The sequence below is a fragment of the Anabrus simplex genome, chromosome 1 (assembly GCF_040414725.1).
Source record: "Anabrus simplex isolate iqAnaSimp1 chromosome 1, ASM4041472v1, whole genome shotgun sequence".
NCBI classification, from domain to species: Eukaryota; Metazoa; Arthropoda; class Insecta; order Orthoptera; family Tettigoniidae; genus Anabrus; species Anabrus simplex.
In genome coordinates, this window is record NC_090265.1 from 301,080,970 (window position 1) to 301,153,058 (window position 72,089).

Genomic DNA, 72,089 nt, shown 5'->3' on the forward strand with positions numbered 1-72,089 from the left:
TCCTCCCCCAACGAAATAATTTCTTGTCAAATGGTGATGTACTGTATTTGAAATGAAAATATCATTCTAGCCAATCACAGCATTAACTCCATGGCTGAATGGTTAGCATGCTGGCCTTTGGTCACAGGGGTCCCGGGTTCGATTCCCGGCAGGGTCGTGAATTTTAACCATCATTGGTTAATTTCGCTGGTACGGGGGCTGGGTGTATGTGTCGTCTTCATCATCATTCCATCCCCATCACGACGCGCAGATCGCCTACGGGAGTCAAATCAAAAGACCTGCACCTGGCGAGCCGAACTTGTCCTCGAACACTCCCGGCACTAAAACCCATACGCCATTTCATTACAGCATTAACTTATTTACTGAAAAACATTCATAGCCTGTTTCCAGTCATTTGACGGGTCGGGAATGGAATGAATGAAGCTCCATCTAGCGACGAGGATAGGAACTGTGCCGGCTACCAAAGCCTGTCGCACTCCTCTGGGGCAGTGATTAATGACCGACAGATGAAATGAAATGATATTGGAGAGTGTCGCTCGACTGAAAGATGACAGGGAAAACCGGAGTAATCGGAGAAAAACATGTCCCTACCCCACTTTGTCTAGCACAGTTATGCCATGGAGAGACAAGGATTTGGACATCGGAACCCAGCGGTGAGAGGCCGGCGTGCTGCCGCTGAACCACGGTGGCTTCTAATTTATTTACTAGAGATTTAAAATTGGCAAGAGGCCTGGTATGTGGTTATAAATGTACATGCAATGTGCCTATAAAGGAGCTGCACTACCTCGAGGAATACGAGGACACGAATTTACTTTATGGTTTTCCTTTTAGCAGTTTTCTGTCGTGGGGGGGGGGGGTGGGGCGGACGGGGTGGGGTGGAAACAATAATGACACAGCTAAGTCCGGAATTCCTTCCACGCCGGGGTGAGTGACTCGGGCGATAGAGCGCTGACCTGCCGAGCCCAACTTGTGAGGTTCGAGCCTGGTTCAGTCCGATGGTATTTGAAGGTGTTCAAATACGTCAGCTCCGTGTTGATAAATTTATTAGAGCGCAAAAGAACTCGGGTTTCGAGTTCTGACCACGTTGGTGACTGTAATTCACCTTATTAATTTGCCGAGATCGGTGGCTTTTGTGTTTGTGTTCATCTGTATAAATAACTTCATTTAGATAACAGCACAAATACGCAGCAGTGAATACCATCCATCCTCATGGCGTTGCGGTTAGGAAGGGCATCCGGCCATAAGACTGGTCTAAATTCTTACAAAGGACAACAGGAGGTAAATTGGGAAAAGGCCAGAAAGAATAAGACTTCCTTTAATTTTTCCTCTATGTCTTCCCTTGTTCGCTTACGATTCGAATGGTATTACGTTTGTGAAGCAAAGGAGGTACGCCATTTTCTCGTCTTTCGTGGTCTTTCTCTTTTCTCCCCTATATTATGATCAAAGGGTTGTAATATTTCGTCTTATCCCTATATTAATTTTTAGGAGGGTATGCCTATTTTACAATTTCCATCTTAAAAATAACCACACCACTACCAACTTCGTTTGCAAGTTGTTGACAAATATTATACACAACTATCATTTTAAATATATACATCAAGTGTAAATTAACTAACAGGAAAATATATACATATATACATTATCATTATAGACAGTTATTCCTTTCAAGCCTCTGTGAATTTACTAAACGTCACCATAATCCTTTATTTGCAACTAGTACTGTGGCCACATTTAGTTCTATACCTCTTTAGATCATTAGAAACTGAGTCTAACCTTCGTCGTCTTGGTCTCCCTCTACTTCTCTTACCCTCTATAGCCCATTATTCTACCAGGTAACCTATCCTCCTCCATTCGCCTCACATGACCCCACCACCGAAGCCCGTGTATGCGTACAGCTTCACCCATCGAGTTCATTCCTAAATTAGCCTTTATTTCCTCATTCCGAGTAACCTCCTGCCATTGTTCCCACATGTTTGTCCAGCTTTCGATCCCGTAAAGCAAAGTTGGTCTCAAAACAGACCGATGTAAAGACAGTTTGGTCTGGGAGCTGACTTCCTTCTTACAGAAATCTGTTGATCGCAACTGCGAGCTCACTGCATTAGCTTTACTACACCTGGTTTCAATCTCACTTACTATTTTACCATCCTGGGTGAACACACAACCTAAATACTTGAAATTATTTACCTGTTCTAGCATTGTATCATCAATCTGACATTCAGTTCTGTTGAATTTCTTACCTACTGACATCAATTTAGTCTTCGAGAGGCTAATTTTCATACCATACTCATTGCACCTATTTTCAAGTTCCAGGATATTAGACTGCAGGCTTTCGACACAATCTGTCATTAGGACTAAATCGTCAGCATAGGCCAAACTGTTTACTACATTTCCACATGACTGAATCCCTCCCTGCCAATTCATACCCTTCAGCAGATGATCCATGTAAACTACGAACAGCAAGGGTGAAAGATTACAGCCTTGTCTAACCCCTGTAAGTACCCTGAACAAAGAACTCATTCTACCATCAATTCTCACTGAAGCTCAATCGCCAACGTAAATGCATTTGATTGATTTTAATAATCTACCTTTAATTCCATAGTCCCCCTGTATGGCGAACATCTTTTCCCTCGGTACCCTGTCATATGCTTTCTCTAGATCTACGAAACATAAGCACAACTGTCTATTCCTCTCGTAGCATTTTTCGATTACCTGGCGCATACTGAAAATCTGATCCTGACAGCCCCTCTGTGGTCTGAAACCACATTGGTTTTCATCCAACTTCCTCTCAACTACTGATCGCACCCTCCCTTCCAAGATGCCAGTGAATACTTTGCCTGGTACACTGACCAATGAGATACCTCGATAGTTGTTGCAATCCTTCCCGTTCCCTTGCTTATATATACGTGCAAGTACTGCCTTTGTCCAATTTGAAGGTACCTTATCAACACTCCATGATAATCTTACTGCTCTAAAAAACCATTTCATCCTTGCCTTCCCACTATACTTCACCATTTCAGGTCGAATTTCATCTATTCCTGCTGCTTTATGACAATGGAGTGTATTTACCATCCTTTCCACTTCCTCAAGCGTAATTTCACCAACATCATTTTCCTCCTTCTCATGAGCTTGTATGTTCGTAACACCACCAGGAAGATTTCCTTTTATGTTGAGAAGATTTTCAAACTATTCCCTCCACCTCTCCAGTGAATCCCTGGGATCTAATATGAGTTCACCTGAATTACTCAGAACACTGTTCATTTCCTTTTTCCCTCCCTTCCTAAGATTCTTTATTACTGTCCAGAAAGGTTCCTTGCTGCTTGAAATAGCCTTTCCAGGTTATTACCAAAATCTTCCCATAACTTATTTTTGGATTCAACAACTATTAATTTCGCTCTGTTTATTTCATCTACGTACAAATCCCTGTCTGCCTCGTCCCTTGTTTGGAGCCATTTCTGATAAGCCTACTTTTTACGTTTACAAGCTGCTCTCACTTCATCATTCCACCAGGATGGTCGCATTTTCCAATCTTTACACACAGTTATTCCTAGGCATTCCCTTGCTGTTTCTACTACAGCATCCCTGTATGCCACACATTCTCTTTCTACATCCAGAAACTGCTTACTGTCTACTGTTCGAAACTTCTCACTAATCATATCCATGTACTTCTGTCTAATTTCCTCATCCTGGAGATTTTCTACCCTTATTCGTTTGCGGACAGATTTTACTTTCTCTATCCTAGGCCTAGAGATACTTAGTTCACTACAGATCAGATAGTGGTCTATATCGTCGAAAAATCCCCAGAAAACTCGTATATTCCTAACAGATATCCTGAATTTGAAGTCGGTTAAGATATAGCCTATTATGGTTCTGGCACCTCTAGCATCCAATTGGTAGCGGTGAATAACCTTGTGCTTTAAGAATGTATTCGTAACTGCTAAACCCATACTAACACAGAAGTCCAGCAAACGCTTCCCATTCTCATTAGCGTCCATATCTCCCCCACATTTACTAATCACCCTTTCATATCCTTCAGTTCTATTTCCAAGTCTTGCATTTAAATCGCCCATTAGCACTAACCTATCCTTGCTGTTGACCCTGACCACGATGTCACTCAATGCTTCATAAAACTTGTCAACTTCATCCTCATCTGCACCCTCACATGGCGAATAGACGGAGACAATTCTTGTCCTAATTCCTCCAACTGCAAAATCTACCCACATCATTCGCTCATTTACGTGCCTCACAAAAACTATGTTGCGTGGAATGCTATTCCTGATAAACAGCCCTACCCCATACTCAGCCCTTCCCTTTCTAACACCCGTCAAATCTCCAATCTCCCCCTACCGAATATCACTTACTCCTAGCACATCCAAATGTATCCTCTTTCCTGACTCAGCTAGTTCTACTTTCTTTCTTCCTTTCTTTTCTTTCTTTCTTTCTTTCTTTCTTTCTTTCTTTCTTTCTTTCCATAAGCCCCATTGATATTGATAGCTCCCCATCGAATTCCATTTCGTTCGTCAAGTTGTTTCCAAGAGTCCCTCGCTTGTCAAATGAGAGTGGGACTCCGTTACTCCCACAGGTCCGAGGCTTGCTTAAAATGTTCTGAGCTCGGTAAATTCATGAAGCAGGATGCTACCCTACTTGCACATAGTCCGAGAGAGGATCTCTCCTCTAACGGGTTATGGACCACCGATGGATTGTATAGTCCTAGCCACCTGAGCACAAGGAGGGCCATGACTCAGAATACGTCCGAGATGCCCACTCCCAGTCCATAGCAACTGGTATCCCGACTCTCAGGACCACTTACTAGGCCACTCAGCCGTTGCCCATGGTTCACGAACTAGAATGTGACTACAGGAACCCACACCATGATCCAGAGAAAAATACATTATTATTAATATTATTATTGCTATTATTATTATTATTATTATTATTATTATTATTATTATTATTATTATTATTATTATTATTATTAAACCTAAAATCAAACTAGAGATGAATATTGTATTAAAATTGGAATCTCGATCATCAAACTTCCCATCCCCCCACAAGGACCCTGTTGAGCGTAGCAGGTGAGGCTGGGTGATATACTTTTCCTCCTTCCCAGTTGTATCCCCCGACTCAAAAACCTCACGTTCCAGGACACTGTCCTTGAGGCGGTAGAGGTGGGATCCTTCGTTAAGCACCAGGGAAAAACCAACCCTACCGGGCGAGTTGGCCGTGCGGTTAGGGGCGAACAGCTGTGAGCTTACATCCGGGAGATAGTGGATTCGAATCTTGAATCCCACTGTCGGCAGCCCTGAAGACGGTTCTACGTGGTTTCCCATTTTCACACCACGCCAATGCTGGGGCTGTACCCTAATTAAGGCCATGTCCGTTTTCTTCCAACTCCTAGCCCTCTCCTATCCCATCGTCACCATAAGACCTATCTGTGTCGCTGTGCGTAAAGCCAATAGCAAAAAAAAAGGACCTGGAGTGTAAACGGACTAAGAAAGAAAAGAAGAAATAAACAAATCAACAATGACGAGGATAGAAGAGATCGCCTTTTGTAGATTGGCTAATGTCAAAAAGGGTTGGTTCTTTAGGAGGACCTACTTGTTCAAAAGCCACACACAGAAAGCGCTATCAAGAGCCACTCTGCGTTACCATACGCCAGTGAAAAGTGCAACTTCAGAGTGTGGAAAATTAATCGAAGGAGGCTGTGTTCGTGTCACGGCTGCAAATTATGACGTACGCTGTAATACCGCATTAAAGTCAGCAAGAGCTTGAAAAATTGATGACACTTTATTTCTTAATTCTAAAAAAAATATACATTTTGAAGACCATGATTGTGTTCCACGTCATTTTTCACCACTGAGGCAAGAGTGTCCAGCTGGGCTCTAGCGGCGGGAACTCGCCTCATGATTCTTGGCCGCTTTTAAACTTTGTGACGCACTTCTTCACCCCATAGTTTCCTCAAATTTTCACTATTTGTTTCTTATTTTTATTTTCTATTTCTCCGTACGCGTAGAACCCACTGAAAGAAATCAAACGACACCTCATACTATGTGTACCATGTCGGTGGCAGCACTATTGTACCACCCAGTGACGTCATACCGAAGTTAGACGCTTGTTACTAGATATAACTGTTCTTCCTCTTCAAATTAAGGTACTGAGCACTGTCATCATATGTGTGGTCTAAAAATTCTTTCAAATATCTTCGAAAATATTTGTTCAATCTGAAACCTATACATGAGAAATATAATAGAAACTAAATTTTTCCATCGTTTACGTCTCATGCTATTTTATCGCACTGACTGTGATAACAAAAGGCATTCACGAATTGAGAATTTTAGTGCAGTCCATCTACGCTGAACATTACTGACTTCGAAACATTGTTCAGTCGTCATGGTAACGAATTAAATATTGATTAGAATCGTCACTATCTTGATTGTTTCTAATTTATAAAAACCGCGTAATCATCAGCCCATACTGGCTAAGAAGATAATTATTATAACAATCGAAATGAGGATAAAAATTAGCAGAGAAGTAAGGCGAGAAAAATGAGTTGTGAAGGGAGGTATCAGTGATAACCTCCGCCTCATGATGATATACTTACTAGCACGTAAAACAACTCTTGCAGGGCAAAATTCAGGCACCTCGGCGTTTGCAAAACCGTAACAATGATGTTAGTGGGAATCAATGCCAATATAATAATAATAATAATAATAATAATAATAATAATAATAATAATAATAATAATAATAATAATAATAATAATAATAATAATAATAATAATAATAATAATAATAATAATAATAATTGCTGTTGTTAAATGAGCTGTGCTCTGTTTCTTCCTCTGCCACACATCTCTGTTACATGGAATTAATATTGCGATTACATAAAATAACCCGGTAACGACCGCTTTGAAATATTTTCATTTACATATTTATGTCATTTAATTCTTAGACTACAGTATAAGTAACATATTCTACGCATGGAAATTAAACCATTTTTATTTTTAAAGATATTTTATCTTTTAGTATTGTATGTATGTCCTGTTTCTAAATATTAATTTGATACATGGTATTCTTACTGTTCAGGACAAATGATAGGTTCAGTTTAATTGTTGTCCCGTCGTCTGTTACAGCATTACGAGATAAAGCATTAGCTTAGCATTGTGTGCAATGGAATCAAAATTTTAAGCTATACTGAGAAACTAAACACCTGATATTAATAACAGACTAATTTTATCAACCACTTTCGATTAATATTGTACTTGATAATTTCGTTTCTAATAGTGTTAGGAATATAAAATCAAAATCTGTGCACTTCTGCCATTAATAACCCTTATACTATGGTATTATGAATTGAAAACATGGAGTAAAATTGACAAGTGGTCGTTATATGACTGTTTCTGCCACCGACTGATTGGTTATCGGGAGTTATTCTAAAGGACGTGCTGTAATCACCAGTGTGCAGCACGCTTATTTTCCATTCACGTGGCTGATTTGTGACCTGCTAACAGAATTGAATGAATTGCCGAGAGCATTCGCTAATCTACTAACAGTGTTGAATCGTTACCCTGTCTATTGGTGGAGCACTAAATTCTGTAAAACTAGCCCCACCATCTCATTCAACCCACTGTGTTGCATTGCAAATAATTATTGATAATTTTATATTTTAGATAATATACATATTACGAACTATTCAGGCCGATGCCAAAATAGTATTCAGTGTTCGTAAAGCGCTGTGTGGTAAATATAGGTATAAAAATGTTTTCTATCACTTTCATTCGAGTTAAATTCCTCTTACCTGGAGCTCCCGGATTCGATTCCCGGCCAGGTCAGGGATTATACCTGGATCTGAGACCTGCTTTGAGGTTGACTCAGCCTACGTGATTACAACTGACTAGCTATCTGACGGTGAGATAGCAGCCCCTGTCGAGAAAGTCAAGAATAACGACCGAGGGGATTCGTCGTACCGACCACAGGATATCCCGTAATCTGGAAACCATCGAGATGAGCAGCGGTCGCTTGGTAGGCCATGGCCCTTCGGGGTTGGTGAGCCATATGTTTTGTTTGTTTGTTTCTGTTTAGTGTAGTTAAATGCGCTCATGGAATATCAGAAATATTTCCTATCATCCTACTATAGCCCAGAGCTTTGTTTTGAACAACGGAAATCATAATCCATCTTGTGGAGCCAATCTTTTATACAGCGGATTGACGAAGAAGTGTTCGTGGGTACCTCTTACTGCAACGTCCATCTTTCATGCAAGGTGCATTGGGATTCAAACTACGGCAAGGTCCATGAGTCATTGTAGACTTGATAATATCGTGTAAAATATGATCTTTATTTGGATCAGGAATTTCGGCACAAATTATGTTATCGATCTTGTTAGACGGTATGCTTTCCACCAACCACAGTAATATATGAATGTGAGGCAATCCACGTTTCTGCCATTCTACTGAGTAAAACAACGCACATCACCGAAAATTCCTGCTTTATTGAAAAGATCCATTCGTTTTTTCACCTTCAGTCAGAAAACCCTAAAAATTATATCGTGACGATTGTAGTCCTTTTGCCCTTTTCAGATTACTTCAGAAATTTCAATCAATTTTAGATTGCACGTAAATGTAATGAAAAGATTAGGACTTCCGTAATGACGTACTTATGTAACTGCATCTTGCGTGCGTTCGTGCATGTATCGAGGTCCTCCGGTAAATTGTGAAGGCAGAATTACTCTTTGTCCATGTTGATTGGAACTTATATCCTGCCTGCTTACTGCATCTCTTAAATGAATATAATTTTCTGTTCTTAGCTGATTTTGATTGTAGCGAATGAAAGTTAGCCTCTCAGTTTCTATTTTTCCATACATATCAAATAATATTGATTTAACAAAGCACCAAAACGCAAGGATAAATTATCTTCGTCCTCTCCCACCATTATTCGAAAGGCATAATAGCTCGCCGCTGATACCTTTTTGTTCAAAAAAATATTTTTATGACAATCACGTTGAGGAATATTTACTGAATAGCCATCTTCACCATAACAAAACATCATAGGATATTGAAGTGCATCGTAAGACGGGTGAATTTCAGTGATACGTTTGAGTTTATCATTGTGGCTCTGAATAACAATATCTCGATTTAAAGCAACCTCATTAGATGTTGGAGCGTTATATCGTCCACTGTGAGCGTCAGCCGGCTTTCTGTTCGCATGAATAGCTATCTTAAAATCTTGACATCCTGAAGGCACCTTCTCAAGAGCAGTTTTTAAGTTCTTCACATAACAGTTAACATCATGGAGCATTCCCATTAGTAAACTGTACAATGGTTCAGGTGGAGATTGGAGTGGTGGCAGCTGAACCTTGCCAGAATCGCAACACATGCCTGGTGTTTCGTCTTTCCACTTGAGAACAATGCAGAATTGGCATTTATGATCATTGTACCAATGGCTAACAAGCTGTTATCTTCGTAATTATTTTCAGGACCGTAAGACATCCCGGAACAAAACTTAATTTTCCATGGACGCAATCGTCTTTCATTTCGGACCCCAGGGTGACGTTGCTCATATCTAGGGCCCGGATGTTTATGCAGTAATTGGTTAGAATGCAAACTTACTGAAGCGAGTAACAAGTAGAGTCTACCTGCACGACGGTAATGTTGGGCCGAACCCCTATTGTTTATGCAAACCTCACAACATTACCGTCGTGCAGGTAGACTCTACTTGTTACTCGCTTCTGTAAGTTCGCATTCTAACCTATTACTGCATAAACGTCCGGGCCCTACTCATATCACTTGAATTGTCCTGTATTCTTCACGATTATTCTGCTGAAATGTAGCCGCTGCTGCTCTATGGACTGCGGGATTTTTCTTTTGGTATTTACTTGCAGCAATGGTATGTGCGGAAGGATTATTCTGTAAAAATGTGGCTGCTGCTTTTCTTACTTGTATTTTTCTAGTAGCATTTCAGTATCGAGTACGACGTTTTTTGGATACATTTGTAACAAGGAATGAAGCAATTATTTCTTCGCGCAGACATTCATATACTTCAAAATGTCCGTTGGAATGATTACGAGTAAATCGGTATTAGCTTCATCACCAAATGTCCAGTATAACCTTTGATCACGATAAACTTCAAAGCGGAATGGAAATATTTTGCCTGCTGCCGTCAACTCACATGTTCCACCATAAGTTGAATCTTCTGACATGAAAAGTCAGTACTCTTCTGAGGAGGAATAGTTATTACCAAGATGATTTTCGGACAAAATGGATAACTCTGCCCAATTGTTCATAACATACGAAACAATAGCTTCACGAACTTCTTTATGCCGTAACTGAGTACAATATAAAATGTGAGAAAGAGATGTAAATAGACAAGCACCGTCACCTACAATAGAAACAATGTTATGTGGCAACACTTCACCATTAATGTTTAGACAAGTTACTGCCATTATGCTGTCCGCGTGAGAAAAGATGTTTTCGCGCTGCAGTCTGTTATTGAGCTGTTTCCTTGAAATATCACACACCAGTACGTTGAATCTTCTGATATGAACGGTACTCTTCTGAGGAGGAATAGTTATTACTAAAGTCTCCCAAGGTTCAAAGCCTTCTTGCTCAAGAGTTCTATCACACTCAATCCATTATTGGTCGACAATATGCAAGTTGCCTCAGGTCTCACTCTCCTTCGTCAATATGAGCGACATATCTTCGAAACTTAGACAGCTTTGCTAATGACGCATGCGGGCGCCGATCATAATGAAGAACTGGTATTGCTTTCGCCTAGCCTGTTTTTATTAACAATAAGCGGCTGCATAACTCACTAACAAAATATAAAATGGTAATAATTCTCCTTATCAGCCCCAGAGGCCCGGGTATGATTCCCGGCTCTGCCACGAAATTTGAACATTGGTACGAGGGCTGGAACGGTATTCACTCAGCCTCGGGAGGTCAACTGAGTAGACGGGGTTCGATTCCCTCCTCAGACAGCCTGGAAGTGGTTTACCGTGGTTTCCAACTTCTCCTCCAGGCAAATGGCGGGATGGTACCTAACTTAAGGCCACGGACGCTTCCTTCCCTCTTCCTTGTCCATCCCTTCCCAACATCCCCATCCCCCACAAGGCCCCTGTTCAGCATAGCAGGTGAGCCCGCCTGGGCGAGGTACTGGTCATCCTCCCCAGTTGTATCCCAACCCAGAGTCTGAAGCTCCAGAACACTGCCTTTGAGGTGGTAGAGGTGGGATCCCTCACTGAGTCCGAGGGAAAAACCGACCCTGGAATGTAAACAGATTATGAACGAACGAAATCTTGAAAATAAATATATTTCCGTTGACATGCCAAGAAATGCAAGATTTTTGCTGAGTATGGAGACGATTGGGAAGATTGAATGAATATATATGTACAATATTTTTCACAGAAACGGAGATATTCAACAAAATCATAAAATTATATTTCACCCCTTTTCACCCCTTTAAAATAGGAACTTTTAAAAATATTTTCTCAGTCATTTGCACTACGGTAGGAACATGTCCTCAAATTTTCATGCATTTATCTCCAGTAGGTTTTGCTGTCTGTTGATTATCAGTCAGTCAGGACATCTTGCTTTATATATATATATACTAGCAATTGTACCCGTGCTTCGCTACGGTATTCCAAATTGTATACGGATATCGAAGTAAATTACTGTACATGAAGTGAATAATAATTTTTAAATTTCATGTAAATTAGCGTTATCTGATAAAAAGCATAGGATTTCCGCAGACGATGTTTTCAATGTAAAGTGCGAGTTGTGGAGTTGTGATGATAACGACAGGTGCACTTGTCTACCACAATTCATTATGTTTTAGAAACGTTGAATAGGGTGAAATTCGTGTAATATTTTCACACAGTGAATTACTTTTCAGATACTTACGCGACAGTTTCATACATAGAATTTGGCTCACATATGGCTACTGGGTGGGCCAATATTCGTGTAGATTTTGATGATCCCATCTTTCCTATAAGTGAATCAAACCGTCAATTATACGTGTACAAAGTACAAAAATTGAGGTAAATCTAGAAATAGAGAAAAATGTAATGTATAAGGGATAGAGATACGACAAAAGGTCATAGGACCGAAGTTGTAGATCACTCCAAATTGAACGGAGATTGCGCCATCCGTTTTGTAATACGACTTGCCGTTTAGCCACGAAATACATCGAAAGGAAAGACTGCACAGTCATTAAAATTGCCTCCATATCTCGATATTTTTGGGGGGTAAAAAATACAATTTTTAAACATCTCGTAAATTTTTCGTCGGTTAAATGCTAAAAGCTATAATTTTGCAAAATTTCAATTTTCTCACTCGTCTGGGAGATTGTGCTGCGATCTTGAAATGGGAGAGTGGGTTAAAAATCAGACTTTCAGGAAACTTTAAAGCCCATAAAACCTGTAGGTTCTGGATAAATATTACCGACTGTGTTCTTATGCAGATTTGAAACTCCCAGCACGTACCCCTCAGTGAATTATGAGAATTTGAGATTTTTCTAGGGATCCTGAAGTCATCAGCTTGTCTGGTACCAAGTTTTAAATTCCTAAGATGAATAGAATGGTCTCACTAATTCACGTCTTCATTTTTATGCCTTAATTTATATATACAGTATATATATAGTACAGTATATATAGATGGCGCCAAACAGACTTCCATTTATTAGTGTGGATTATATTTCACCCGCTTCCCTAGTGGCTCTAGGGGCGTCTTACTCCCACAGTACGTTTTCCAGGTAGTAAGTCAGATTTGAAAGTCTTACTGGAACATACACACGTCCATTATCTCGCTCATTTCCGACAATTTTTTTTTTCACCCTTTCTCAGCCCCTATGCCAAAGGGGGCTGAACTTAGACTTTAAAAATCCGAAATGTTACTATTCATCTCAGCGACCCGGAAAACTATGGATTCGGCAGTATATTCGATTATTACTGTACCGGTTGGTACACCTATTCGCCGCACATTTGAATTTATTACTAATTTTATTATTAAATTACTTCTCTACCGGAGAAACTCTAAACTTTAACAACTGAATTAATTCAACAGTTCCTCAGAAGATGCCACTGTGTGTATTTCGATTTGTTTTTGTTTTTTTGGTTGATCAAGAAGTGTGGACCTTCTCTGACAGATGTCTCTACTAAAAAACTATGATCGCGCACCCTGGTGCGAAGGGAAGGAAATTTTTGAAGAAATTTTGTATTTGAAAGTTTGTCTTTACTAAATTTTGCTCTTACATTTTTCCGGTTGGCAATATTAATCTTTCTTTCCGCCAGTTTTGAACTCTGCCAATCCCGAATTTCTTTAATTAATTTTTGACCAATAGTGTCTTTCTTCTCCGATGTTGATGTATAACTTTTAGCTACCCAATAAAGTTGAGTGGGTGTGTCTTAATTATTCATGAAAGGTCTCGAAGCTTCCACGAGTGTTTAAAAACTGATGATTTTCATGGCTCTTTGCCACTCGAACAACATCTAGCTCAGTGTGTGGATATGTAGCAGGGGGCGGGAAGCGCCTCTTTCTGCAGGAAGCCGTTCTTCAACAAGGTAATGGCCGTTTAACATCTTTATTTCTTGCTAGCTCAGCAGTTTAACCCTCGGGGCAGGTCCGTAACTTTTAATATGTAAACAGTCCATTGAAACATGTAAAATCTTTCCGGTATTGGAAAAATTTTCATATAACTTTACTGTAAATGGGGGATGGAGAGTGCCTTACCCTCTCGAGAACCCCTTCATCTTGAATTTGAGGTGACTACGTTTTGTAACCGTTCTTCTATTCCTTCTTGATGTGTTAAATTGACTCTGTATACGTGTCACCTCCATAGTATGGGAATAGCCCCTGCTTATCGGCCTAGCACCACTTAGGTTTTCACAAGCTTCATGTAGGAGTACAAGTTCACGCCTCCATTCATCTTGGTATATTGGGGCCATTTAATTAATTTGTTCTTTTTCCACGAAGGCCCAGTAGATTGGGTACGAGATACCCCTGTTTATATTTGTAAGTTGTGTCTTGATGGCAGTGAATTCTGAAGTCTACGTAATGCCTTTAATAGGCTTGAAAATTTGAGAGCGGGTCAGCTCTTTCTTGGGTTTGAAAAGTGCCTCTGGGAGGCTTGAGTTTGAAAGTGGGGAGCAAGTGCTCCGTGTAATGAGGGGTTTTCTGCCCTTTGGTAATTTGTGGTTGTTAGCTGAGGGCTCAGGAATTGTAACTTGGGGCACGAAGCCCAGAATTTGTAAAGACCTCCTAACTTGTGCTTTCGTTCGTAAAATCATTATTGTACCTGAATTTTCATTGTTATTTCACCTAGTGAAATCTTGTTAAATATTGTTGTCTGTTGAAAATGTAACCTTTATTTAAATTTTAAATTCATCTTTCGGACTTGTAGTTAGACCCATTCCAGCCCGCACCTTCTTTCACCTCTGCTGATCCACCAAAACACGGTAACAATTACTATATCTCACACCCCCCTCCCCCAACCTAAAGGGCGCTAAACTTTGAGTTTAAAAAATCGGAATGTTACTATTCACCTCAGCGACCCCGAAAAGTATGGATTCGATACTACTTTCGATGATTTGTATATCTCAGTCCCCTTGCCCCCCCCCTCCGCCCTTAAGAGTTCCTGGGGTGTTTTACCTCCATGTGGTTTGTATCCTGATACTAAAAATTCGGAGTGTCACTATTCATCTCAGCGACCCCGAAAATTATTTATTCGACACTATTTTCTATTATTTCTATATATCACTCTAACATTGCCCCCCCCACCACGAAGAGTGCTACTGAACGTGGACATTAAAAAATTCCGGAGTGTTGCTATTCATTTCAGTGAGTCCGAAAAGTATGGATTCGACACTACTTTTGATGATATTTATATATCATCCCCTCGTGCCCCCCTGCCCTAAGCGTTCCTGGGGTGCACTAGCCCCACGTGGTTTGTCTCCTGATACTAAAAATCTTAAGTGTTCAATTCACCTCGGTGACCCCGAAAATTATGCATTCGACACTATTTACGTTTAATTTTATACATCACTCTCTCCTCGCCCTCCACCCCATAGGGAGATGAACATGGTCTCATAAAATATCCGGAGTCTCACTATTCAACTCAGCGATCCCGACAATTATGGATTCGACACTATTTTTGATTATTTTTATATATCACTCTCCCATTGCCCCCCACCACGAAGAAGGCTGAACTTGGACTTTAAAAAATTTCGGAGTGTCACTGTTCATTTCAGCGACCCCGAAAAGTATGGATTCGACACTATTTTCGATGATTTTTATATCTCAGCCTCCACGCAACCCCTGCCCCTAAGGGTTCCTTGGCTGTATTACCCCCACGTGGTTTGTCTCCTGATACTAAAAATCCGGAGTGTACAATTCACCCCGGCGACCCCGAAAACTATGTATTCGACACTATTTTCGTTTAATTTTAAATATCACTCCCCCCTCGCCCCCCCATGAGGAAGGGAGCTGAACTTTGACTTTTGAAAAATCGGGAGTGTCACTGTTCATCTCAGCGACCCGGAAAACTGTGGATTCGGCACATTTTTCGATTATTTTTATACCTTGCCCCTCTGACCCCCCAACCCTATGGGAGCTACGGATGGCTTACCCCACAGTGCTCGTCTCCAGATAGTAAGTCATAAGTGTACCAAGTTTGGATGAAATTGATCCAGTGGTTTAGGAGGAGATGTGTCATTTACACGCACACTTACATGCATACATCCATTTTATATATAGTAAGAAGAAGATTATGCTTGCTTTATTATTACATAGAGAAATTTTATTTTGAACACTGCAGACATCTAAACTTAAACTGTATATCCGAAGAAATTATTCGAATCCGAGGAATGAATATTACTTCGCTCGCGGCATGCCCAGTCATGAGGATGGCTTCAATAATATTAGTCATCAGTTTCAGAGTCGTGTTCATTGCAGAGGGCAGAATTGTTATTCTTAAGAAGGATAATTTGTGGCACAATCGTCCCCTCTAAGATCTTCGAGGGTACTCCAGGTGACTCCAAGTCTTTCGAAGCTCTGCCGTGTAGTCGATAGACTTGTAACTATGTAGAACATCGAGTAATTCTTGTAAAAGTTGCTTGTTGAAAGAAATGAATGACTTGATATATGATAGCAAGAATGATGAAACCCGCGGCCGGCACATAGCCCACTCCTCTCGAATAGCTCAAGACTTAACGTCCCGATTCGACGGACGAATCATCATCAACACCGTCATATGCCCTCATATCATATAAGACAAAAAACAGCTTCCTACGTCCTGGACGTAAAATGGCTCGTTGAATATTCTCTACCTATCTTATGTACGTTGCCTAGCGACAGCGACTCTATGTATTTAATCATGGTGACAGCACGTTGGATTATTATATCCCAATGCACGTTCTTGCACGTTTTCCGATGGTTTTTCGTTCATAACTCACCAACGAAAGCGAAAATGAAAATTTCGGCTTCGAGATGCATTCGGACCCCCTTCCATCTTCCTATGTTCAAAATTTCAGATCACTGCGTCCTGTATATTTTGCTGGACAACGCGTACAGACACACAGACACACAGACAAACACTTCCTTAGATAGATAGATTACATTACGTCAGATATTTATAATGAGTTGCGAACCTATAAGTGTTCCGTCAGTGCAACGTCTCTAATGGAACTTAGACAATGTAAATAAGTCAGCAATTACTCATCTAGGTAGCTTTTGCTCTTCCTGTAAACGTTTATTTCTTTAGTGATATTTTGCACTGTATATAAGGCAACGTCTTCATCCGGCAAAAGAAGACGTCCGTTAACGCCATGCAATTTAGAACATAAAGGGGCAGTTTTTTCTATGACTGCTAGGAGTTATGGATGCGCGTTACTGGCTACTAGCACCGTGAGCTGATGACGCCCATTGGCGGCAGCTGTCTGACGAGACGCCTTGCGTCCCAATTACTGCTCAAGAGCCACAAAATGTTCCCTCATAATGAGACGACTGGATATGAGGTGCTATTACATCCGCTCTTGTGATGATATTATCATATGTATTTGTTTACTCAGTAATAGCTTCGTACTGCCGACTTGAATTATTTATATTCCTATAAAATATCACACAATTGATAACACACAAACATTAGGTATTGTGGAGGAATTCGTAGCGTGCATTTACAGGAATAAAAATGAGATTTGTCTTCATATCTTTCTGAGACTATCACAGGGGGTTAAATATGAGCTGTGCTGTAGGTAGATTTATTGATTATCTTGAAATATCGGGTATTCTTCTTGTATAGATAATCGGATAAACGTTCCTTTTTACCCCATGATTCTCAGGTGGATACACACTCTGAAAAAGAGGTGTCAATCACTCTCCAGGGTGGTAAAGAATGACCACTGTGTTGCAGTCGCTTAAGTGCGGCTAGTTTCCAGCATTTGCTAGATGGTGGGTTCGAACCCCACTGTCGGCAGCCCTGAAGATGGTTTTCCGTGGTTTCCCATTTTCATACCAGGAAAAGGCCGGGGCTGTACCTTAATTAAGGCCACGGTCACTTCCTTCCCACTCCTAGCCCTTACCTATCCCATCGCCGCCGTAATACTTATCTGTGCCAGTGTGACGTAAAGCAACTTGTAAAAGTAAAAATAAAAGAATGACCAGAAAAGAAAGGTTACCCTGAATATTGTTATGTATTCCTTAAAAACGCGGTAAGAAGAAATTTGTCATCACTGTGATCACTTATTGAAATCCCGTTGTTTGCATCGTCAGTGTTTATGAACCCCACATATTCACAGCTAGCAGGAATAAAATCTTAATCACTGATTGTCATTTATTTCAATTTTATTTGTAACTAGCTGCAGTACCAGTCGTTCACGGGGCAATCTCTTAGCACTTTTTTCAACCCTCACATTGTTCCCCAGATTCTGAGACACATAACTGGGCATGCCTCCCTCTGTGAGCGGCTTGTCGTGACGTACTCGCTTCCTTGCACTCTGAGGCACTTATCAGTTTCATACTTTTTACATTATTGCTGACCTTGGTTTGATCTCCTCCTTCCCGTATACAACAAAGCAAGGTATAGCGTTAATATTTCAAAAATACTGACAAATGTACAAAGCTTTTAAAACAACAACTTTCCTTACACTCTATAGGGCGAGTTATCGGTTCACCGATCTCGATAGCTGCAGTCGCTTAAGTGCGGCCAGTATCCAGTATTCGGGAGATAGTGGGTTCGAATCCCACTGTCGGCAGCTCTGAAAATGGTTTTTCATCCTTTTCCATTCTCACACAATGAAATAAATGATGGGGCTGTACCTTAATTAAGACCACGGCGCTTCCTTCCCACTCCTAGCCCCTTCCTGTCCCATCGTCGCCATAAGAACTATCTGTATCGGTGCAATGTAAAGCAACTTGAAAAAAGTTATCGGTTCTTGGACTTTCACATGACTGCCACAAGTATTACCCCTTTCACTGTGTCGTAAAATGGTGTAGAACCAAAATGCGCCATGAACTATTTTCGTATAAAACCAACCGTAATAGAGATACATCGACTTTCATGCTTTAGTTTCCTTCTTAAGCACCCCCTCATGGCGAGTTATTTGGTCAATTTATTGCTAAAATCTTACTCGACCTTTTCGTTAAACTGAAATACCAAGTTTCACTAAAATCCACCCATCCATTTTCCCGTGATTATGTATGAGACACAGACAACTATTAAGCTGAACTCGACCATTAGTTATAATGACGTCAGTATTTTTGGCAGAATGCAATCTTAACCGATTGCAATGTCGCGGTTAGATTCAATGCCATCAAATAACGTGCTTGATCAAATGAAAACCGGTACACTTTCTCAATTTTCACGGACAGTACTATGCTAGCGTTCTAACAGTGCCAAGTTTCAGAAGTGGACTGGCGATGCTTCAGACATCCGCGAACACTCCTCTTCCGTCTTCCGTTAAGTGCACACATTGTTCATTCAAATCAGCCTCTCAGAGCAGGAATCGAATAGCTGGATGAAGATGATGAAGCAGTGTGTTACATGCAAGTAGTTATCAGAAAATGTATGAACTGGAGGCATGGCATGCTATAAAATGAAAGTTATCTAACTCTTCAGCGACTTCCGTCCAATACTCTGGGCTGCCGACAGTAGAGTTCGATCGCATAATGAGTTATTTCATCAGTTAATGTTATCTGAAGTAGGTATTTAGTGTAGCAGATTAAAACATATCCTCTATGCTACTTCATATATATATAGTGTATGGATGCTAATGTAGGTTATTCATAGATTAGATGTCCTGATCCATGGCTGAATATTTAGCGTGCTGGCCTTTGGTCCATGGGGTCCCGGGTTCCATTTGTGGCCGGGTCGGGGATTTTAACTTTCATTGATTAATTCTGATTATTCATTATGGAGCAATTTACCCAATGTGAAAGTGGAAAACAACTGGAAACCACCTTCAGTGTACGTCTTCAAATGAACAGCCTAACAAATTTTATTCCCAGTAAACGTGATTGGATTGATGGTGAGTTTCTAAAGTATACCCATCTTATAATAACATGACAGCGAAAGTTCATTGCATATAGTAAAATATTATTTTCCGGTTATAACTCTGAATTGTAATATTATTCATTAATTTCTGTCACCTTTTTTTAACTCTGTGTTACCGCAACTGGCAGACCTTACCGGCCGTTGGCCTTCTTGACCTGTGACGTGCCGCACGCACACACACACACACACACACACACACACACACACACACACACACACAGACAGACACACTTGTGTACTATGTGTCTGCGGTCCGAAAAGCCTATACGAGAACACATAATATACTGTAAACAGTTCATGTTACCTAAGATGTATGTATGTGTTTGACTTGTTTTATTATTTTATTATTGACTTGTTTTATATGGCGTTTGTGTGTATGTTCCAGCATAACTCTGGAATGCATGGAGCAATTTCGACCAAATTTGATACAGACATGACTTACTACCTGGAAAATATACTTAGGGAGTAATGATAGAGATCGGGAAGGAGAGGGAGTGGCATGTAATTGAAAACGACCTATATTAGTGTCGAATGCATTAGTTTTCAGGATAGTGTAGATGAATAATCATACTCAGGATTCCGTTTAAGTCCAGTTTCACTCCCATCGGCAGGGAGGGGAGGGAGTGAAAGGGGATGAAAATTAAAATGTCCCAAATGGATGAAATTATGTATGCAAGTGTGTATGACCCAGCATAGCTCTCAACAATACTTGACAATCATGTGAAGTACTATCTGACAAAGAAAGTATTACTGTGGGGGTAAGACACCCCAATAGGAGAGGGTGACATGTCAATCAAAACGACCAACATAACTGTCGAATATGGGCCTCTGAGATAGGATCAATTTTTCCACTCTGGCTGCTGTTTAAGTCCAACTTCAGCTTCCATCTGCAGTGCATGGGTCAGAATGGATGAATAGGAAAATGTACAAAGTAACATAGATTTGTGTTGAATCCACAGTTTTGGGGGTCGCTAGCTGATTAGTGACTATCCCAATGGCAGTTGCTTTCAAGTTCGTCATATCTAAAGCGCGACGCGTAAGTACTCGTACATAAAGTTATCAGATCTTTTTCAAAAGATAACATTTTTTCCAATACAATCTGGACTGCCACAAGGACAAATTTTAAACCGAATCAGTAAAACTTGTAACTAAACACATAACAATAACTCTAAAACCGAAAAAATATTTCGTTAAATATCAGTCAACGTCACAATAAAGGTATCTACAAAATTTCACTTCACACATAATCAACAGGCAATACCCATCTTAAAAGTAAACATTCAAACAATGTGGCCGAGTAGCGCCGGATTCTACAGTTAGTATACTATAAAAGTAAAAGTAATAATAAATAACAAATAATAACTATATTCATAATCTTTGCCCTGGCAGTGGAAATCTCAGGCATTACTGTTGTGAATATCTATAAACCACCAAAAGTCAGTTGGTCCAGCCCTTCATTAAAAGTTTTTATCACCCTGTTTTGTAGGTCGCAAATTTCAATAGTCACAATCCAGCATGGGGATACGAATTCGAAGAAGACAATGGGTCCAACCTAAACAGCTGGATTGTAGCAAACTCCCTACAACTCGTCCATAATGCTAAACATCCTGGCACTTTCCGTTCTGGCAGATGGCAAAAAGGTTATTCTCCTGACCTGTGCATAGTGTTACAGTCAACTCCTGAGAATCAAGACATGGTACAACGATAGGTCATCAGTTCCTTTCCTCTCAGTCAACACAGGCCAGTTATTATTCACTATAGCACTAAGATCCATCGTGTGTCCTCAGTACCACAACCTCGTTGGACATTTCAACTAACAAAGTCGGATAAATTTGCAACAGGGCTTTATAACACTGTACAGTGGATACCACCAGTTCCTGAAAATAACAGTGGATGTGTCAACGCCATAAAAGCTAATACTAGGAAGTTCATTCTCCGGGGATATGGTAAGACATATATACCAGGATTGTCAGAAGAATGTAATCAGCTCTATACCGAATATCAGAACTCTCATAATAAAACGACAGCTGATGAGTTGCTAAGGGCTCTAAATAGATCTAGCAGAGAGAAGTGACACAGAAATACAGAAGAAATGGACTTCACACACTCTAGTCGTAAAGCCTGGAACCGCATAAGGAAACTTCGTAGTGACCCTACCATGAAACACACAAGTTTGCTAATGAGTCCAAACACCATTGCCTCCAGAATGACACAAATATCTATAGCGAAGATGGATAAGGTACACGCAAGGAGTGTTAAGAAGCAACTAAGAACTAGAAGATCACAGTTCACTTCCCACTCGGAGTATTCCTGTGACTTCAGTACTGAACAAATCCACAAGGCTCTATGCTAAATAAAGATCAATAAAGCTGCTGGTCTGGATGATATCTGTCCTGACTTTCTGAGGCCATGGAAGAAAACATTGACTAGTCAACTTCTTCAATGAAATTCTACGAAATGGTAAATTACCTAAGTTGTTAAAACAAGCCAAAGTAATTACAGTCTTTGAAACCAGGAAAGAAAGGAGCTGATGTTTCACATTATCGACCAATGTCACTCCTTGGCGTAATCTACAAGTTGCTCGAAAGAATGGTACTTAACCATATCTAGGAAGCAATAGAAAGACATTATCGACCAATGTCACTCCTTGGCGTAATCTACAAGTTGCTCGAAAGAATGGTACTTAACCATATCTAGGAAGCAATAGAAAGAGTCATCCCAGTTCTACAAGGGGGTTTCAGAAAGAACCGCAGTTTTGTGATCAGGTGTTAACACTGACAGCAGAGATTGAATAAGGATTCCAGAAAAGACTGAAGACTGCTGCAGCTTTCGTCGACCTTACATCAACCTATGACACGGTCCGGAGAGGGGGACTGTTGCTCAAGTTTGTTCAAGTCATCCCTCGTCAGAAGCTAGCATGCTTACTAAACAACGTGTTATCCAACTGTCGGCTTGCTGTATTTCTGAACGGTGAAAGAAGCAGGTGGAGATCTCTAAATAATGGTTTACTTCAAGGGTAAGTATTATCTACCATTTTATTCAATTTTTACATCCATGACCTGCCACGAACAACTTCAAAGAATAATCAGTTTGCAGACAATCTAGCTTTAATTACTCAGAGTACGGATTTGGCACACTCTGAATATGTACTTACAGAGGACCTATCTACCATGTGTGACTATTTCCACAAAAGGAGACTCCAGCCAAATCCTAGTAAAACCGAAGTAACAGCATTCCGCTTACATAACATAGAAGCTAATGGGAAGCTACATCTGGTTTTTAACGGAGCAGAAGTCTCCCACAATTTATTCCCAAAATATCTGGTTGTCACACTGGATCGATCCTTGTCGTTCAAACAGCATTTCCTGAATCTGTGAAAGAAGCTGAGTACAAGAGTTAATCTTCTGCATAAACTAGCGGGCATCAACTGAGGTGCAGACGCAAACACTCTTCGCACTGCTTCACTTTCTCTAGCATACTCGACTGGTGATTATTGCACTTCTGTGTGGGAAAACAGCGTTATATTCGATCAAGGTTGGCGTACAGCTCACTGAAACCATGGGAGTTTTTACTGGTACAGTGAGGTCCACTCCTACTCAGTGGCTGTCTTTTTTATCAAACATTGCTCCTCCAGATCCGAGTAGAAAATCATCGAGAGTACAGTTGCTCAAGAAGAGCTTAACACAGAGGAACTCACCCTTGTTCAGTGCCTTACGAGATCCACCTGCGGTGAGGTTTAAATCCCGGAATCCACTCAGGAGTGATCTTGACTCCCATGAAAAATTCAGTGGAACAGCATAATGGAGTCTGCGATAGGAAAAATGTCCACCCACTAAAGCCCAAACGAAGAAAGTGCCAGGTTTCGTTTTTCCTCGACATGAGTGGTCAAAACACAGCCGTTTCAGGATCTGAAAAATCCACTCAACCTACACAAAAACAATTGGGAAGCTATCTGACGGCGAAGTAGCAACCCCGGTCCAGAAAGCCAAGAACGGTGGCCGAGAAAATAAGTCACCTCGTAATGTGCAAAACTTCGGCTGAACAGCGGTTTGGTGTGGTTTTTGGATGATCTTAGTTCATTAAGTCATTGACAGCGGGACTTAGAGGCTGAACGCTGATATTATAGTTGTCCATAATGAAGATATATGTACGTATGTACAGTCGCTCAAAAAAGAATGGGATCATGGTATTATTGCACAAGGTGATTTATAATAAACCGGAGGACTTTCAAAGCAATCCCCATTTCCGTCTGATAGCATATAGGAAGATGCGATTGCTTTCTAAATGTGTAGAAATTCTGGGAGATTCACTTACCAACATTTGTCAATATTACGCAAGTTATTCTTCGTTAGGCATCAATTATTTCTTCTATTTTGTTTGTTGCCGGCTTGCTTGTTACTCTACCACTCATTTGTTCAAGATGCAGAATACATCGCCTCAGTGCATGTGTTTACAGTTTAGTATTATGTAGCCTTTAAGTATTTTTATAATTTCAAAGTAAAGGTCTATAACATCAGCAGTGAGTGTCAACTGTGATCACTTGAGTGTTTCTCAGGTTTCCACCAATGTTTCCAAGCAGAAACTTCATCTAAATATCCTGTGGCGCCCCTTTTATCCTCAGCAGTGAAATAATGTACGTAGTTACGTACAGCTCATCCAAATAGAGGAGAACACTGTATACAAGATGCGCAGTGCCCCTGGGCTACAAGTCTGTATTCCCTGCCCAGTTGATCACCAGCAGCGGACGTGTTGTCTGCTGGTAATGCAGTACTCTGTAGGAACACATTCCACGTTAATAATACCACTTTCGTGCAGCAATTTCCAGGATACATTTCTTGATACTTAAACCCGTGATTGTTAATGTTTACCTACCAATTTTTGAGGAAAACGGCTGTGCTTGCTGCGATATTGAAACTCAAATCCACACTCAAACAAGTGGCCGAAGCGTTTGGTATAATGATTACTTTCATCCGTCGAATCGGACTGGACTGAAAATTGTCTAGGGAGGTGAATAGTCGTCATTTTCAACACCTCCCTAGTAAAGGCCTAGAATATCTTGCAATGCCACTTAAATAATGTTAATGAGCAAGTCGTTCGCCGCGTGGTAAATAATTTCTATATTACAGATAAAATAATATCCCACTTTAAAGAACATTCATGCAAAATCACAGACCAAATAATTTCGAACGCAGTATTTTTTTATTTTTTATTTTTTGCTAGTTGCTTTACGTCGCACCGACACAGATAGATCTTATGGCGACGATGGGACAGGAAAGGGCTAGGAGTTGGAAGGAAGCGGCCGTGGCCTTAATTAAGGTACAGCCCCAACATTTGTCTGATGTGAAAATGGGAAACCACGGAAAACCATTTTCAGGGCTGCCGACAGTGGGGTTCGAACCTACTATCTCCCGAATACTGGATACTGGCCGCATTTAAGCGACTGCAGCTATCGAGCTCGGTGAACGCAGTATTAACACACTCCGTAAAATTATTCGAACTCTGGGATTCAGGTGTAAGAAGAAAAAGAATAACCGAAAAGTCCTCCAGGAATAAAGCAGTATCAGGGACAAACGAATAGCTTACGTAAGAAACATCCAAATTTAGCGAAATGCGTGTCGTCTAATTTACATGGACGAGACATACATTCGCACTCACAAGCTACCATACGGATGGAAGTGAAGCTTCCACGGTGTGTAGAATTATTTAGTTCTCTTTTCCTGGTTGAACCGTGTTGTTGTTTTCTTTACATTCCATACAGTTTGCCTACGTTTCGAATACAATGCAGTATTCTTTGTCAAGACAACAAGGTAATCAGTCTCCCAGGCAGCAATCACTCTACGAGAGGTCTTCTTGCCCTTGGCCTTATACAGTATATCCTACCCTCTCTGGCTGATATAAGCCCCCTGAATGTCTCGTGATAATTCTGGAACGTATGTGTCACAGCCATGAAGTGGGATTTGCCCGCGCTGTTATGTAATTAGAGGTTCGCCCTGCGTGTTTATGTTGAAGTCTGTATCCCTTAATCTATGTGTGATAGGCATCCACGAATTGTTGATTTTATATCCTTCTTCTACATTCATATTGTACGAGTGCTTCTTGATTTCGATAGCCTCACGGATTTCACTTTCGAGATTCAAATAGATAGCTGCTTGGATCTTGGTCTTGTCAAATTATGTCTTTTACTAGTGGCAAATAACTGGCTAACTCCCGGTGTGGTTTATAGACGGCTTTTTTGTCATATTTCTCAAGTATGTTGCCGATTTTGTCTGTAGTGCTTCTAATGTAAGGAAGTAGCGCTGTTTTCGGGCGGGTCAATTCTACCTCCTATTTGTCTTCTTCTACAGCGGCCTTTTCTTCGTTTCCTTATGATTTTCTAAAAGCTCGTCGGATGTTAGTGAGCGAGTAGCCATTTCTCCTGAGGGTTCACGTGAGGTGTACATTCACTTCTTCGAGGTGTTCTGCGTCCGATATTGCTATGTCCCTGTTAATCAGCAATGTTAGAACAGCCTTATTCTATGGTGGGAGGAGGTGTGCAGGTAGCTGTTTGTGAGACCGTATTCTTCATGAAACCAGCCTTACACTTCGCAGGGAACATATCAGTGACACCAGACAGACTCTGAACCACCTCACCTCCACTTGAAACTTGCCAGCACTTTGTCTCTCAATGACTGGATGACGTTTAGACAGCATTAGCAATACACACTCTCACCGAGCTCAATAACTGCTGTCGCTTAAGTGCGGCCAGTATCCAGTATTCGGGAGATAGTGGGTTCGAACCCCGCTGTCGGCAGCCCTGAAAATAGTTTTCCGTGTTTTCCCATTTTCACACCAGGCAAATGCTGGTGCTGTACCTTAATTAAGGCCACGGCCGATTCCTAGCCCTTCCCTGTCCCATCGTCGCCATAAGACCTGTCTGTGTCGGTGCGACGTAAAGCAACTAGCAAAAAACACACACACATTCTCTCAGTGTACACTGGAACTAGTCACTGCCAAACAAAGCTAGAAACTCGACCGCCTCCTACTAAAACAGAAACCGAAACCATCTGATTCACAAGAGAAGAAAGTAAAAATAGTTAATCTTACGTATATACCCCTCAGTGAACATTACACACTGAAAATAGGACAATTACTCACCGATCCTACATATAGGAAAATAAAAATCCCTATCAACAGCATTAAGAACAAACTCCACAGACTAGTAAAAAAAATTGCAGTATCCCAGCCGATATACAGAAGAAACTGTTTTTCTATGACCCGATAACTCTAAAATTGTATGGCCTCTCAAAAATCTACAAAGAAGGCATACCTCTGTGACCTACAGTGAGTGCTATAGGATCTACGACGTACGATATAGCCTATTAGCTAGCCGGGCTACTTCAGCCACATACAGGACACACTGAAACCTACGTGAAGGACCCCCGACATTTCATCCAGCTCCGTAAGAGCCAATCAATCGAAACTGAGGACTTAGTAGAAAGTTTTGACGTCACGTTACTTTTCACCAAGGTCCCGCTAACGGAAGTATTTCCACTATCAGACCAGAAACTCCCAGAAGACCTGTCAACACTAGCTGAAGAATGCCTTAACGCCAAGTATTTCTACTTCGGCGGGTAGTTCTACGAACAGACAGAATGGGCCACGATGGGATCACAGCTGTCTCCAATAATAGCAAACATGCATATGGAACACTTCGAACACAAGCCTTAGCCACATCTACCCCGAAACAGAAATGCTTTATCCATTACGTGGATGACACGTTCGTGATCCTTCCTCACGGGAGCAATAACATGCAGCTATTTCTCGACCAACTGAAATCTATTCACGTAAATATTCTCTTCGCCATCGAAATCGAGGTAAACAGAAAACTATCGTTCGTCGATGTCCTAGTGAAACGCGACACAAATGGGACTCTGAGTCACGCAGTATACAGGAAAACCATACACACAGACAGGTACCTGCACGATTCTTCTCATCACCACCCATCACAAAAGAAGGTTGTACGAAAATCACTGATTAACAGGGCCATAGGGATTTCGGACGCAGAACACCTCGAACAAGATAGAAAACACTTCAGGGAACCCTCGGGAGAAAATGGCTACTCGCTCAATTACGCCCGACGAGTTTTCAGAAAATCAGAAGGAAAGGAAGAAAGGCCACTGTAAGAGAAAAATGGGAGGTAGAACTGACCCTCCCGAAAAACAGCGATACTTCCTTACATTAGAAACACTACAGACAAGAACAGCAAGATACTGGATGAATATGACATAAAAACCATCTATAAACCACACTGAAAATTACCTTGTTACCTACCACCAGTAAAAGACATAATAGAACTACAGGCTCCTGAAGTACGCCACACTGAATGAAGCTGGAGCAAGACGAAACAAGACACAGAATAGCATTTGACAAGACGATCCAAGCAACTATCCCTTGGAATCTCGAAAGGCAAATCCGTGAGGCTATCGAAATCAAGAAACACCCGAACAATATGAATTTAGAAGAAGGATATAAAACCAACAATTCGTGGATGCCTATCATACATAGATTAAGGGTTACAGACCTCAACATAAACACGCAGGACGAACCTCTAATTACATAACAGCGCAGGCAAGTCCCGCCACCAGACTGTGATACACACGTTCTAGAATTGTCACAAGACTGCCAGAGGAATTACTTCAGCCATACAGAGTAGGATATACACTGGCGGAAAAAATATCCAAACACCATGAAATAAGGTGTGTAAAAGATGGATATTTTGGCAATATATTTATCGAGGTACAAGGTAAGGTAAGGGTGTATTCTGCCCGAAGGCACGTCCGAACCTCCGCAGAGGAGTGCCTGAGCCAGAGTTTACGTACGGTAGGGTGGCCAGTTCGTGTCCGCTCCTCCATTCCCTTACCCCCAACAACAGCGCGTGGCAACCCATCCAAATCTCGACCACGCCCAATGTTGCTTAACTTGGGAGATCTCATGGGATCCGGTGTCTCAACACGGCTACTTCATGTTATTATCCACACGAGAAAAGCCATCGCAAATGTGCCATTGTGGTCCATTAATAACCGGTGTAATCGACTGCTCGTTGAGTGCGGGCATGTAAACGTGCATGAATTGTGTCGTACAGGTGCCGGGTCAGATTGTGGGATGGAGTTTCATGCCTGTTGCACTTGGCCTTGGATCAATACAGGGACGATTAATGCCGGTTTCGGTTGACGCTGTAGTTGTCGTCCAATGATATCCCATACATGTTCATTTGGGGACAGATCGGAGATCGAAGAGGCCAAGGCATCATGTCGACAATCTGTAGAGTAAGTTAGGTTACAACAGTGGCATTATCCTGTTGGAAAACACCCCCGTGAATGGCAGCACAACACGTCGCATCACCAGACAGACGTAGGCCTACACATTTGCAGTGTTGATGCGTGGGATAACCACGAGAGTGCTTTTGCTGTCATCGGAAATTGCTCCCCAGACCAGAACTCCCGGTGTAGGTCCAGTGTGTCGACGCTGCAGACAGGTGGAATGCAGGTGCTCACCTGGCCTCTTTCTAACCAACAGACGGCCATCACTGGCACCAAGGCCGAACCGACCTTCATCGGAAAACACAAGCGACCTCCACTCCAACCCCCAATGAGCTCTTGCTTGACACCACTGAAGTCACAGACGGCGATGGTTTGAGATAAGTGAGATGCACGCCGCTGGGCGTCTGGCTCGGAGCTGTCCTTCAAGTAACCAATCTCGAACAGTTCGTTGCGTCACTGTGGTACCAACTGCCGTTCGAATTGCTGCTGCAGACGTAGTCCGCTGCGCCACAGCCATACGCGGAATACGGCGGCCCTCGCTCTCGGTGGTGCCACGGGGACCTTAAGAGCCCTGTCTTCTTACGAACGTACCTTCTCGTGACCACTGCTGCCAGCACGCGTGCACAGTGGAGACATTCCTGCCAGGTCGTTCTGCAATAGCACGGACGAAAATCCACCTTCACGTAGTCCTACTATACGGCCTCATTGAACCACAGTGAGGTGTTGATACTGGCCTCTTCATCGTCGTAAAGGCATTCGCAACCTACTCACAGTAACTCCTTCCAATCTCACAGGTAACTTACGCTCACACACAGTACAGCTCGTATTTAAAGCAAACCTGATGTGGAACGTCATGGGGCCGCTACTAGAGCCATGCTAATGCGATTTTGCGGGAAATTTGAATCAACGTCCTCTATCAGATTTATAAACGCACCTAGAAACGTTCATTAATCTAGCACAAACCCTTCGTGGTGTTTGGATACTTATTTCTGCCAGTGTATAAGACCGAAGTCAAAAACCACTTTTGTAGTGTTATTCCTGCCTGGGACAAAGAATACTGCAATGTATTCGAAGCCTCGGAAAACCGTACGGAATATAGAGAAGACAACAACACGCTTCAACCCGTATGGAGTTACAATTCACTGCAGGTCCCCTTTAAACCCGTTTCGAAAGAAAACTGAATTATCAAAACAGACTTTCAACGTATTAGGTCGTGTTTCGTACGTGTAGTACGTGTTGAAGAGATGTTAAGTACATAACAAAAATGGCCGGCCGGACACCAGTGGGATCCGAACCCACAACCTCCCGATTTCGCGTCGGTTGCTCTACCAATTGAGCCATGGTGGCCTAGGCCATCTTTGTTCTGTTGAAAGCATCTGAGCTACAGTCTGGCACTGCTGCTAGCACACTGTAGAGTGCGTTTAAGTCGCCCGTTGTGGGGCGTGTCAACGAATATTGAATTTTCACGACCGCATTGTAATCGAAACAGACTTTCAACGTATTAGGTCGTGTTACGTACGTGTAGTACGTGTTGAAGAGATGTTAAGTACAGAACAAAAATGGCCGGCCGGACACCAGTGGGATCCGAACCCACAACCTCCCGATTTCGCGTCGGTTGCTCTACCAATTGAGCTATGGTGGCCTAGGCCATCTTTGTTCTGTTAAAAGGATCTGAGCTACAGGTCTGGCACTGCTGCTAGCACACTGTAGAGTGCGTTTAAGTCGCCCGTAGTGGGGCATGTCAATGAATATTCAATTTTCACGACCGAATTGTAATCGAAACAGACCTTCAACGTATTAGGTCGTGTTACGTACATGTAGTACGTGTTGAAGAGATGTTATGTACAGAACAAAAATGGCCAGCCGGACACCAGTGGGATCCGAACCCACAACCTCCCGATTTCCCGTCGGTTGCTCTACCAATTGAGCTATGGTGGCCTAGGCCATCTTTGTTCTGTTGAAAGGGTCTGAGCTACAGGTCTGGCACTGCTGCTAGCACACTGTAGAGTGCGTTTAAGTCGCCCGTTGTGGGGCACGTCAATGAATATTGAATTTTCACGACCGCATTGTAATCGAAACAGACTTTCAACGTATTAGGTCGTGTTACGTACGTGTAGTACGTGTTGAAGAGTTGTTAAGTACAGAACAAAAATGGCCAGCCGGACACCAGTGGGATCCGAACCCACAACCTCACGATTTCGCGTCTTTTGCTCTACCATGGTTCATTTTTGTTCTGTACTAAACATCTCTTCGACACGTACTACATGTACGTAACACGACCTAATACGTTGAAAGTCTGTTTCGATTACAATGCGGTCGTGAAAATTCAATATTCAAAACTGAATTATTATTGTTATTAATGCTGGCAGGAAGGACAGTTTTGTACCGAATGCGAACGTAAGATTTAAATGTGACCATAAGGCAGGGGATTACCAAAATGAAACGGTCTTCAGAAATTATGAAAATTGGCTGAGAGAGGGATTAATAACTAATTTACTACCACATACACTCCTCATTATAAGTAATGTTCCTTACCTCAATGCTTGTCCCCCTTCCACCGCATCGCTCTTCATCGCCGTGCTATTCTCCTCCCGCCCGTGCGAATATTCTCGTCTGTTTACATGAGATGATCAAGTATGCGCACACAACACAAACGGGCATTGACACAAAACATATGGCCAATTCGCGCAAACACAGGAATATATATATATATATAGATTTTCTTGGTAATTTGTGTGACCGTTTATAGGAATTTACTTTAATGAGACCATCCGGGAAGTACCTTACGACGCTGGTGTCCACTCATCGGTGCACGTTTCTCCATTGCTTCGTGGCTGAGTGACATTGTGCTGACATTTTTCGAGGGTTCCCAAGTTTTATTCGGAGCCCAGCAGTAACATTGTAATCGAGTATGTTTAATTCGAATTGTCCGAGTGTGATTTGGTGTTTTCACACTTCTCTATAACTCACACAAAGCATGAAGCAGGTTCTTCCGCAACACACAGTCGAAGTACCTCAGATGGGCTTCGCGCACAGTCAATGGAATTAAACTCTTATTCAGAGTGACAAATGACGAGAATAATAGATTTGAGATCTACAAGAGAACAATCAAATTATCGCAACACAGAATGAGGGAATTAATACTTAAGAAGATAGAGAGTGTAAACCGAAGTTGAGCGTTCTTCCACGAGTTCTTACAAATAGTCACCGATAATACAAAACACTCCAGCCACTCATACGGCAAAAAATGAATTCTTTGTATATAATGAAACTGACGCGATATTCTGAGGCTGCACTTACGTTATTTCTACTTCGTAGCTATGCCCAATTAGAAATCTAATTTTGATCAGGAAATTACCTACCAATACAGGTATGTGCAGTGCATACAAGAAGTTAACAATTTTCATCATCAATTGAAACTACTCTCGGTAGTAACATTTTCCTCCCTACTACACAATAATACAGAAAATAAAACCATTTATGCGTCTCAGTGTGTCACAGGTGTTAGCAGTGTGACAGCTATTAAATCTCCTGTACTTCGATAAATTGGTTATCTGTAATTTAGAACACTTTAATTCATTTCATTTATTTACCTTGTTTCTTGGTTGACGTAGTTGTCTACTGAAACTAATTAAATAATGATAATAATAATAATAATAATAATAATAATAATAATAATAATAATAATAATAATAATATTAATAATAATAAACATGCCTCCTTGTTATAAACTGTTTTGCCTTTCAGTCCGTAAGCCCCTGTGAACTAGCTAAGCGCATCCACAATCCCTCATTTACAACTAGCTATGTGGCCTCGTTTAGTTGCATACTTCTTATTATTGAACAATTAAAAACTGAATATACTGTAATCACCACCTTGTCTCCCTTTTTTTCTTTATCCACCATGCCAGAGCTTATTATTCTTGTGGGGTAACCTATCCTTACCCATTCGTCACACTATCGAAACCGGTTGGTATTCGCAGTTTCATCCATAGAGCTCATTTCTTAACACTTGTCTCATTATGGGCACCCTACTGCCATTGCTTATAAAAGCAATATTTCTTAACAGCTCCTTTAAAACTCAGCAGCAGACATTCTCTGCTCATCACTCCATTAGGACTTTCAATCTTCGGACATGTGAGCAGAAGAGCAGTCGGCATTGCTCATACATGGCTGCGTTCGTACGCGCCTCATCAGTCTCCACACACTGGACTTTCCCTGCACTTTCTGATCCATTCTGCTCCACGGACATGCCTTGGATTTCATGATCCCCTCTATGATCACGTTTCCTCAGGCAACGTACATAAGATAGGTAGAGAACACAATATTCAAGGAGCCATTTTATGTCCAGGGCTTAGGAAACCGTTTTTGGTGTGAGGGCATATGATGGTGTTGATGGTGATTCGTCCGTCGGATCGGGACGTAAAGTCTTGAGCTATTCCAGAGGAGTGGGCTATGTGCTGGCGCCGGGTTTCTTCCTCTTCATTCTTACTATCATAGATAATGTCATTAATTTCATCTCATTAACTCATCTGATTAGGTTGACGTCATGAAAGTCATCCCGACGTAAAAATTCGCTACGAAGATTTATCTCACTTCATACCCAAACCCCGTAGAGAAAGGGGCAAGGGTTGGACACTTAGAGGATACATACATGACACAAGATAGACGATGATAATAATAAACAAGGAATAATACATAAATCAGTCAGGATGCCATTGTAAGTCCGTGGAATAGGAAGCCATTTTCCTTCAATCCATGATGTCTGTCTGTCTGTCTGTCTGTCTGTCTGTCTGTCTGTCTGTCTGTCTGTCTGTCTGTCTGTCTGTCTGTCTGTCTGTCTGTCTGTCTGTCTGTCTGTCTGTCTGTCTGTCTGTCTGTCTGTCTGTCTGTCTGTCTGTCTGTCTGTCTGTCTGTCTGTCTTCATGTGTTCATGTGTGCGATGCCCAGCCAAATCCACGGCAAACAAAGATCTAAAATGTGTGTCAGAGGTGAGCACAGGTTTTCACCTAAGACGCATGGCTGTGTCTGAAAGCAATTCTTGCTCCAAGACATGAAACTCAAGAATTATCCGGTTTCCTATAAATTGAAAAGTCTATCGACACGACATGTCATAGAGATGAGGCTGTCAACTACACGACAGAGATTTTGAACAATTTGGATTCACCTGGAGTACTCTCGAACATCTTGGGGTGGACGATTGTGGCATCAATTATCCTTCTCAGGAATATGAATCCTTCTCTCTGCAATGAACACGACTCTGAAACTGGTGACGAATATTATTGAAGCCACCATCATGACTGAGCATGCCGCGGGCGAAATAGTATTCCTCGGACTGTAAGTCCATTGAGTAGGAAGCCATTTTCGGTCCGCGATACGAGGAGCCACCAGTCCGTAATATTCGGAAGTGTTTGTGTGTATGTATGCGAAGCCCAGTCAAATCTACGACAAACAGAGATCTGAAATTTTGACATAGGACAATCGCTTAAAGTTGTAGGACCCCCATCTTCGAAAACGGTGCTTTTGCCATTGTCAGCTGTACGTGGATTGTTCAAGAGTTCGAAAGGCAAACACGATACAGTATACATATTACCTCCAAATGGAAGGAGATTAATGTAGTTTATTCCGAAGCTGTAAGGAAGCAATATATTTTGTATTATATAGCATGGCCTTTTACATGGTTTTATTATTACTTGTACCATCCATCAACCCGGTATCTTAAGCATTGTAAGTAACAATATAATAAAAGTAATATAATGTATTTCATGCAACTTACGTCATAAAGATGTGAGTTAATAAATATAACGCTTTAATTTGCTTTTTAACCCGCCATCGGTATCGTTGTTAGGTAGCCCCTAACAAAACCATTCCTTATTAAGAAAAGTTTTTTGGTTTAAGACTCAAACTTTTCAAACTCCAGGTATTCTCAAATGAGTTTATGAGTCACATGTTTTCCTTCGTTACGCGATGATTCACGCACACGTGTCACGTGGAGGAGTGGGGAAAGTGCGTTCTGTCTGGAGTGTTTGTCCGCGCCTCGCTACGATACCGGTCGCGTCACAGGCAGTGTTAGGAGCATTCTAGCCTCGATACCTTTGGCGTCACAGTTTTTGCGCATTCCGTGCTGGTGTAATGTTTTAGTAAACAGTATCACAGTGAAATTATAATGAATATTGGCCTAGTGAATCTCTTATTTTGAGCTAGATTGAAGAATCTTGCCCTGGAAATCGTAAAGCCACATCTGTTGAGACGTGCTTTAGTCGATGTTCTGTCAATTGGTCTCAGAAATTCCATCAAAAATATCTTTGGACAAGAACATCCCGTCAGAAATGTGACACCAGCAGCCCCAGATAAGTATTGCTAACAGTTCTCTCTTCTACATTTTTACAAGTATCTAATTGAACACTTTGTAAAACTTGTTTATAATCATTACCAAGAAAAGCTATGGTGTTTTCTGTATATATTTTCAGACGTTCCCGGGCGGAAACCAAGATGTGCCTATTCCCAGTTCGAAAAAACCGATTTACGTCAGCTCGCTGTGATGCGTGCAAACGATTAACGTGCAAAGAGCACACTGGACTAACAAAAGTAGTATGCAGTGAATGTTTTTCGCAAGAAGTTGAAAGAAATGAGTGAACAGGCCGATAGTGATTCAAAATAATGAGGTTTACAAATCGTGTTAACATTTATTTTGTACTGTAATATGTATTTGTAATGCCAAGGATTTTTGTTACTTTTCATAATATTTAGTAATAGTTATGTAAATTTTTATAAATAGTTAACAAAAACCAGTCTGTTAAAACAAAATTATAATTACCTTCTAAAAGAACGAAAACAGTGTACGAGTCGAAATTGTAGTAGCAAGTATTTAGGTAATAAACAATTGTGGATATATACAAATATGTAAGTATATATACTAAATAAACAAATACTAGTATAATTTATTCAAACTGCCGAGAAGAGCTCGTATAAGAACTAAAATCATATACCAAGCCGATGTTAGGGAGCCCCTATACACGCTACCTCTCGCGTAAGTGCGGACAACGATACCGATGGCGGGTTAAATAAAGAGTTTAGAAACATCTAACGGTTGAATTAATAAACGCGGCAAAGCCACGGGCGCATACTAGTATACGTACGTATAATAATAACTGAGGTGAATATAACTGTGGTCAAAGGCTTCGATGGGAGAAGAGGACTTATGTTTCAATGGCAGAGAGGGCGGAAGAACCAAAAATGAAATCCACTTCGCGTCTGACTTGGATCGAACGGCAAAGTGGTCAGCGTCCGTTTCCCTAGTAAGTACGGCTGCACAAATTACGTTCCAGGAACTAGCAATCCCTGGTCCTGAATTCTCAGTGGAAACGCTGGATTAATCCTTGATTACAAGCAATTATGATTCATGAGAGTAATTATAGATCTACCTCAGGTGGTAACCAATCCACCCGTTCATGGACGGTAAACAGGTTTTGGGATTCTGGGGAACCTGGGCAACAAGGATCACAGAGAAAGTCGGAATTCTGTGGCAAACTACCATCAAAGAAACCCACATACATCTGGACCTTCAACATTAACACATTACTACAAACAGGCAAACTACACACCTTAACATCAGAACTAGATCGACAAAGGATCCGGATACTAGCTCCTCAGGAAACACAGGCCTTAGAGATGAAAGCACACTAGACTAAGGTAATTACCGTATTTTCAAAAGTAAAACAGACAAACGAACAGGAAGATGTGGCACCCCTCTGTTGGGTATTGCTTTGTAGTTCACAAAAGCATAGTTGATTCGATAGAAGAAGTCACTCCCATAAGTAATAGAGTAATGACGATGCGCGTGCAATCTGGAAACAAAAATACACACTAATTTACATGCTCTCACAAACGTTCAAAATACGAAGTACTTGCAGAAGGTTGAAAAATTCTGGTCTAAACTCGAAAAAGTCTTGGCAACAGTCCCCAGAGAAGACACGAAAATATCACTAGGTGATTTCAATGCACATATTGGTAGGGAAAAAGAATACCAAATTACCGTAAGCAAATACCCATCTCATAAATTCACTAACAAGAATGGCATGAGACTTACGGACCTGTGACAACAGAATAACGCTGGAGATAATGTCCACCTGTCTGAGGAAGCATCCTTGAAAACAGAATACCTGGAGATTACCTTTACAATCTCTTGGAGAATATCAGATCGACCATGTGGCTATCACACATCCTTTACAAAAAGAAATTCATGATGTGAAAGTTCGAAGAGGAGCTAATATTTATTCTGACCACAATTTAGTGCATATCAAAGTGAAATTTATCACGAAAAGAATCCACTACAATAAATCTCATCTTCAGAAGTTCGACACGAAAAATATAAAGGAAACTAACATAAAAGAAGCATGGGGAAAGGTAAAGGTGGACACCTGGCAACAGTTCCATGGCAAGATCATTATTAGAGCTAAAGAGACGATTCTATTGAAGAAGAACACGAAACACTCATGGTGGGACTCTGCATGTGAAGAAGCACTGGAAAAGTGACAGCGAGCTTTTCAGAAATATAACTGTAAGAAGTCACTTGAGACTCAGCAAGTGTCAAAAGTAATCAGACAAACGAAGAGGAAATACATGAAGGACCAATTGGAATCTAAAGAAAAATATTTCCGAGATCACAAAATGCGAGACTTCTACAGGACTTTTGCAGGAAGAATCCTAGGATACAACCCACAGAACTTATGCTTCCGAAAAGAAGATGGAACCTCGCGCTTTCTAACCATGATAATTATAAGGAGTTTGCTATATATTCAGTACATTGATGGAATCTTATGAGACTGATGTGGTGATAGGAGTGGAATCGTGGTTGAGAGAAGGAGTGGGTAATAGAGAAGTATTTCCAGAAGGGTACACAGTCTATCGTAGAGACCGAGGAATTAAAAAGGGAGGGGGTGTTTATTCTGGTGAAGGAAACATATTGTTCACATGAATGGTTTACCGATGAAAGGGATGAAATATTAGGGATAAAATTAATTTGTGATAATATGAAGGAGGTGGGAATAATAGGAACATACAGGCCAGGAAGAGAGGAAAGAGACATGGAAATATTTCAGAAAATAATATATTGTACTCATAAAAACAATAATAATGATGTGGTAATAATTGAGGGAGATCTAAACTTGCCTGAGGTTGAATGGAATAGAGCTGCAAGTGAAGCCCATTAACAGAAACTGGCAAATAAGTTAATTTGGGAGGGAGGATTTACACAAGTAGTACAAGAACCGACTCGTCTCAATAACTTACTAGATGTATTCTTGGTTAAACCATGGAAAATTGTTGATAAAACTGAGGTAATTGAAGGAATAGGTAACCATAAGGCTGTAATAATGGATGTAGGACTCATACCAAAAAGGCTTAATAAAGGGGTCACACAAGACAAGAAATTGTACAGAAAAACTAAAGTTGATGAATTTGGGACTTACCTTAAATCACAATTCAGTTGCTGGATAAGTGAAGGGAGTAATGTGGATACACTTTGGGCTAAAATCAAAGGAATCGTTTGGGAAGGAGAGAAGAGATTTGTACCTGTTAAGAAGGGTAAAATGACCTCAGACCCTGTTTATTATACAAGGGAAATAAGAAAATTAGAAAGAAAATGTAGAATAGTAAACAGGAAAATCAAAGAAGTAGGGAGAGTAGAGAAAGTAGAAAACAGCTAATGAGGGAACTGAATAGAGTGAAAAAGGAAGCAAAAGAGAATTATATGAATGACATTCTTCAAGAGCGTAATGACCACAAAGGGAAATGGAAAAAGCTGTATTCATATATCAGGAATCAAAAAGGAAAAGGAATCCAAATTCCTACAATGGTGGGAGAAGGGGTTGAACACTATTTAACAGATACTGAGAAAGCAAACCTCTTTAGTAGGGAACTTAGAGATTCAGTAGATGATTGTCAGGAGTTGGAAACCGAAACAGAAGTTACAGAGGGACAGACACAGAGGGAAACAAGAAGCTTCTCGTTCACAAATGAAGATATTTTCAGAGAAATCCAACTGCTTCAGCAAGGAAAAGCAGCAGGAAGTGCTCAAATTACATAGTGCCTTATTTAAGATTTCTCTTTGACTATGTCATAAATAATAGTGTAATACCAAAGGAATGGAAGGAATCTATAATAATACCATTTTATAAAGGAAAGGGTGATAAAAGGAAACCAGAGAACTACAGACCAATCAGCTTGACCAGTATAGTTTGTAAAATACTGGAGAGTTTAATATCAAAGTACATCAGAGTGATATGTGATGATAAAAATTGGTTCATGAGGAGCCAATATGGATTTAGAAAGAAATTTTCTTGTGAGGCAAAACTGGTGGGATTTCAGCAGGACATATCAGATCAGTTGGATTCAGGAGGCCAGTTAGATTGCATAGCCATAGATCTTTCCAAAGCCTTTGATAGAGTGGAACAAGGAATATTATTAAAGAAATTGGAGGGAATAGGACTGGACGTAAGGGTTACACGTTGGGTAGAAACATTTCTAAATTCAAGGGTTCAGAAAGTCAAAGTAGGAATTAACGTATCGCAGGAAGAGAAAGTTTGGAAGGGAATTGCACAGGGTAGTATAATCGGTCCGTTACTTTTCTTAATATACGTAAATGATTTAGGGAACAATATAACATCAAAAATAAGATTGTATGCAGATAACGTAACTGTTTATAGGCCTAGGGAAATAAACAACATTGAGGATTGTTCAGAATTACAAAGGGACCTTGAGAGTATCCAACAATGGGTTTAAGAGAATAATATGAAGGTTAATGGAGGCAAATCAACTGTTACAACATTTACAAACAGGACTTTTAAAACTGAATTTGAATATACTTTGGATGGGGTAGTTATCCCAAAAGATGGCAAGTGCAAATACTTAGGTGTAAGATTTGAAAGTAATTTGCACTGGAAGGGTCATGTGGATGACATTATTGGGAAAGCATACAGATCGTTACATGTCATAATGAGGCTACTTAAAGGATGCAACAAGGAATTAAAAGAGAAAAGTTACTTAAGTATGGTTCGTCCATTATTGGAATATGCAAACAGTGTTTGGGATCCTCACCAAGAATACCTAATAAAAGAAATAGATAGCGTGCAGAGGAAAGCAGCAAGATTTGTAACAGGGGATTTCAGGAGAAAGAGTAGTTTGTCAGAAATATTAAAGAAACTAGGGTGGGAAACTTTAAGTAAGAGAAGGGAGAAAACTAGACTTATAGGTTTATATCGAGCCTATACAGGAGAAGCAGCATGGGGAGATATCCGTGAGAGGCTTCAGTTGGAAAATAATTATATCGGCAGGACTGACCACAAATATAAAATTAGAAGGAATTTTAGTAGAAGCGATTGGGGTAAATTTTCATTCATTGGGAAGGGTGTGAAGGAGTGGAACAGTTTACCAGGGGTAGTGTTTGATCCTTTTCCAAAATCTGTACAGATATTCAAGAAGAGAATAAACAGCAACAGAGAAAATAAATGAAATGTTAGAGGACATTCGACCAGTGCAGGTTAATGTAAATAAAGGATGTGTGTGAATAAATCAATTCCATCCCCTGGTCTAAGGAGTTTGGACAGCCAAAGTAGGGGACTGCCTGTAGGAGTGAAGTACAGTGGGGACTTCGAGGGCCCTGGGACCGCTACGGTAGCTGTGAAGGCCCTTCAGGAACTCTGAAAAGTGGTGGTAAAAGGGGCTCTGGTTAAGACGCAGCAGGTCGTTATGCTACTTAGGTTCCAGAATGGGTAAAGAAAAGAAAAAGTAAATAAACGCAATGTAAATTTTAATCTTATACCAGTTGTACAGTATCATTTGAAGTAATTCCACATACTGTATATCAGATGACTATATTTGTAAGTAGTACAGGAGATATTATAAGTAGAATTTTCTAAACAATGTAAATTTATTAAGGATGAGCTGCATGTTTAATAGAAAAAATTGTTAGCGTAAATTATATAATATTTTATTATAGGAAAATTTTATTCTCTTGTTAATTTAATATTTAGTGCTTGACAATAATGTATTTTAGTGTACCATTTGCCACCGAGGTAAACACCTCATTTGCAAATAAAGAGATTTTGATTTGATTTGATATATTTCTCTGAATTACTCAAGTGCCAGGAGCCAACATTACGATGGCCTAAAGAAACTCCTCTACACGTAAACCCTGAGTCTCCACCACATACCAGAGAAGAAATACAGAGACTCATCTTCAGACCCAAACATTTTTTTTGCTAGGGGCTGTACGTCGCACCGACACAGATAGGTCTTATGGCGACGATGGGATAGGAAAGGCCTAGGAGTTGGAAGGAAGCGGCCATGGCCTTAATTAAGGTACAGCCCCAGCATTTACCTGGTGTGAAAATGGGAAACCACGGAAAACCATCTTCAGGGCTGCCGATAGTGGGATTCGAACCTACTATCACCCGGATGCAAGCTCACAGCCGCGCGCCTCTACGGCGCACGGCCAACTCGCCCTGTAGACCCAAAAATAACAGGGCGCGTGGAGAAGATGGCATAGTTGCAGAACTCTTAAAGAACATATGCCCAAATACACTTGAGGAGCTCATAATAATCATGGACATCTGGAAAAAAGGAAAGCTACCTGAAGAATGGAAATGTGCACTTATTCATCCGTTACACAAGAAAGGTGACGAACGGATGTAAATAGCTAGAGAGGGATTTCTCTCGTTCAAGTCACCTACAAGGTTCTCTCCGCGTGTCTTCTTCAAAGAGTACAAGAACAGTTTGTACACAAAGTTGTAGAATATAAAGCTGGTTTCCAGACTGGGCGTTCCTGTGACAAACAAATTTTTAACTTGAAGATGATATTGAAATATAGAGCAATCCGAAGCTCTCCGATTATTTGTAGTTTCGTCGACATCAAGAAAGCGTACGATTTGGTCGATCGACAGTCTCTACTTAACATCATAGAAGAACTTGATCCAAAGGCATTAAGATTCAACAAGGAAACACTCACGGACACGAAGTCGAAAGTGAAATTCATGAGTAAATTATCGGAACCCTTTGCGATTAAGACCGGCGTGCAACAGGGTGACAGATTGTCACCACTGATTTTCAGTCTTGTTGTAGATAAAGTCGTTCGAGAATTGGAGAAGTAATTGAAAGCTCAGAAGCACTGGAAACCCATTCAACTTGGACGAAAGAACAATGACATAAAGGTCAGTTGTTTAGCTTTTGCAGATGGCCTAGCGATACTAACGGACAGTGATATTTCAGCGATCAAACAGATTGAAGTCCTCACGCAATGCGCTGAGAAAACTGGACTAAAAATCTCATTCGAGAAGTCCAAGTTCATTTGCACTAAATTCGACATTCAGGAATTACAAACAAAATATGGGCAGATCAAACGAGTTCCATACTTTAAATATCTCGGTGAGATCCTAGAACCATCAGGGTTAGAAAAGGAAGCACAGAGAGTAAGAGTACAAAGGCTCAAAAGAGCATATTGGGGAACCCTTGACATCTACAACAAGAAATGCATGTCCATACCTAAAAAAATCAAATATTATAATACGGTGATTAAACCTGAAGTTCTGTATGCAAGTGAAATCTTGGTTCTTAATAATAAAAGTTGTCTGGAAAACATCTTGAGGGAGGAAAGGAAGATCTTGAGGAAAATTCTGGGTCCAGAGGAAAAAGAAGAAGGGTATAGACTCAAATCACGCAAAGCTAGGGAATGACTCTCCAACCTTGCAGCAGACATCAGGAAACGAAGACAGAAATTCTATGGACACGTTCACAGACTATCGTCTTCAAGGCTAAACGACAAGATTTTGACATATACTGGAAAACTGAAGAACGTACCATGGATACAAGATGTTAAATATGATCTGGAAAAGGCCCAACTAGTAACATCAGAAATACTGGACAGAAACATTTACCGTCAGATGATAAATATATGGGTAGTAAAGCCAGAGAATGAAGTCAGATGAAAGAAAACAGGCCCACAGTGAAAGAATGAAAGCAATATGGTATGTCATAAAGGCGAATCATAAATGTAATGCGTGATCCAACAGGGTCCATACGCAAATAATAATAATAACAATAATAATAATAATAATAATAATAATAATAATAATAATAATAATAATAATAATAATAATAATAATAATAATAATAATAATATAAAATAATTTGTCCTGACTGATTCATCATCGCCGAACCAAAAATACTGAAAATAAATAAATGAAATTTTGGGAATACATTCATATTACAATATAGGAGGTACTCACTACGGAAGGATTTTTGGATATTCAAACGCTAAGGGGGTGAGAAGGGGGGTGAATTTTTAAAATGAGTGCATCTATATCTCGAAAACTGAACAGCTTAAAGACATGAAAATTGGTACATGGTATCTCCTTTAAGAATTAAGAAATTTGTATTTTTTGTTTTCGGAAAATCCTTTGAAGGGGGGGATGAAAAAGAGTGAAAAAGTGGTTGAATACTTTTTATGTGGATACTTGTATATACAAAAATAAAGATAGTACAGTCATGAAAATAGGTATTCGGGATCTCCTTTAAAAATAAATAAATACATAAATACGCATTTTTTGCAGAAAATCCCCTTGGGGTTGAATTGAAAAATTAGTTGATTTATTTGTATGATGGTACTTAAATCTCAAAAACGGAAGATGTTGCAGAGGTGAGAATTGGTATGTGGAATCTCCTTTAAAAGTAAAGGTACGCGTTTCCTTGGATTTCGGAGAATACTTTTAAGGGGGGGGGGAAATTGAAAAATTAATTGAATTATTTGTATGAGGATACTTTTATCTAATAAAACCTAAAGTTGTTAGACACGTGAAAATTGGTATTTGGAGTTTCCTTTCAAAATAAACAAACACGCATTTTGGGGCTAAATCAACTAGGGGTTCGGGGTGAAAAGGAGTTGAATTCCTTTTATGAGGAAACATATATCTCAAAAACTTAAGATGTTACTGTAGTCATAATCGGTATTAGGAAGCTCATTTATTATTAAAGAAACACGGATTTTTGTTTTCGGAAAATTCAATTAAGAGGGGGGGGGGGAGTGTGAAAGGAAGTGAAAAAAGTGACTTCTTCTTACGGGGATATTTATTTCTCAAAAGCTGAAGGTTGCAGACGTGAAAATTGGTACTTTGAATCTCCTTTAAACATAAAGGGACACGCTTTCTTTTTTTTTGGAGGGGAAATCAACTTAAGGGGTGGGGTGAAAAAAAGAGTTGAATTCTTTCTATGAGTATACTTATATTTCAAAAACTGAGGATGTTACAAACATGAAAATTCGTATTTGGTTACTTCTTTCAAAGTAAAGAAACGCGTATTCTTTGTTTTCGGAAAATTCACTTAAGGGGGATGAATGATTAAAAAATTAGTTGAATTATTTGTATGAGGATACTTATATCACAAAAACTAAAGAACATTGGTAATTGGATTTCCCCTTTAAAAACAAACACGTCTTCTTTATTTTCGAAAAATTCACTTAAAGGTTTAAAAAATTGAAAAGTCAGTTGAATTATTTGTATGGGGGTACTTACATCTATAAGAAGCTAAAGACGTTACAGACGTTAAAATTTGGTGTTTTGAATATCCTTTAAAAATAAAGCAGCACGTACTTTTTGTTTTCGGAAAAGGTACTTACCGAGGGTGAAAAGAAGTGAAGAAAAGTTTGAATAATGTTTTATGAGGATGCTTATATCTCAAAAACTGAAGATGTTACAGACGTGAAAAATGGTATTTGGAATCTTCTTTAAAAATAAAAAATGTATTATTTTGTGTTCGGAAAATCCACTTAGGTGGGGTTAGGGGTGGGGGAAGGACTGACAAAGGGGTTGAATTATCTTTATGCGGATACTTATATCACAAGAACTGAAGATGTTACAGACGAGGAAATAGATATCTCCTTTTAAAAATAAAGAAACATGTATGTTTGTTTTACCGACTTGAGAGAAGAAATTTTCTCACATGTACAGTTCTATTTCGTTTGGTCTTCTAAGCCCCAAAAGGCAATACCACAGGCGCTGTTTACAAATAATTTCTACGGTAAATGTAACTCAGTTTCTCGGTGAGTTTTTATACTTTAGGGATTTTCAGATAATGCATTAGCACAGTACCGAGGAACGATTACATTTATCAAATTAAGAAATCCACGCGAGCGAAGCCGCGGGTAACTGCTAGTTAAAATAATAAAATCTGAACCAAAACTTTAGAGCTACATATTTCCCAGTTTGTTACTTTCGCTAGTTTACCATAGTCGGGATGATATGTAAATGTCAGATGAGACTTTTAACTGCAAGGTTGCGAACCGTATATCGAAATCTGGAGGAGAAAAGTAGGAAGGTGGACATCCTTGCGTCAGCTTAGTACAATGAGTTAGTCTTACATATGCCAGGTCGTCTGCATAAACTTAAGAGTTCTGGCCAACTGGCAACCAGGGTTGCCGACACTCACCCGTTACTGACTTTTTAATGTTTCTGTATAGCCTTCATTTTTCAAACAATATGCATTTGTACCACCCATCCGAAGCGCCGTAACCTTTCAAGCGTGTTGTTGGCTGCGTGTGGTTTTGCGTTGTCGTGCAGCACACTCGAGTGTGTCACAGTAATTGACAGCATTCTCTGTCGCATCCGTGGTGAGGAAATCTCTCATCTGGACCATCTTCCCTACACCTCCGACCCGGCACACAGTGATTTTAATGCCTTGGGACCGTTGAAGAAGCACCTGTGAGATAAGTGATTCAATGACGATATAGTCATTCAGCATGCCGTCATGACGTGCATTCACGGATTGGACGCAGATTCCTTCCATTTTAGCATGTATGTCTTAGTGTACCGGTGAGACAAGAGTTTGGACAAGAATGGTGACTACGTTGAATAGTTCTGCGTATTATCGTCCTACTACTGTGTATTCTTATATTTGCCAGTAAAACGTCCTCTTGTTACCTTACTTTTTGAACCACCTTTGTAAGTTTCAAGTTAATTCTTAGAAACAAAGGTGTTCAACCACTGCTCCTTTCTATCGCCTTACTATGCGTATAATGGATGCCTTTACTTTCACTACAACAAGCTTCTTTATGCCCTTTTAGAGAGGTAACAGTTTCTTGTGTTAATGACATAGTTTGACGGTTTTATCAACCACCTTTGCCTTGATAGAACTTACTTCGCAAATATAGCAGACAAAGAAGTGAAGAAACATAAAATTCTGCTATGACTTACGTTGCAGATACATAAGAACCAATGAAAACTGGTTTCCTAACCACGTGACATTAATTCACCAGTGTTTTAATAAAATAACAGTTTTCAAGGAGTATTCATCCAATATGAAGAGACTGCTGTATATGGTATAATTCATATCCAGAGCATTCATAAATTCCCCGTAAAAGCGTAGCTATAAATATTCAAGTGTTGGGTGAGCGAATGTGTAATCATATATGACAATCGCATATGTTGCACTACGGAGCTCATATGAAATTGTGAAGGAGGTGACAGGCGACCGCATGGACAAAGGACCGATATTTTGTGTTGAAAATGCCTGTCTCGCTAACCTTCAGAGGCAAGCCTGTTCAACGTTCATATCATGGGATACTGAAGCATTTCATAAATATAGTGCAATCTGCTACTCTCAAATTGACTGCGTTCATGTACCGATACTGAAAGTTAAGTGTCACACTGCTGGTCCAAGTTTAGAGACCAGATGATTGTTATGAGAGCGTATTTATGAAATATAGCCAGATAAGGACAAAAGTTAATGAATCATGTTTTTGTATGTGGAATATAGTTCCTGTTGTCTCAAGGAAATACCGACCTGAGGTAATTGGGGAAAGGCCAGTAAGAATAAACGGAAGTAGATACCTTTATTTAATAAACTGAGGTTAATTTCGGAAACGAAGCTACTGAAGCTGCGGTTTGTCTGTTAGGTTCCACGTTAGTTTCCTTCGTGAGCTACAGCTAACCAATTATAGGATGAAAGAGTGGAATTTTAAATCATACTTCTGTTATCTGTCACTGAGTGCAACCCATTCCACTCAAATCAATCAACTCGGGGGCATTAGCCAGAAAACAGGTTCAAGACAACCACGTATAGACAACACCGGTAGACTCGTGGAATTTACATAATTTCCTTTAATATGCTGAAAAGTTAAAATATTTCGTTTTAATATTAAAATAATAAAGGTCTTTCAAAGGATCAAACTTCAAGATCATCCACCCTTCGAACTTTCTTTCTCTAATTCAAAAATATCCAAATACTTCTCCTTTTGGACTTTTTCTGGAAACTTAATTAGTTTGGTTATTTAATGACCCTACATTTTAGTTTTGTATTACTGCGAGCAAATGGTCTTTCTTTTCTAGAGAATTGTAGCGGCACTCTTATATCAGGAGGTGCACAGCTGAGGTAATCGAGTAGGCTTGGTTCAGAGGGAATGATGGTCCTGCAGTTCCTCGTCGGCAAGTTGGGAGAATTAAGAAAACATACGATCAATTCTGAAGAGGCAGATGTCCCTATATTTAACTCGGCCTACAACGGAAAGGATTATACTAATACGGATAACCGCACTATCCCACTCAATACTCCGCTTAAGAATAGCGGAAACTATTAACTGGTTTACTTTCCGAAGTACTCTGGATGTTTATATTAATTCAACAAATGTAACTAAGTTCAGTTTGAAAGTAATTTCTTATGAAATTAGTTTCCGCCTGTTTGTTTATGACATGAAGTTCATTTATGAAAGTGTATATTCAAGCTGAAACTTATTTCTCCTTTCATTTTGTTTTTTAAATCATTGTATTGAATTATCTGTAGACACTAAATTAATGGGTCTGCAGCTAAAAATGTCAACATTTAAATTCCAATGTTCCCTCGGTCTCATCTTTTTAGATGTATATGCATGTTGATATATACGCGGCAGGGGCGGACTGGTGGAAGTCTGGCCATCTAAACACTAATCTCCGATCACTGGTGTAGAGTGAATGTAGAAGAAGTTACTGTACTCGAATATTCAGCTCATAGCCAGTTTTAGGGTGCGTACGAGAGAGCTGCTGCTTGCCCGAGTAAGTTATCCTTTGACGGACAACTCTGTACTGTGTGAGTCGAAAGGACTATGTCACGATAACAACGACGATTTATCCGTATCTATGTACAGCCGGGGATATTTTCACTTAAAAGGAAAATATCGAGGATAATTCTCCTGAATTGTTTGTAAAATACTCAAGATAGCGAAAACATCTGTTTTGGGATACTATTTGTAATAATTTCTCCACTCAGGTGCTGACTTGGTTCACCTTTTCAGTTTGAAGGATGTTTTGGTAGTATTCATCCAAACTGATTATCCGAATACCGTTGGTAGTAATTAGAACGTTAATGGAATTTAGTTAATGTTAATATAACGTCTACAGCATAATCCTGGATTACTCTAACCTAATCACATTCGAACGATGATCTATACAAATCCCTTAAAATACTCTAAAATGATAGGAAGTTATCTGATGAGAATTATCAGCTTATTTCATATCACTGACCCGAGGCAAATAATAATGAATTTTTATGAGAAACTGTTCTTATTTCAATCATCAGTTTTGATGCAGCTCTCCATGCTACCCTATCCTGTGCTAATCTACTACTAGTACTACATCGTATATCCGCTCTGGTCCGCTTGTCATTTTCTTAGTCTACTCCCTACCGTTCTTACCGCCTACACTTCCTTCAGAAACCAATGATTTAAGTCCTGGGTGTCTTAGGTTGCGTCCCATCATTATATCTCTTCTTCTCATCTAATTTACCTAAATCGATATCACCTCACTAGTTTGATTCAGTATTCTGTCGTGATTTGATCTATCCATCTTACCTTTAGCGTTCCTCTGTAACACCACATTTGAAAATCTTCTTATTCTCTTTCCTTTTGAGATTGTTTTCGCCCATGTTTCACTTCCGTACAATGTCACACTCGAGACGAAAGTATTCAGAAGCATCTTTCTAATTCCTATAACTTACCAATGTTCGAAGTGGGCACACTTCTGTTCTTTTAAGAAAGGCCTTCCATGCTTGTGCTAGTCTGCATTTTAAGTCCTCCTTACTTCTGCCATCGTTAGTGCATCCCGTTAGTTACCACACGAATAGCTACATTTATTTATATACTTTAAGACTTCAATTCCTAGTCTAATATTTCCTGCATCACCTAGTTCGTTTGATCTCACTCCATTACTTTTGTTTTTAACTTATTTATTTTCATACCGTACTTCTTACGCAAGACTCTGTCTATACCATTCAGTCATTTCTCCACATCTTCTGCAGTCTTTAATTGTGATTCCCTTTCTAAATTCAGTTTCGATTTCCTTTATCGCTTGTTCTATATAAACACTGAAAAGGAGAGGGGTGAAAAACTGCAACCTTGCCTCACTCCTTTCTGGATTGCTTTTTATTTTTCAAAGCCCTCAATTCTCATCACTGCAGACTGATATTTAAACAGATTATTTACTTTCTGTTAAATTGTGTATGGAAATTAATAACTAAACATACCTTAATTAGCACTGAAGAACAGAGCCTCATTCATTTACAAGTTAACAAAAGTTACAACTCAACATAGTTTTATACAAAATGAGACTTATTTTCTCTTCCACTGACACAGTGAGAATATATCTAAAAGCACTAAGTGATTAACGGTTCAATCTTCTTCATGAATACAAATTTTGAAGGATCAGACCTTCAAGGCAGCCTGACACTACTACAGGAACAGCTAACCCGAATACTCATCTTATGGGTAGTAGAGATCAAATACTGCAACTCCATGAACAGTCTGTAACTCACGCTGACATGAATGATACTGTTGGAGCTATTTCAATTGGAAAAATAACAAAGAGCAGGATATTTTATCTCAGACAATAAAAACGACATAGAAATGTCTAGACATTGAAGGAAAAAGCGTAAAACTGCATCAGTGTATTAGAAAGAATGGATTTATTTTTAATAGAATTGCACTTTGATGACTTAAAACAGCATAAAATTGGCGCATTTCCTTATTGGAAACTTGAATCGACAGCTATTGGGGGAAATATTTCTTTTCGTCGAAGTCCGGGCCTTACATTTTTTAAAAAAATCGTTAGTTTGAAGGAATTCAAGTTGGTTAATGGGATGTATGGAAGTGGTTGACGATCGTACGTATATAGTACTTGCTGACGTATTTTCTTACTGTAACGCGAAAACTTGCCTTAACTGCTACCTACAGCCCTTAGTTATCCTAGAAAGAATGCGTTTCTTGACACTATTATATAGTAGACCAGGGTATTAAGGATACGCAGTAATATCTGAAACAGTCTAAAATACTATATGTAGGGCTATATGGGAGTTGACCGGACCAGGTGGTTACGATATGCCAGATTTACCTACAACGATACAGAGGTTCGAATTTATCTCAGGTAATTAAGACATTTAGACATATGATTGCGTCTTGTCGTGAATCGTATCGCCTGAGGCTCACACAAACTTTTATAGAAATAGGTAGGTCTACTAAATTAATTCCTGGGAAAAAAGAGGTCAAGTTAAGCGCTTGTCCTTTTTACTTCACTTTGTGTTGAGTTTAACTACAGTAGAAATATAAATCACCCACTCCTTCATGAGCTGAACGCAGGATTCTTTACTTCAACAACAGAAATTACGCTAACGTTGCATCTTTTCTTTGGATCCTAAGAACGTGCTCGTCGCATACTGTTGATTTAGAATGCATTGTGACTTGAAATAAACTTTCAACGTCTTAGGTCGCGTTCATTACATATACACTGCCTGACAAAAAATACTAAAGAAGAGGAAGAGGAAACGAAATGAAACTTCACGTGTTGAGAGGGAAGTACGTGCCCCTAGTATCAGTATGACGTTGCACTCTCTGGCCTTCAACAAGCATACCACGCAGGAATGCTGTCTGTATGCATTCTCTACGTGACTATTACAACATATACGAACTCTAATCTGTTTCTCATATTCATGCCTTGATCCACCCCTACTTTTCTTAACACCTAGACTCCCCTCAAAACTGACTGAAAAGTCTAAGATTACCTAAGATGTATCCTATCATTCTCTCTCTCCTTCTGGTCATATTTTGCCAGATCGTTCTAATTTTACCCACTTGATTCAGTATCTCATCATAAGTGATTCGATCTAACGATCTTACCTTCAACATTCTTCTGAAATACCACATTTAAAAAGCTTCCAGTCTCTCTGCTTCTGAGCTATATATTATGCATGGTTCACTTCCAATCAATGACACGCTCCAGACGAATGTCTTCAAAGACATATTTCTAAGTCCTATATCAATATTCGAAGATAGCAAATTTCTTTTCTTAAGAAAGGACTTACTTGCTTGTGTTAGTCTGCATTTATGTCCTCCTCACTTCTGCCATCGTGAGTTTTCTACTAGCCAAGTAACAATATTCATTTACTTCCCTTAAAAGGAAACAATATCTATTAAATAAATTCTACTTGCAATTTATAAATCATTCTTCTCATCCATTGTATACTGCTCTAACATTCCTACCATTCATCAGTCTTCAGGAATTAACAATCTTGAAGCCTTCATCAAATTATCAACTCTATAAATCAATAAAACGAAAATGTTCTCCAATATCCAAGATAAATTTTTCTACTTATATATGTATTCAGTAACCAACTATTCAATACAACATAGGATTCTTGGCTGGTATCTGAACTGTGTAATATACACAGGAATATATCTTGTGCTGATAGTTGGGAAATTCTATATCAAAGGTACAATGAGATAGTTTACAGAGTCTGTCGTCATACAACTTAATCAAATTCTAGCATGTTTGCTTTCTGACATGCTTGAAACAAACTTCATCTTTGCCTTAGTGACGAAATGAAATAAACAACAGCACAAAGTGTCACTAACAAGACATAGCATCGTTCTCAAACGAAATCAAAGTCAGTTCCTTTACAGTCTTCTTTCCTCAGCACGTTATAAGATTACAAATAATTCACACGCAGTAACATTTAGCGTGATAGCTTAATAAAAATAAAGTATATCAAACGAACAATCCAAGCACAAACTCTCTCACATTATAGGGTATAATATTAATAGAATTCTATACAAGGCATCTATTCAGGTTTATAGCCTGTGTAACTAACTAGGCGAAGTGCTGGAGATATACATTAAAACCAAGATTATCCGAGGTAATGTGTACCGAGGCCACCATGGATAAGCGAAATCTCGGATAATACGGATGGCCACACCGTCATAAAAGTATTAAAAGTATTTTAAAATTATATTATATTACAGTATTACTAAACGACTCATGTCTTAGTAAATTTAATATACTGTAAAATAAAATAAGAAGAAACAGATTCTCAGTATTTTTACAGTAGATAATACAGTACAGTATGTAGGTAATTCGAACAATATATGATGTAATATATTTCGTATTATGAAGTGTAGTATGGTTATGTTTTAATACTGTATGATTTTTTTTTCTCACAGTACCAACATTAAGTTAGAATACAATGAAACAAGATAACAAGAACTTATCACTTCGTAACATTTCACACTTTAAATTTTCTTGAGGAAGTTTTTCAGATTTATTTTGTTCATAGTGGTACCTCGTCCCTTTAACACAATAATATACAAGCACGGCACAGTATTCACGAAGAAACTTATTACTGCATTATGTTCTGTTTTAGACATATAGAGTAGGCGCGGATAATCGGAGAATCGGAATCGGAATTCTACTGGAATTATTTCGAGTGGTTAATAGTCGCCTGGTGTATCCTTTGTTGGGCAGACTGTCCGACCGATCGTGGACTCATCCTTCTGTACGGGAAACATCATATTATTTTGATGAAGGCTAGTATTGCATGTCATGTGAACTGCAGGAACGTTGGGGACAGAATAGACACCAGCAGTCTCTGATCGAAGAGAACTAACCATTTAAGATTAACATCCGTAGAACCCACCGGGAATAGAACGCGGGGCCCCGAGGATCGAAGGACTAGGTACTGACCACTCAGCCATGGACCCGGACTCCTCGGTGGTGAGGATAGGCAGAATTAGTTACCAATCTATCAATTTGGTATTTTATTTAGGCATTTAACTCTATCTGAATGTATAACCGTAGTTTACTTCTGGGAAGCGAAGAAAGTCTTGTCGAGGAACATCTTCTCTATTGTCCCAGCTGTTGACTGCGTTTCACATAGCATTAATCGAATCAGTATAATACATAGCATTAAGAAACTTGAAGAAATTAATCAAAATATGTCTCTGTGCTTTAATCCATTACTGAAATCCGCACTAGGCACTGAATTTATAGTAAGTTAGAGCATTTGGGGTCTGTTAAGTTCATCGTCTCGGTTGGACCGTGTCGTTGTTATATGAACATAATTAACTGGATGCCGACATCCTCAGTTCTTAGAGTTTCCCTAATGGATTCCTTTTCATACGTCGATTAAGTCAATTTCAATTGCCTGATTACCTCGGATCGAGTTGGAGTTCAGTAGGCCTGCATCATTCGGCTTGATAAAGAATGCTGCATGTGTATGTGAGTGTGTTCTTGTGTTTAATCCTTGCCCAGTTTCTCTACGCAATCGGGTATGAAGCGACATGAATCTTCCCAAGGAGATTTTGCGACTGGATGCACTTACTGACATCAAATTCATCAGAGGAGTTAATGAGATGGAATGAATGACCTGATGTGTGAAAGGAGCAAGGGAGAGGGTGAGACCCAGTTCCGACACAGCCTATTCCTGTCGAATACTACCAAGATGTCTGCTTAAAGCTTAACGTCGCCATGCGACGGGCGATTCACCATCAACTGCGTCATATGCACTCACTCTATAACAGGGTCTCTCAGGGTGCATGCGCGTGGTGCATGCACTGTGCACGGTGCAAAAGACGACTTGGCTTGGTTGACCAGAGTGCAGACCCCCCACTCCTCAATTTGGAGCAATAGCGCTTACTCTCTCTTTCCTCACGCCTGTCTCGCTCGCTCCGCCTGTCTCCCTCTGCCCCACTTGCGCCGTAGCGCTCCAAATCCGGGCTGAGTTGAGCCGAGTATAGCCGAGTTGAGCCGAGCTTAGCCGAGTAGCCCAGAGACGAAGCGTTGATCCGAGCCATGCCGAGCGGCAGCGATGCACAGTGCACGGAGCTCTTCCGCCTCTATCTGCACGCGTGAGATTTTGGGCGTTTGAGAGGCTCTGCTCTATAAGGACACTGTGGAGAGGTTTAGAATGGTCTCCAAACGTTTGGCACAAAATCTAGTGTTTAGAAATTGCGCACCTCCACCTCTCCTTCCATGCCGTCCAACGTTCTGATGATGAACATTTTTCGACCCACTGGACTCGAACAGGCTAACCACGCTCTCCGACCATAAAGACATGACGTCTTAACGATCATGGCCACCTGGTGGGCTGAGAATAATGTAATGTACCATATTCGAAACATCGGCAAATTGTTCATAACGTACATAGAACAATGAGATGTCCAACCGGAAGAAGAATGTAACGGTAGTACAACAGATCGTGGAAGCTTTGGTTCTAAGGTAGTAGGGAATAACACCTTCCGGGTGTAGTGTAAGGTTTAGCACTATGACCTTTGTGCCACTAAACTATCTTAATGTTTTCAATTACGTACCTACAGTTACAACTTAAATAAAAATGTCCTATAATAATCCCATTACCAACCAAAAATTAGCCGAAGGTTTCCCTTGTAGAAATTAAATGTTTCTCCTTTACGTTGGTGGATGCCCTTGGGAGAGTTGTAAATATGATTCCCTCGAATTCAAGCTATAATATTACTACGTCCGGTTTAATGAAATGTGTCTGATATATTAAAATTGATGAACATATTACACGTCACAGGCAAAACTAAAAAGACGGACGACAGCAAGCAATGGAGAAAACTGTACGGACGTGAAAACCAGCATGAATAAAATTATTATTATACCTTTTGCATTTTTTCTATTTGGGCCAATCACCTCTTCCCCGTGGACAACGAATCGTAATACAAAATCAATTCTGACAAATCCACAGTGGCCTAGTAATCACATTATTTGTAGTTATTTAGTTCCTATTCTTAAGTTAGCCCTACTCAGTACCATGTTATTTCATTTTTTGCCAGAGCCATTCAGTAGTTTATGACTGCCATACACTTTTGCCTCGTATAGTACATTTTTCTTATTAAGACCTGGAAAATTTCTTCCAGAAACTATTTCATTGTACAGAGAAGGGGGTCAAAATTGTTTCGGTTTTAATACCACCACGTCAAAGCTCACTGTAGATTACCCTCTGTGGGTGAAGGGTGGAGGGAACATAAAATATAAACGCTGTTCCCTGCTTGTCATAGGGGTTGGCTAATGGGCCGACCCTCCCAGAGGTCACACACCTCTCCCTTGTTGTCGAATGGTAAATGGTAAAAGGAGATTAGGCCTATTAAGTAGTTGTACTTCCCCTTAAATCGATAGTCATAGTTTCTCTCCCTCTCTTTCTTTTCTTCCAAGCGTGATTGCAGTCCCCGTTCTGGCTATGTAGGCCCTTGGAAGGGTGGAATATAAAGGCTTCCACTGTCGCACCGACACAGATAGGTCTTACGGCGACGATGGGACAGGAAAGGGCTAGGAGTGGGAAGGAAGCGGCCGTGGCCTTAATTACGGTACAGCCTCAGCATTTGCCTGGTGTGAAAATGGGAAACCACGGAATACCATTTTCAGGGCTGCCGACAGTGGGGTTCGAACCTACTATCTCCCGAATACTGGATACTAGCTGCACTTAAGCGACTGCAGCTGTCGAGCTCGGTGCTTCCACTACCCGTAACCTCGGCATTTGATGGGGTAGAGTGGTTAGCTCTATGCCTGGCCACCTTTGTCCCCCAGTTCGCATTTTTGGTGTTGGCTGAGTGAATCTCAGGACGATATTCACGTCCGAAAGTGAAAATCTGACTTTCTGACGGGGAATCGAACTCACATCTTTCCGAGTGAACCGAGCACGTCTTTACCGCCTCGGTCAGGCAGCCGCTAAACTTTAAGTGAGGGTACGTTGTTATACAAAGTGTCCCCTAGTATAATCAGAGTCCGTAGTCCTGCTACAGCAATCCATTGATCAACATAGTTTTGCCTTCTGTCAGCAGTCGTAATAAATGCCCGCAGCTGAGTACGTTCTATACTTCTTACTGCTACATTTTTCAAGGAACAGCGATACTTACTGCATACCATCAATAATTCCGGAGGCAATGACCGTATAAACTTGTTCTACTCTGTGCCCGAATGTAAACGGGACAGAAAGCCAGTGAGAAGTGGCAGATTATCTGAAATGCGTGAATTTGATGCCATTTGACAGAGACGTTGCCCTTCATTGGATGAGTCGCTAATTCCGGAGTCAGTAGCGGGTGTCACAAGAATTAGAAGATTAAGAAGGACGTACCAGAGAGTCCATTGTAGCTTGGGATTTTTTTATCTCTTCTCTTTGGCTGCGCCACTGTCGAGTCCTATCAAAGCATATATCTTGCTTCCCTCTTGACCCGGTTGCCTGTCCCCGGACAGGACTATGCCGTCCATCACATCCCTACTGCTCGTCCACCCCACCGTGTCGGTTGGTTCTGTTTTAACCCAGCTCTTCAAAAACCCACCCTTTCCCCTTCCTCAGGATAGGAATCAGAAAACTTTCACAGACTATCCCAACCGTATTTTATATCAAACCCTAGTAATATATTTTCTCCGTTTTTGCACTAAAATGTATGGGACCTCTCCGTACATTATAAAAAAAACCTGTGCATTAGACTTCGAAAGTACAAAACAAATAATAACTGGTTGTAACTTTATTACAGGAACAAAATAAAGTGCTACTCTTTGTTCAGAAAACATTTTTCCTTCTATTTTATGAACTCGTGTATGACAATACTATATTTTTCCTTTCAAACTGAAGCTTTTACTGCCTAATATGTTATGCAGACTGCATACAGTCTCAATATAGAGATATATTCGTAGGCTATATCGACGACAGAGAACAATATTAATACTTTTCCGAGCTCATCAAAAAATTTCAGGATATCGAGAAAGTAGAGAATACTAAATTTTCAAACTTTATTCTCTTTTCTCTTCGTATATGACAGTATCCATTGTCGGTTATTGATTTCAGTATATTTACGGCATTGCCTAACAAAATGTAGCCCACTCCCTTAACAATCTGCTGTTTCATGCCTTTCACTTTCATAGGTCGCTCGCTTCTCATCAGGGTTGTGGTTCAAATCCCAGCCATTGCAGGTGAGATTTTGAAGCGAAAATTCACGTACCTCTGGTTCAGGTTACTCGTAAAACTGGAGGTCCAGTAGCTGTGTTTACGTTATCAGCGATCACATAAACTACAACCTTGTTATCTTATACTTCTACACTAGCTACCCGTCCCGGCTTCGCACGGGAGAAGTTATGAATTTAAGGCTATTGGCTACTTTTAACCGAGGATTTATAATATTTCTTTGTATACGATATTAGTAGTTCATTCTACTGTAGTGAACGCGAAAAGATTTCGCTTTGATCTAATACGCGGAAGTACACGACAATCAATCAATCAATCAATCAATCAATCAATCAATCAATCAATCAATCAATCAATCAATCAATCAATCAATCAATCAATCAATCAATCAATCAATCAATCAATCAATCAATCAATCAATCAATCAATCATCAATCAATCAATCAATCAATCAATCAATCAATCAATACCTATCTGCATTTAGGGCAGTCGCCCAGGTGGCCGATTCCCTATCTGTTGCTTTCCTAGCCTTTTCCTAAATGATTTCAAAGAAACTGGAATTTTATTGAACGTCTCCCTTGGTAAGTTATTCCAATCCCTAACTCCCCTTCCTATAAATGAATATTTGCCCCAGTTTGTCCTCTTGAATTCCAACTTTATCTTCATAATGTAATCTTTCCTACTTGTATAAACGCCATTCAAACTTATTCGTCTACTAATGTCATTCCACGCCAACTCTCCGCTGACAGCTCGGAACATACCACTTAGTCGAGCAGCTCGTCTTCTTTCTCTCAATTCTTCCCAACCCAAACATTACAACATTTTTGTAACGCTACTCTTTTGTCGGAAATCACCCAGAACAAATCGAGCTGCTTTTCTTTGGATTTTTTCCAGTTCTTGAATCAGGTAATACTGGTGAGGGTCCCATACACTGGAACCATACTCTAGTTGGGGTCTTACCAGAGACTTATATGCCCTCTCCTTTACATCCTTACTACAACCCCTAAACACCCTCATAACCATGTGCAGAGATCGGTACCCTTTATTTACAATCCCATTTATGTGATTACCCCAGTGAAGATCTTTCCTTATATTAACACCTAGATACTTGCAATGATCCCCAAAAGGAACTTGCACCCCATCAACGCAGTAATTAAAACTGAGAGGACTTTTCCTATTTGTGAAACTCACAACCTGCCTTTTAGCCCCGTTTATCAACATACCATTGCCTGCTGTCCATCTCACAACATTTTTGAGGTCACGCTGCAGTAGCTCACAATCTTGTAACTTATTTATCACTCTATAGAGAATAACATCATCCGCAAAAAGCCTTACCTCCGATTCCACTCCTTTACTCATATCATTTATATATATAAGAAAACATCTTTCCATGTGAGAAGCATTCTCCACTGTGATCAATTCCAGCTACGCTAAGTGTCTGACCATGTGCTATCTTTATTGTTATGCCCAAGCAAACTCTTACCCGACATCGAACTCGTTTCAAATCGAAATGCAAATCGGAAGGAACCATCGGGATTCTCGGCATTAAGAATGTTTATTCTGTGCCACAGCCAGGTAAAATTTTACCTTCAATCAAATAATTTTTCACTACCAATTGCGTTCCGTTGCATAACTTTGGCAGGTGTCCAGTACTTAAAAGTGTAATAGGCACCCGCATTTACAAAACAGCTTGTGTGGTGGCAAGTCGGAAGGATATAAGTTAAAGAAACTGTGTAGGTTAATGAACAGCTTCTTCATTATCGATTACAACTGTGTAAGCTGAGTAATATACTTGAACCTGAGCAGTGAATTTCGGGAACGATTACTCCGTTTGTCTTAGTAAAGACATTTTTTCTCCTTCCTGTGACAATCGAGTATCTCGTTTTTGGGCAGTTCCATTGTTACGCGACAAACGCACTGTTCTCAAATGTAATGTACGACCTATATTCGCTTTCCATTTCACATGATCGGTTATCATAGATTTTATAGTCCGGTTCCGTGGCTAAATGATTACGTGATGGCCTATGATCCAAGGGTTCCAGGGTTTGATTCTCGGATCGTTCAGGGATTTTAACTTTCCTTGGTTAATTCCTCTGTCTCGGGGGTTGGGCACTTGTGTTATTTTCGTGATTATAATTCGTCTTAGGAAGGCCTCCATACTTACAAAAGCACAGGTCGTCTATAGAAAGTTAACTTGAATGACGGACACCAGGCCTCTCAGCAGGCCGCACGCCTTGTTATAGATTTTGTATAAAAAACGAAAAGTCACTGGAAAACTATTAATTATTCTGTTTTAGCATGTGCATGAAACTTTCATATATGGAGTTTAAAAAAGCAAAACTCTAAACAAATCCCTCCTCCTCCCAATCACAATTCGACCTTTTAGCCTCTGCGGGGAAATGTTCACAGACGAAACGAAAAAAATGCTTAGGTGCACCAAATTACTAGGGAAAAATCCAAACACATCCACGCCGCACACACCAAATATCAACTCGATTGTGTAACCCGCCGAACGAGATGTACACACTGAAGAAAATATGAGATACTTCAAATTTCTACGGAAACTCCAAATAATCTGTGGAACGAAATGTTCACGGACGGAATACAGAAAAGGCTAGGTGAATCCAATTAATAGCAAAAACTCGCAACACATTCCCTCTTGTCTGAAGTCTCAACTGGACCGTTAGCTGCGCGAAGCCGATCATAGCTCCGAAAATATTTATGTATGTACGTACACGGTCTTGAGCGCCAAGAATAACGGCCGTGAGAATTCGTCGTGCTGACCACACGACACCTCGTAATCTGCAGGTCTTCGGGCTGAGCAGCGGTCGCTTGGTAGACCATGGCTCTTCCGTGCTGTCGCGGCATGGGGTTTGTATGTATGTATGTATGTATGTATGTATGTATGTATGTATGTATGTACGTATGTATGTATGTATGTATGTATGTATGTATGTATGTATGTATGTATGTATGTATGTACACTGACTGACAGAGCAAATGCAGCACCAAGAAGGAGTGGTTCGAAAGGGATGAAAGTTGGGGAAAAAACAGAGACGGCACGGACGAATAATTGATGTTTATTTCAAACCGATATGCAGGTTACACAATGCGCACGGCATCGACTCAGTAGGATGTAGGACCACCGCGTGCGGCGATGCACGCAGAAACACGTCGAGGTACAGAGTCAATAAGAGTGCGGATGGTGTCCTGAGGGATGGTTCTCCATTCTCTGTCAACCATTTGCCACAGTTGGTCGTCCGTACGAGGCTGGGGCAGAGTTTGCAAACGGCGTCCAATGAGATCCCACACGTGTTCCATTGGTGAGAGATCCGGAGAGTACGCTGGCCACGGAAGCATCTGTACACCTCGTAGAGCCTGTTGGGAGATGCGAGCAGTGTGTGGGTGGGCATTATCCTGCTGAAACAGAGCATTGGGCAGCCCCTGAAGGTACGGGAGTGCCACCGGCCGCAGCACATGCTGCACGTAGCGGTGGGCATTTAACGTGCCTTGAATACGCACTAGAGGTGACGTGGAATCATACGCAATAGCGCCCCAAACCATGATGCCGCGTTGTCTAGCGGTAGGGCGCTCCACAGTTACTGCCGGATTTGACCTTTCTCCACGCCGACGCCACACTCGTCTGCGGTGACTATCACTGACAGAACAGAAGCGTGACTCATCGGAGAACACGACGTTCCGCCATTCCCTCATCCAAGTCGCTCTAGCCCGGCACCATGCCAGGCGTGCACGTCTATACTGTGGAGTCAATGGTAGTCTTCTGAGCGGACGCCGGGAGTGCAGGCCTCCTTCAACCAATCGACGGGAAATTGTTCTGGTCGATATTGGAACAGCCAGGGTGTCTTGCACATGCTGAAGAATGGCGGTTGACGTGGCGTGCGGGGCTGCCACCGCTTGGCGGCGGATGCGCCGATCCTCGCGTGCTGACGTCACTCGGGCTGCGCCTGGAACCCTCGCACGTGCCACATGTCCCTGCGCCAACCATCTTCGCCACAGGCGCTGCACCGTGGACACATCCCTATGGGTATCGGCTGCGATTTGACGAAGCGACCAACCTGCCCTTCTCAGCCCGATCACCATACCCCTCGTAAAGTCGTCTGTCTGCTGGAAATGCCTCCGTTGACGGCGGCCTGGCATTCTTAGCTATACACGTGTCCTGTGGCACACGACAACACGTTCTACAATGACTGTCGGCTGAGAAATCACGGTACGAAGTGGGCCATTCGCCAACGCCGTGTCCCATTTATCGTTCGCTACGTGCGCAGCACAGCGGCGCATTTCACATCATGAGCATACCTCAGTGACGTCAGTCTACCCTGCAATTGGCATAAAGTTCTGACCACTCCTTCTTGGTGCTGCATTTGCTCTGTCAGTCAGTGTATGTATGTATGTATGTATGTATGTATGTATGTATGTATGTATGTATGTATGTATGTATGTATGTATGTATGTATGTATGTATGTATGTATGTATGTATGTATGCATTATCTATGTATGACCACCCTTATTCCATTTCTCTACTTGCTCGGGTTATGGGGCGAGATGAAACTTCGTGGCGAGTTTTTATGACCAAATGCCCTTCCTGACGTCAACTGCGTCAGAGGAGTTAATGAGATGAAATGAACCACATGATATATGCTAGTAGGAAGGGAGAGGCTGTCGGTACATATCCTACTCCTGTCGAATAACACCAAGGAGTCTGCTAAGGCTTTGCTTCCGCATCCGATAGAAGAATCACCATCAACAACGTCGTATGCCCTCACTCCATATCAGTGGCGTTTTCTCACGGTATGTAAGTTGTGTGCCAACACCCAAATAAAATCAAAAGAAAAATAATAAATTATTTTATATAATTTTTTGATATGTAATATTATATTATAGTAGGTTTTTCTTTCATTAACGGACGGGAACTGAGGCCGGAGTCTTCTGAACCGAAGGCCACGACGCTGGCCATTCAACCAAGGAGCTGGACATAATCAATTCTCACGCATATATTATATAGTTAAAACATTTTATCTCATACCAGGGATGTTCGATGTTTTAAATTCCCCCAAAAATCTTTCTGTGGGCCGATGACCTTAGATGTTAGGCCCCTTTAAACAACAAGCATCATTAACATCTTTCTTCCCTTTGGACGCAATGTTTCAGTGTCATAATTCCCTAACTGTCAAAGTAGAAAAGGTTAATCGAAGTCCCTTTCGAGAAAGTATTTAAATGAGAACTGTTTAAGGAAAAGCAATTTAGTCCTTGTTAATGCGGAGAATTTTACGATAAAGGAAGCAGCCGTGATGACCACATTAGGCTGCTTCAAACGACCTCGAGCGGTGTTGACGACCAGTATAATTACCTTGTAATGAGTGGCCAGCATGCAGCTGCTAACACAGACCTCGAAAATCACTTAGCAGCTCAGCATGTGGCTTATAGGTAATAAATGGATATGGTATTCAGGTACTCTGCCTTAAACTGCGTTAGTCTACAATTACACAACATGCTCCCGACACACAAGTTCATTTTACCTCTCTGTAATGTTGTTACAGAAGAGCAGGTTGGTAGCTATTGTCTAAGTTTGTTGTGCCCTGAGTTTTGTGGGTGACAGAGGACGACATAAACTATGGTAATACTTCTGGCAAACGGCAAATTAATCCTTTATTATGAAATATTTTGACATCAAGCGAGTGGCTGTACGATTTGAGTCACGTAGCTGTCAGCTTTTGTTCGGGAGATTGCGACTTCGAACCCACTGTTGGCAGCTCCGAGAACATGGTTTCCCACGATTTCCCATTTTCACACCAGATAATGCTGGTGTTGTACCGTAATTAGGGCCACGGCCGCTTCCTTCCCACTCCTAGTTCTTTCTAATCTCATCGTCGTCATAGGAACTGTCTGTGGCGGCACGACGTAAAGCAAATTTGTAAAAAATTGAACTTGATAATAAATTGTTTGATGTTAACGCATGCAAGTAACTGTTTAATTTACTAAGATGTTGTCAAAATTATGCTGTAAATTTGCTTTATTCAGTGAATTCAGAGAACATGTTTATAGATGTTCTGAATTTCTCCCAAGTTTATTGGACATTGTATTGATGTTAACGTAACCTTTTAAGATTTTCAATCTGTCGAACACAAAATGTGACAAGTATATTGTGATTAATTGTTTATTAAATTAACATTTCTGTGCTACACACTAAAATGCTTAAAGGTTATATTTAGTGAGTTAAAAAAAAATCTTCGATCTTAACATTACATTACCTGTTAGAGTATTCAAAAGGAATAATTTGATTTCCACTCTGTAGAAAATAATTCTGGAAATAATCTTTCAAATTATATAGTCTTCTTTCTCTTGTTGTCCCGTCTAATTACAGGAGATTGGTGACCATCGTGGAGTAATTTTTCCTATTTTGTGTTTCCCGTATCAGAGCTGCCGCATCGTGAATGCCGAACTTCTGTTGGAGATCCCGTGCCTAGGATGAACTTCTCTGCTCACGTCCTTGCTTCCCTTCTATGTTGCCTCCTATAGTCAATTGTATCAGGCTGAATTTATCATTTTGGAAGATATGGGCGAAATAGATTGCTTTCCTGCGTTGTATGAGGGTTGAGACTTGATGGAGTACCTGTTCGTTGGTAACATGCTTTGCACACAGGATCTGTGATATATCTACATACATTTCAAAGGTCTGCAGTCGGTTAATTAACAAAGCTTTTAATGTCTATCCTTCAACAATGTAAATCAGTAACGGTAGCACATAACACGTATCGATACGCCATCGAGTAGTAACAACAGTATTAGTCGGAAAAGAATGCAGTAATTAAGAGGATAGCTTCACTTACTATCCTGTATAAGGGGGTCACTAAAATTGTATAACATTGCACGTTTGCGAGAAAACAGTAGCTTAGAGCACCTCGATCGCAAAAACACTAGGTATACCTTATTATTCTAGATGAACTACGGAGCGCACCTTTACTGTTTCAGCTAAAGAGCCTTTATCACTAATTTGATTTATTAAAGCACTGAGTTGAATCAAAATGTTATAATTGTTTAATTGTTGTCTTGGGAGTCGCCTATCATTAGATGTAGTTTGTGGTTCACTTTTACTAGGGTTCTTTTATTTCAGACTGGGCACGATATTGCTATCACCCTGTAGCACCCAGAAACGGGTCGCGGTAATTTCAGGACCAATGGACTGGAGAAGTTGGAGCTAAACTTTCACCGGAAACACCTGGACTCGGAGAGGAAGGGATTAAGTTGCTGAGACTTTTCAAGGAACTCTAAGCCACTGCCCAGGCATGTAATTACATGAACTTTACAATTATTGATGTAGTTAACGAAAGCACAAAATTCTCGTAATTCTGCTTTGTGGTATGGAACCGAGTTAAAATTATTTACTAGTATCCCACCCAAAATATCTTTCTATGACCATAAGTGTTAACTTTCAAGTAATTTCATGATTTGTAAGCTTTAGTTTGGTTGTTCGAACCCAGGTTGGGTAATGAACGATTGACAGATCCTTTACTAGGGATTAAAACGTTATTGTTAAGAACTGAGTTACTGAAAACTTTTCTGATAATAATCCAAATATCCACAGCAACTCAATGTTGAAAACATCCTAGGGATACGAGCTACGAATTTTAGGTAAATAATATCAAATAAGGTATGCACCTACAAAATTAATGGTAATCTACAATCCTGAATGGAAATAAATTTCTAAGACTTTTTCTCGAGTGCATCATTTCGATAGTAGGATTAATAAGGGAGATATCACTAACGGACTGTTCTTCGGTACAAGTCCCACCGGACTAAGAATGGGTGCGTGAAAAGCATATTTCCTAGAACCTGAAAACCACTGGAGATATTTCAACCAAACTTTATATTTAGCATCCACCTGTCAAAAGTTAAGTTTTTAGATCCATACCATGTCAAATTTCCGAAATGGACTGTGGGTTTGTAAGCAAACAAAGCAGTGATTTTACTCTCTCACAATACATACAAGACCATTCCGGCTAGAAATCGACCAACCTTGAAGGAAATCTATTCCTAAAACTTTTTCTGATGTGCATTTTTTCGATAGGAGGATTAATAAGGGAGTTATCGTGAACGGTCGGTTGTGCCGGCCAAGTCCAGCAGACATACCCCAAAAGATGTTGTACGCTGAGCAGATTTTTTATCTATATTAATAAAATCGTAACGCCTGTGTGTCTGTACACTGATTATTTTGGCGAAATTTTTCGTACAGTTACCAGCTTCAGGTGTAATAATGATCGTCTGTATATTTGTTGGTTTTAGTTTCCAGCAATTCCTCATTTTTAACCCCCCTTAACCCCCGAGAAAAGTTTGAGGCACAATCTGCCAGACGGGCTATAAAATTGAAATTTGGCAAAATAACCGATAACCGATGGAAATTCTTCCAAGCTCTTTAAATATTTCACTTTATACCCCCGAAAAATATCGGAATATTGAGGCAATTTTAATGTCGGTGCAGACCTTCGTTTCGAGGTATTTCGTGGCTAAACGGTAAGTCGTATCACAAAAGGGATGACACAACATTACTTCAATTTGGAGTGATCTACAACTTTGATCCTATGACGTTTCGTCGTATTTCTATTCCTTGTATGTTACATTTGTCTCTATTTCTCGATTATGCCTACTTTTTACTTTTTGTATACGTATCATTCGTAGTTCGAATCACTTATACGAAAGATAGAATCATATAATTTTACACGAAGATTTACCCACCCAGTATTCATAACTGAGCCAAAGTATGTTTGTAGCTGTCACATAAGACCCCAAATATAGAACACTGTGGTAACACCTTTCACAAGTTTCACCCTATTCAACGATTCTAACTCGGTTTTACCCATAAATAGATGAGATAGGAGAAAATATCTGAAGGCCAGCCACTTAAAGTGCTAAATTAGTCGTCTTACGATACAATCCGTTTGTCGATATGATGAATCGTTTAGCAGCAGTTAATATGTAAATGAAGGTTTGAAATATTGTAAATATACATATACTTCGTATGTCGATCTATATATATATTCAACGAATTCGATGAGTATAGACGCAGAAAGGGTAAGTTTGCCATTATAACTAATATTTTACATCGATAATAACTCTCAACAGGAGGCCGTCTGATATTGTACTCATTATTCTCCACATCGACTTTGACTGACAGTAGAAATGGGATCTTTCTCCAACTGCTTACTCCTTACTAGCATTAGTAAGGAGGGACTACCATTGTAATTAATAATTCCCTTCACGATTTAACTGACAGAAGTCAAGGGAGAAGGGAATTTTTTTCAATACTCCCCTAACTGATTGTGTTTGGGAGTAGACAAGTCTGCCGGCCATTATAAACAAATTTTCCCATCTAAAATGTGACAGGCATTAGGCATAGTGGCCTGCTATTATAATGGAAACTCACCAACTCGGTGTGACTGATATTAATAAAAGAGGCCTGTCATTATAATGATAACAGTACAACTGAATTTTGACTGGCAGTAGGGAAGGTGCCTGCTATTGTATTAAAAACTCCTCAACTGTAATCTATCTGGAAGTAGGAAAAGGCGTCTGGCTTTGTAGCGAAAACTCCCCAAATCGATTGTGACCCCGCAATAGGTAATGAGGCCTCCCATTATGACGAAAACTTGGCTACTCAATTGTGAATGGTAGTAGACAAATGAACCTGCCGCTATCATCGCAACTCCGCAACTCGCACTTTACGTTGGAAACAACGTATGGGAACCCCCTCCCCTACTCTTTCTGGATAACGCTAAGGGACATACAATTTTACAAATCTTATTCACTGCATGAACAGTAATTTACTTCGATATCCGTATACAATATAGAATACTGTAGCGAAGCACGGGTACATTTGCTCGTTCAATATATACGTTGAAGAAGCAACAGCAACGATGTAAACAAAAATAGCTGGTATTAAAGTTAATTGGAAACAAGTTTATTTGATACGATATGCAGATGATCTTTCAATAGTTGTTGACACTTCAAAGGCAACACATATTTGGAGCCTATTGGTTGAAATCCTCCGTCAAGTGGAACCTCTAAGTAAATACTAAGAAGACAAAGACAATACATTATAAGTATAGAGGCTCAAATAAAGATAGGTAATTAAAAAATTGAGCCGATAAGCCAATTTAATTACCTGAAGTACTGTCAACAGCGACAGCAGAAGTATCCATGAGGTGAAGAAAGGAATGGTCATGGCTAAGAAACCCTCCTTACTGAGCGGTAAGTGTACCAAGCATACTAACTGTAACGGTTCAAATACCGTTACAAGATGATATCTGTATTTTATTATTTTATCTGTATTATAATAATAATAATAATAATAATAATAATAATTATTATTATTATTATTATTATTATTATTATTATGTCAGTATTATTATGTTATCTGTGATATTGTTACTATTATTGTAATTATCAGTCATATTTAATTCGATTTTGCAATGCCTGTTGCTTGCAAGATTGCACTTAGATGTATACATATATACGTATGTGTAGAATAACACTCAATACCTGTACAGTGAGAATTGTTGTATATATCAGAGATTGGATGTGACGTTGGTGCATTGTGCAATATTTTTGGCGATTCTGCCAAGTCATCGCCAAGCCATGGCTACGTCATCGTGTTTAGGACTGAGCTCACTGTCTTTGAGAAACCCAACGAGCCGGCGGCGGTTTCACAACTGTATGTAATATTTGCCGCGTTGTGGGAGTATGTCATTGTTATTTCTGGAGATTACGTAGCTGTGTCAACCAACGTCTATAAAAGGTGGGTGCATATTGTAGCGTCAGTCATTACTTAAACGGAAGCAGTACAGTGAAGAAGTCCACTAGATCAAGAGGCCTTAGTTGGTCAGTCAACGAGTGTGAACGAGAGATGGTGAAGACTCAGTGAGCCATTAATTATTGGTCATTGAGAGAGTGAGACCAAAAGGTTGGTCCGTCACTTAGTGGAAGACACGGACGCAAGGGCTTACCACGAAGACAGAGAGGGCAACCCTGGACCTGCCAAGAGGTAATACCATATTGACTTACAAAGAAGTCAGATGATATGGAGAAGAAGCAGTCACAAGGATGTATCACCAAGTTAGGCGTGACACATCTACAGTAAACACCAGATCAAAGGAATACGTCGTAATTACACTAAAAGTGTTGAAGGTACAGTCAAGTGAATCAGTGAGGGAAATATTTCGTATAAATTGTTAAATGTCCGGTCAAGAAGAATTCAAATCCATGCCTAGTTTCTTTCAGTTGCATGTCATAATTTCATATTCTCATCTGTTTTATCGCAACAAGACTCACTTTTTTTTATATATTATTTAAAGAATATATTTTGTTCTATCAAACGAATTCATAGTTTTATTTCAATAACAGTAAAATATCTTAACCTCAAAATTAATGGGGAAACCGAATGCCAATCTCCTTTTCCCAGAACTTATATGGTATGTTGTCAAAAGTAAGCTTATTACCCCACACCCTAGAGATAGTCAAGAGTCTCATTCTATTATTGCTGCACTGAGTGGCAGCTGGCGCCCTTCAAATAACGTATGTGTAAGTAAGCAGGTAACAAGTAATTGTGAGTACAAGGTCCAACAAGTGTGTATTTTATTTAATGAATGTTAATTTTCATAATGTTCATGTTAAATGCAGATATTCGGATTTTCAAGTTAAATGCAGTTTTATAATATATGTTTCAAAAGTCTGTCAGACAGTAAGGAAAGTCACATAACAAGGAGGGCACTTGTGGTGAGCATTGCTGCTAGTGTACTACCGTACTGATGCGAAAGCTGGTCGCTAGGGATACACGTAACACAGAGATTGGAAGCAACGGAGATATGGAGGTTGATAAGAGTGACTCGTACAAATTTGACATAAAAGAGACGTAACACGTAGCTTTTCAAAGAATAAATAGGCAAAAGCCGTGGGTCATATGTTTAGATATGACGATTTCCCCTGAAGCGTCCTTGAAGGAAAAGTTGTTGGAAACGGAGGAAGATGACGAACAAGCAAGTCATATTTCAAAATCATTGCCACCAGAATGTTTTGCGTCTCTTATTTAGAGCTAAGGCAAACTGCTGACGACAGAATTCAGATGTTACTGTACAAGGCTTAGCTTTTTATAGCATGAGAGAATGAATTACTATTGCCAGTATTATTGTTATTATTAGCAAACTAATATTGTATCCAAAGTCCAGATCCCAGTTATAGAAGATTGCTGGGATAAGTGGAATGTTAAAGTTTGCATAACGTATCCTCCTAGAATTTTCAAGAAATGTTAAAGGAAACAGCCTTGAAAACACTGTAAACAAAGTAGTTAATCAGAAATTGCAAGATCATCAGTCGTCGTTTGAATCTCATGCTCATCTCAAGCTTAGCATTTATGTGAGCTATTATACATTTCGGGCCATATAAAGGACGCTGAGATGGTTAAAATATCCCAAGTCGTTCATTTGAGTAGACACGTAGAATTATGCTGTGAGCTATACGCCTAATAATGAAATGCAAACGAATTTGCTAACCAATTAGTATAAACACTAATAATATTTAAAAATACAAAGTTTGTTGGGGGCACATGCCTACATAAGAAAAGGAATGTTCCGACAGAAGCAACTTGAATTAATAAAATCAACAAAACCTTCTGGGAAGCATCAAAGACGAACCCGGCAGGGAGTGCGGTGGGTCAATTAAATGTAAATTTAAACAAAAGAAATACGGCATTTATAAGGCGGAAACAAACTTCAAAATTCACCAAAATGCATTGAATCGTTACCTCTTACCTAAATCGGCTAGTATCTTAATAATAATCAGATTCAATTTCGTTTCTTTGTTCCAGGTCTATGGCTTCCTGTAGATCGACTGGATAATCCTCAGAGCTGATCAAACATATTATCACATTTTACTTAATGTTGGACCAAAGGAACAATGAAGCATTAGCTTCAAAGAACATGCCAAATACAGTATATGAGTACACCAATGCCCTTAAAATGTTCGTTATAAAAGTGTAATCTTCCAGCAAAAAGGCCTACACTTCATTATAGTCCCTTTCAGCGCCAGTGTCGTGCTCCGTGTGTGATACCAACAATGCGAGCTACACTTTAGGCTCAGCGACTCTCATTCACAATCATTTGAATTACGCTCTTCGAATATAATATCGTTGCTGATATTAATTTTTCTGCGGAACGGATTGGCTTGTTGAATGGTGGCCAAGTGTAAGCGGCTTTCAAAACTGCTCTAAGCTCCATTGACGTTGCGAACACTGCCAATAATTACTTTGGGATTCTTTCAAAAATGGTTACAGTGATGGAAGTATTGCTACTAGCTGACTACGAGCTGTGTGTAAAAGATATTCATAATCATCTTTCACATGAATAGTTTATTATATATATGATATACAGTATGTCTGATAATGAAAGTTCTGATAATTCAAATATTGGTTTAGACAGAAAAGGGGGAAGGAAGAGAGAATCTTATAAACAAATCTACAAGAAACCATGCAGTGACTAAAGGCTCATTCTTCATGTAATTATTCTTATTCTTCTTAATCTTTTGTCATCATCCAGCAGGATGGTTGGCAGCAGTTCGTGAAGTCTCCCTTTCAGCTTTTCATGTAATATGAAATGTGAATGAATATCTTGACAAATAACGCCTATGAATGCACCACATCTGGGTAATATTAGAGTGATGTATATATGTCAGGAGCCTGTAGGTAGCACCACTTCCCTTTGGTGTGATGCACTTCTCTCTGGCGCTACCAGATGGCCTTCGGATGTCCCCTGGCAGCTCGGTGTGAGAGGGAGAGGGAGGGTGAGTGGACGTGCCCTGGACATAAGGGACGGAGACATTATGTTTACTTGAGTGTTAGTGGCAGCGTAGCCCTGCATTGTGCAGCTTAGTCCTGCACCAGTGTATTAACTACCTATAGGCCTACAGCATGTATTGATTGTTCACATGACAATGTTTAATATAGTTACTGAAGTTTACCGTTGTTTATATTATCCCTTCTTGCATCCTGTGAGAGAACCAGCCTCATGGCAATACAGTCCACTTCACAATACTAAAATAATTATTTCAAGTTTATTCATGGCCATCACGGGCCGGATGCATAGAAGGTGTACTTTAAAATTAACGGATTGTGCATACTGTGAACTAAATGTAGTTTCGAGAGTGTTGTGACTGTGATACAATATACGCTTGTGCATATCGGCCAGTCGTTCGAACGTGTGTTGTAAGCAGCCATCTTGCGGCGTGACGTCACATTCATTGCGCTGACACTGGATCCAGCACCATTGCGAGTTCATCAGCAGAATCAACAATTGGTAAGCTCAGTTCATATACTTCCTTTCATTTGTCAAATCCTTGCACACAATGGATCCCGATATTAGAAAGTCATTAATAAAGAAGCGTGGAATCGCGAAATCGAAGGTAACCAACATAAAGAAATATACCGATTCTTTAACTGGTCATATTGATAAATTCAGTGTTAAGGTTAGACTTGATGCTTTACAACAAGCGTGGCAGGACTATACTGTCGTGCAAGATAAACTAGAAATAGAAGATGACGACTCCCAACATCATGAGAGGGATAGGGAACAATTCTCAGAGGTGTATTATGATCTGCAGGCTCATATGACGAGATTAATCGAAGATCAAGAGGGCAGTAATTTTCCACCAAGTTTACATTCTGTGGGCTCAGGCAGGGCTAATGTAAAACTGCCGCCTATAAAGGTGCCTGTGTTTAATAACAATATTATTGACTTCAGACATTTTTATGACACATTCAATTCCTTGGTGATCAATAATGACACTATAGATAAGATTCAGAAATATTATTATTTATTGTCAGAAGTATCAGGTGAAGCACATAAATTAATTGAGAACTTGCCGGTCACTGCTGACAATTTCGATATTGCCTGGAATCTGATCTGTGAGAGATATGACAATCCACGCCTAGTA

The 72,089-nt window shown here is 40.2% G+C and overlaps 1 non-coding gene across 1 annotated transcript; it reads right to left on the reverse strand.

Annotated features, from left to right (window-relative positions):
• Positions 1–30,693: 30,693 nt before the first annotated feature.
• On the reverse strand, positions 30,694–30,770 carry TRNAS-GGA (transfer RNA serine (anticodon GGA)). The gene has a single exon. It is a non-coding gene; the product is annotated as a tRNA-Ser (tRNA).
• Between the last annotated feature and the right edge of the window lie 41,319 nt (positions 30,771–72,089).